The sequence below is a fragment of the Micromesistius poutassou genome, assembly GCF_964030765.1.
Source record: "Micromesistius poutassou genome assembly, chromosome: 11".
NCBI lineage: Eukaryota > Metazoa > Chordata > Actinopteri > Gadiformes > Gadidae > Micromesistius > Micromesistius poutassou.
The window spans coordinates 13,945,286-14,005,598 of record NC_140281.1 but is presented as its reverse complement, the minus strand read 5'-3'; the positions used below and the strand labels follow the sequence as shown (position 1 = coordinate 14,005,598).

The 60,313-nt window shown below is 43.9% G+C and overlaps 5 protein-coding genes across 6 annotated transcripts; 2 read left to right on the top strand and 3 right to left on the bottom strand.

The window, feature by feature from the left end:
- Positions 1 to 11,101: 11,101 nt before the first annotated feature.
- LOC311355427 (glucagon family neuropeptides-like) lies at positions 11,102 to 14,208 on the bottom strand (the record flags this gene model as incomplete). The annotated part of the gene is made up of 6 exons (XM_084475193.1): positions 11,102 to 11,164; positions 11,718 to 11,829; positions 12,379 to 12,516; positions 12,988 to 13,092; positions 13,527 to 13,655; positions 14,204 to 14,208. The coding sequence occupies 6 exons, from the start codon at positions 14,206 to 14,208 to the stop codon at positions 11,102 to 11,104; spliced, it is 552 nt and encodes a 183-aa protein (XP_084331319.1).
- Positions 14,209 to 18,383: 4,175 nt separating this feature from the next.
- LOC311355123 (tyrosine-protein kinase Yes-like) lies at positions 18,384 to 32,972 on the top strand. 2 transcript variants are annotated; one of them, XR_014637380.1, is made up of 13 exons: positions 18,384 to 18,662; positions 22,802 to 23,198; positions 23,828 to 23,927; positions 24,727 to 24,825; positions 25,107 to 25,210; positions 25,325 to 25,474; positions 25,747 to 25,902; positions 26,544 to 26,723; positions 28,343 to 28,419; positions 28,958 to 29,111; positions 30,327 to 30,458; positions 31,296 to 31,984; positions 32,141 to 32,972. XR_014637380.1 is itself a non-coding variant. In XM_084474853.1 (12 exons), the coding sequence occupies exons 2-12, from the start codon at positions 22,910 to 22,912 to the stop codon at positions 31,502 to 31,504; spliced, it is 1,650 nt and encodes a 549-aa protein (XP_084330979.1). In that variant the 5' UTR covers positions 18,384 to 18,662; positions 22,802 to 22,909; the 3' UTR covers positions 31,505 to 32,972. The 2 variants fall into 2 exon arrangements, 1 of the variants encoding a protein (XP_084330979.1); XM_084474853.1 differs by having other exon boundaries at positions 31,296 to 32,972.
- Positions 32,973 to 33,157: 185 nt separating this feature from the next.
- Positions 33,158 to 42,762, top strand: enosf1 (enolase superfamily member 1). Its single transcript, XM_084474952.1, has 15 exons — positions 33,158 to 33,259; positions 33,388 to 33,490; positions 33,669 to 33,784; positions 34,014 to 34,100; positions 34,220 to 34,246; positions 34,431 to 34,503; positions 34,697 to 34,735; positions 36,484 to 36,566; positions 37,411 to 37,533; positions 37,839 to 37,973; positions 38,144 to 38,185; positions 39,378 to 39,507; positions 40,015 to 40,114; positions 41,292 to 41,373; positions 42,522 to 42,762. The coding sequence occupies exons 1-15, from the start codon at positions 33,179 to 33,181 to the stop codon at positions 42,621 to 42,623; spliced, it is 1,323 nt and encodes a 440-aa protein (XP_084331078.1). The 5' UTR covers positions 33,158 to 33,178; the 3' UTR covers positions 42,624 to 42,762.
- A 13-nt stretch (positions 42,763 to 42,775) lies between these two features.
- Positions 42,776 to 48,181, bottom strand: LOC311355218 (thymidylate synthase-like). The gene is made up of 7 exons (XM_084474953.1): positions 47,774 to 48,181; positions 45,123 to 45,196; positions 44,853 to 45,027; positions 44,353 to 44,454; positions 43,806 to 43,981; positions 43,054 to 43,125; positions 42,776 to 42,967 (listed from the first exon to the last, which is right to left on the bottom strand). Exons 1-7 carry the CDS (start codon positions 47,988 to 47,990, stop codon positions 42,830 to 42,832), a joined length of 954 nt encoding a protein of 317 aa, XP_084331079.1. The 5' UTR covers positions 47,991 to 48,181; the 3' UTR covers positions 42,776 to 42,829.
- Positions 48,182 to 51,286: 3,105 nt separating this feature from the next.
- LOC311355150 (thymidylate synthase-like) lies at positions 51,287 to 55,269 on the bottom strand. Its single transcript, XM_084474876.1, is given in 8 exon segments — positions 51,287 to 51,443; positions 51,530 to 51,601; positions 52,298 to 52,420; positions 52,425 to 52,471; positions 52,774 to 52,854; positions 53,727 to 53,901; positions 54,004 to 54,077; positions 55,186 to 55,269. Coding segments are annotated over 8 exon segments (759 nt in total). The 5' UTR covers positions 55,235 to 55,269; the 3' UTR covers positions 51,287 to 51,305.
- Positions 55,270 to 60,313: the final 5,044 nt, after the last annotated feature.

Below are 60,313 nucleotides of genomic sequence, written 5' to 3'. Positions count from 1 at the left end.
TTAAATTCATTGCATAATATGATTTATAGTCTCTGTAATACAGGTTTGGTCCAGTCCGGTCTAGTTTAGTCTGGTTTCCCTGAGTGTGGGTGTTCTCATGTCTAATGATGTCGTGTCTGACACGTTGCTGTGGTATCAGAGCAGGACCCCCAGGAACAGCTGGGGGTCTAGGATCTCCTGGTGGTGAAATGTCGGCTCTAGCCCCCCACTGGGTGCTGTGGCCCAGGGACACCGCCAACGTAGAGGAACACTTTGTCATTCTTCTCAATATTATCAGTAGTGTGGTCCTCTTGTAATGAATGTCATTATTATAAGATGACCTATGATATATATAATGTTATTCTGTTGTTATTACATGTGTGCCCACTTGGCACCACCACTCCCAGGGAACTCTGAAGGAGGGATCCACTCCTTGGGATGTCTGTGGTTATTGGTCTTTTTAATGTCGTTATGGACTGGACAGTGAAGAGAAGGAAAGGGGGGGGGGGGGGGTCGAAAAAGTGAGCGGGAACGACCTGTAGCAGAGGAGTGCATGTGGGACTCAAACCTGTGGTCCCCACAATGCAAATCACTCCATGGTTGGAACACCGGTTGAGCCATCGAGAGTTTTCTCTTCTAAGGGATAACAGGTCTGGGTTCAGGGGTCTGTTTGGTGGCGGGCCAGAGTAGGACCTAGACCCTAGCCCTGATAGTTGAACTCCAGAGAGATTTATAAATGTTCTTTTGCTTGTCATTTTGCCGCTGTAATCCCTGAAAGTGTCATCCTGTCCTACTGTGACACCTGGATGAACATATGCTTGTGGCATGTCCCTGCTCATAATGATAGGCATCTCAATTCACTGTAAGGTTCTGATTAAAGCTTATTCTAAAAGACACAACAGTAATAGAATGTCCCAAGGTTGCAACCATGGCAACACAATGCAGAAAATGTTTCAAAAACAAGAGCAGTACAGAAGCTACAAAGACATCCTTTTATCTGTGTGGGAAATAGCAGGCAGTGAAAGTCACATGACCTGGCACCAGTTTGAACCAATCAGAAACAGTGATTTGAGCCAATCAGAAGTGGTGATTACAGTAACCGGGTACTCTCCCTGCTGTTTGAATTTAGCGGTAAGCCACTTTTTAAGTTCCATTCTAGATTTTTTGAACATAAAAACGTTTTTTATCTCACACAAGCTCAGTCAGTTTAGATAATATGTACATTATTTATCCCAGATGGGAAATGTAGTTGTCACAGCAACTACAAAGTAATATCAAACAAATTAATAAAGAGATTCAAACATTTTCACACAAATCTGCCATTTTTTTAATTAAATATTAAAAAGAATGTATGTCAATATCAAATATCAGTAGAACTAATTAAATATGAATGTAAACACCATTGCTCAATGTAACATATCCTTATATAGATAAGATATTGATAAGGAAGAGCAAGAAAATAGGTTTGAGGTCGCGTAGAGACAGTATTATTCATGAGTTGAGAAAGGTCACCAGCCTAGTCTCTCTCCCAGGAACCCGCAGTAATGAAGACCAGCTCCTGGTTGTAGGAGAGACCTGTCACTGCCAGACACAGCAATTATGGCCTGCCGTGGCCCAGGAGAATTAGGGCCCTGGAGAGGGAGGCTTCTCCAGGGGCCAAGGGCCCACGTCATCAGCGCCTGAATTATTTCCGATCCATTTTACTGTTGTTATTGTTATGGTCAACGTTCCTCGGTAAATCGTTGGCTCCTCTTTTGTTCTGCTAAAACCTCATGTCAATTCACGGGAGTCATTAATAACTTTTGAGCTTTTAACAACAATGAAAGTATAAGAATCACTCTTATCTTTGTGTAATGAAGTGTGTAAAATGTGTATGTACCAAACCAAACAAACACCCCTAAATTTATATATTTAGGGGTGTTTGTGAACACCACAAACACCCCTAAATTTATATATTTAGGGGTGTTTGTGTGTTTGTTTGGTTTGGTACATACACATTTTACACAGTTTTACACACTTCATTACACAAAGATAAGAGGGCATTTAGCAGACGCTTTTATCCAAAGCGACTTACAATAAGTATATTTGTCATAAGAAGTGAAACAATATATCGCTGTCGGTACAGTAAAGATGTTCATAGAACCAAGTGCAAGTACTAACAACTTATATGTTGGCTAGGTAATCTCATCATGAATTGAATGTAAACGCAGTACTTAAGTAGTAGGGTGTCTGGTCAGGAATTAAACAAAGGTCAAATTAAAAGCAAAAAGTGCCAAGCTATCCTCGCTAAGTCTCTAGAGCATGGGACGTGTGTTCATTGGCTGCCATTTCGCTGGCATTTCCTCTTTGTGTTTTAGCTGAACTCTGCCACAAGGTTGTAGATTTTAGGTGATCGTCTACTTCTCTCCTCCCTGCCATCATACATCGATCATGGATCGATTGAGCTGGTATGCAGACGGCTGGCTCCGGGGCTAGCCTGTGTGAGCTGAATAGCTAAACATGGCTGAGCTCATGGAGTCGATAGCCTAACTGAGTATGGATTATGTTTAACGCGTAGCCTCAGATACGTGTAAACGAGTAGCATGGGTGCAGTTGAACTAGCTTTGCATGTGGCTAGACAGTGGTAGCATTGAGCCAGCCTGAGCCTGCTCTCTCTCCTTCTCTCGCTTTCATTCCCTCCCCATATTTCCCTCTCTCTACTCTATCTCGCTCTCTTCCTTTCTCTCCCTTCCTGTCTCTCACTCTCCCTCTCTTTCTCTCCCCCTCTCATTCTCGCTTGTAATAAACACACCAGAGAATGCTATTGATGTCCATACCATCTTCATTTTAATTCCGCTGCTCCTTTCTGTCTGGTATATTATGGGATGTCTTTTGATATTCACGTCCATGGCCTGTCAATAATACCTGAGACACCTGCCCAGAAGTGTAAGCCTCCAATTACCTTCTGTGTATGTGTGTGTATGTGTGTGTGTGTGTGTGTGTGTGTGTGTGTGTGTGTGTGTGTGTGTGTGTGTGTATGTACATGTGTGTGCACATGTGCTTGTGTTCATCCCTATCAACCTGACTGTGTCAGTGTTCCTTGGGAGGCTTCAGACCAGAGCTCAGAGTAAACATCACAACGTCTAGGGCTGGGAGGAAACAGCTCAGGCCAAAAGACGCCAGCCGTCACCCACCAATGGATGGATCGCACTTTCATTGTTGAAGGCAGGCTTTTATTGTTGAAGACACGCTTTAATGGTTGAAGATATGCTTTTATTGTTGAAAACGAGTGAGAAATACACGGGGAATGTATTGAAAGTGTTAGAGTTTCACACAGGGCTTGTTCTCAGTGACTCCTTCATCCTGTGATAGTGTCCAGTAAATTGAAACCATCGGTCACTGGTAATGGATGCGGGTAGCAAGTTAGCAGATAGCCGATAAGCTAGTGTTTCATGATTAGCCTGACCTTAGCATCCGAATAGCAAGGCCCGGTTAGCGTGTGAATAACCGTTGCCCGGGGTGACATCATCCATTAATCCTCTGAGATCAAGAAACGTCCGGTGATGGCGGCGATCGATTCCCTCACGGACGTAATTGAACGTGACTATTATTGAATACTTAACGCTCGTCTTCATTAAGGACCGTGTGTTAAAGATGGACGCCCACAGCTCTGATGTCATCACTAAAATCTCTGTCACTGTCTTGTGACACTAAGTCATTAGCACTAAATCTTAGCACAATAAATCATGAGCACGATGTCTTAGGACACTAAGTTAAAGGCACTATATCTTAAGGCACTAAGGCATTATTTCATTTTCATTTAACCTATTTATACTCGAAAGATCAATTGAGGGGTGACCCTCGTTTGCAATGATGTCGAGTCAGCAAAAACAACAATATATACACAATATACAATGCAAATCATCAAATATACAACAACTGATAAAGACAAAAAGAAAATTTAAACATGTGTTTAAACATTTACACAGAGATGTGGAATGGCTGGAATTAAAATAAAATAAAATATAGCTTAATTAAAACAGTTGCAGGTAGAGTTTGGCAGATTTATGATAATATGTCTAAATTGGTTAAAGGATATTAAGGTATTACTTTAAATTTGTTGCTGTAAGTTGTTCCAGGAGTCAGGGGCACTGAAGCTAAAAGCTGTCTTTCCAAGCTCAGACCTGACATGAGGAACATGAAGCATAAGCATGTCAGTGGAGCGTGTTTGAAAAAGCCCATCTGAAATTTGCAGCATTTCAGACAAATAATGGGGAAGTTTCCCAGACAGGGCTTTATAAATAAAAATGTGCCAATGTGTGTCACACAATGGTGTGTGCCATAGGCATCTCCTGTGATGAACCTCAGAGCAGAGTGAAAAACCGAGTCCAGGAGTTTAAGACATGAATGTGATGCATGCCAGTAAACCACATCACCGTAATTAAGGACAGACATGAAAACTGCCTCAATAATCCTTTTCCTACAAAATAAAGGGAAGGTGGTTTTGTTCCTATAAAAATAGCCAATTAAAAAATAGCCAGATTTTTTATGTGAAAATTAAAAGTGAGTTTATCATCTATCCAGATGCCGAGATATTTATATTCTGTGACTCTTTCAATTAAAAATCCATTCTTTGTAGAAATAGTGAAATCATTAAAATTTGTAGTTCTTGCTCTGGAGAAGCACATATATTTTGTTTTGTCTGTATTAAGAACAAGCCTGAGGTCCACTAGTCCACTAGTTCTGAATAGATTGTTGCAGCGAATCCGAAATGCGTCAGCGTACAGATGGGTGTGACAGTTTTGTAGCGATGAAACAATGTTATTGATATAAATTGTGAATAGAACTGGACCCAAGATTGAAGAAGCCCTGTGGGACACTATTCGTAACTGTTAAAAACTCAGATTGGTAGCTTCCCAGTTTAACTGATTGCTGTCTATCAGACAGATAATCGCCAAACCACCTACATGCAGAATGATCAAAACGTGTCAACCGTGTCAAAGGCCTTTGAAAGATCAATAAAAAATGCTGCACAGTGGGTTTTTTTTGTCTAATGCTGTAACAATGTTGTTTACAACCAGAGTGACAGCAGAGACAGTACTGTGGCCTGCCCTAAAACCAGATTGGAAAGGGCTCAAAACGGAAGCACTGGAGAGGAAAGGTTTTAATCAGTTATTACTGATTATTAAGGGATTCTAGGATTTTTGCCAGGCATGATATGTGCAGAGAGCTTGATTGAAAACAGGTCCAAATTGTCCTCTCCCGTGTACTTCTTGGGGTTGATGGCGAGGAGCGCATCTTCAACAACACTCGTCGGAATGATCAAGGGTGAATAGAGGAGTTTGAGAGATAGGCGGTATGTAATTACTGGTTGTAGAAGGCGTACATCCTCCATTCTAGTGGTGGATTTCATGATTCGTTTGAAAGAATCAGTTCGCATCGGTCAGTTCGCCAAGAAGAGTCGTTCATTCGTTCGTTCGCATTTCCGGTAGTGGTGAATCATGATTCTCAGTCACTGAGTCGGTCAGACTCGGCTCCTCCCTCGTTCTCGTTCAAACGAATCGCGAATGCACGTTCGCGAATGCCGAGTCGGTCAGACTCGGCTCCTCCCTCATTCTCATTCAAACGAATCGCGAATGCACGTTCTCAGCCAAGTCGGTCAGACTCAGCTCCTCCCTCGTTCTCATTCTCAAACGAATCACATCGTGCAATGGTGCAAACGGTCATCAATCAATAGTCACAGTCAGTGAACGAACGGTGACTCGCAAGTCAGCGACTAGTGGGTGGAGCTTGGAGTCGAGTCTCGGAGAACGAACGAGACGAACGACGACGAATGAGAGCGGCGAATCAGTTCGGTTCGTTCGTTTTAAAGAGTCGTTCGTTCAAACTGGTTCGTTCGCGAACGAGCCACCACTACTTCATTCTGATAGAGTTGTCCAGCAGCTACAAAATGTGTATTAAAAGCTACACCAATCTCTTTCTGATCATTTAGAATGTGATCATTTATTTTTATCTAAATGGGAACTGTGCTAGAATTGTTTTTATTATAGTTCACAGCCTTCCAAAATAGTGCAGGGTTTGAATAGGAGTTGGAAATTAAATCAAGGTAATACTCAGATTTAGCTTTAGCTTACTCAGATTTAGCTTTCCTAACCAAGGTAATGCACCTATTTCTGAGTTATCTAAAAACAGTCCAATTTGAATTTTCTCCAGAGCGTCTAGTTAAAGACCAGGCTTTATTTCTCTCAGAAAATAAGTCGGACAGTTCATTCGTAAACCAGGGGTTTGATCTATTTTTCACCCTGTGTTTTTTAAGGGGTGCATGCTTGTTGATGATTGAGGTAAAAGTATTGATGAAATATTCTAAGGCTACTTCGACATTTGAAATTTCAGTTGTGCGATGAATGTCACTATGACAGAGATCATTTAAAAAGGCTTGCTGATTAAAATCTTTAAAATTACACTTAATAATGATTTTAGGTTGAGATCTTTTTAAATTTTGCTGTTTTTTTGTAGATTGGGCCTTGTGGGCTTGGTTATTAATTGTGTAAGATTTAGGTTGCTACAGCTTTCTTTGAAAGATTCAGAGGCACCAGAAAACCAATGAATGTTGAAATCACCCAACACAATTACCTCTCTATTTACATAAGAAGAGAGCATATGTGCTAGATCAATTAAGGAGCTAGTTATAGCCGAAGGGTTAGGGTAATTGATATACACCAATTACAACAATACAATCATTAGACGACAGAGACAATTTAAATTCTAGGGCAATGAGTTCAAAGCAGTTTGGAACAGAGACAGCATGTAATAAAGTTACAGAATAACAGGATTTTGCATTGACAGCCACTCCCCCGCCCCTTGTGTTTCTGTCTATTCTGAATAAATTATAATCATTTATTGCCACAATAGATTCATCTATACTCTTCCTTAACCAGGATTCAGTCAGAGCCAAAATATATGGGTCTGCCTGAGACACTAAAATCTTTACATGTTCTAATTGATCATGGTGTAGTAAACTCCTAATATATAAATGTGGAAAACCCATTCTGGATTTTAGAATGTGTGGTGAATTTAGTTTAGATATGCCTATGTCAAGGTTCACAACAGCAGGGTGGGGGTTTGCATCTATCAAGACAAGATTATTAAAATGATTATTTCTGAAATTATTTGAATTTTGACAGAACTTTCGATTGGAAGGCTGACAGACAGGGATTGGAGCATGTAATGAATAATTTTTTAAGTCCAGCCCAGGAGGGGGCATAAATTGAATGGGGAGACAATGAGGCTGAATTTATGGAGTATTCAGCAGGACCTGATGGTAGGTGTTTGTACTAGAGGATTTTGGTGTGGGGTCATGCTGAGGTAGGCATCAGTCCAGATTAAAAGCGATGTGATGAATTAAGTTTTGGCTGAGTTGTCTTACTTCTTTAATGTTGGGAAGGAGACCATCGGGTGTGAAGAGCTCACTTCTGGTCCAGAAAGAGTCAAAATTACTGACGAAACCCAGTGCTGTGTAAGTGCAGAAGGATTTAAGCCACTGATGAAGACTCAAAAGACGGCTAAAGCGCTCGGGTCTTTTTGACATTGTGGGAATGGGTCCAGATAAAATACAAGTTTTCCCCAAGCTCTGCATTGTGATTGCAAGGCACCCTAATTGATTGTGTAGTTTGGTAGATGTTTTGTCCATGACATTGTTGGTTCCTACGTGAACGATGACAGTATGGGCCGAAGGATGGAGGTCAATGAGAGCAGGGGAGAGTTCAATGATGCCAGATACTTTTCCACCAGAAAGACAGTAGGTGAATGCACCTGGCAGTTGCACAAATCTAATGATGGAGTCGCCTATAATGAGGATATCTGGTTGATCGTTCACACAGCTCCCCTTATACAGTGCCAGCTTGGATGAGAGGGGCGGGGCATAGGTGTTTGGGTGAGTTTCACCTGTACAGCTGGGAGTGACATCATTGCCAGCCACAGCGGTGTCGGAAGTAGGCGGAGTGACAGAGGGCTGTCTAACATGGCGATTTCAATAGAGTACTATAGTCACTGCAATGTGTGGGCTGTTCCTTTTAATGACTCTAGGAGTGTCCTTCCATCTGTGTTTTCATAGACCCTGTTTGAGCACAGATGCAAATAATCCCTCACAATCACAAGTCTTGCTTCCAACTTATAGAACGATAGTCCATATTCTACAGATACCAGATATTTCCAGATACCAGATACCGACCTAATAATTCACATGGTATTTGACCAATAGCAGGCAGCAGCATTTTAGAGGACTTGTGGGAAAAGTATCACTATTTTGACCAGGCACCCTGCACAGACTGTGGCGATATCAGCCAAATGCGGCACTTCGGTCACAAAACACTCCAATTTGTGTGTGCCAATACCACCGCTTTCGATTACATTTTCAGTACATGAGCGTCTGAGTACTTCAATCCACCCCCTCACCACCCCCACACACCAGTAGTATGACAGCCATACGATTATAAAAGAAGCGTGATATGAAAGCAACGAAGCACTTTGTTCTACCATCGGGACCGTCTGTCATGGCTGCCGGCCCATAAAGCGACGCAGCGACATGTCCGACGGAGGAGGAACTCTTCCTCCCGCTCCCTCTGAGACTGCGTCACCTGATGCAGCTCATGTTCTGCTGAATCCTCAGAAGAACTGAGAGCACGTCGCGTCACTAAACCTGTCCTCCTCCTCCTCCTCCTCTGATACGGACAAGAAATAAGATTGATCCGACACTAATACTGATACTGATATGAGGACGGGTAATGATGATTGATTAGATATTGATCAGATATTCATAACAGTTATGATGCTATTGATTAGGTATTGGTTTGATATTGATCAGATTGGGATCTTATATTGATACAGGGCATGGTGATTTTGATTAGGCATTGGTCTGATACAGGTTATGATTATATTGATTAGTTACTTATCTAATATTGCTTAGATAGTGATCGTATGTACATAAAAGTTACGATGATATTGATAATTTATTGGTCGAATATTGATTAAATATTGATCTGATATAGAACATTTATCATTTGGTCGAGACAGATGCGTGGGCATTTCAGATAGATGTTTATATATATATGAATCTATGTGAAACGTCTATGCATCCATCACAACCAGGGTGTGGATTACCCCCTTGTTCCCGGGGGGGGAATGTAAGGCTATATAGGCAGACAATGCATGAATTGACTGGGCCCTCCCAGACTGTGATTTCGAGTGGAACTAGTAGTGCCCTGGCCAGAACTAAGGGAGCCGGGCACTACCGAGCCCTATGGTTATTTGCACCCTGATCACAACGCCACTCTCTCTGTATGGGGGCGAGAACATTTATGGACGAGAAATCATACATTATTCATAAGTCCATATGGATATGGTAATTTGATTGCTACTTGCATTGATAACTCTTGGTAGTGCTATGATTGGTTGGGATTGGTCAATCCAAAATGGGTTGGTTGGGTGCATTATAATCATATTATTAGCTTCATAAGATATGACTGCTTATTCTGATGAAGGAATGCATCAAATTGTAGTTCAAAAATGTTCTTACGAAAACAATGAATTATGAATATAACAGCTTAAAGATTAGACAGAAATGTTTATTCAGCAAAAATGTTTTCATACAAATCTTACAACACTTTTTTTTGAAGCTCATAGGATCACCGTTCAGTCCTCTTCACGATACAATTCCTCTACATAGTCAATATACATAAATATACACATATATTTAGATGGAAAGGATTTGAGGAGTATCTCCACAACTTGTAAGGCTATTGGCGCTTTTTAAAAACGATCCTCATCGGGGGGGGGATGCAAGAGGAGTTGGCGGCGATCAGCCTCCTCTTTCACAACAACATAAAACTGAACACACCTCTGAAACTGAATAAAACGGCCACCTGGAACCATAGCTTGATGGAGCTGAGCGCCTCATCAGAAGCCCGGGTCGTACCACGAAAGCAAAATGGCAAGGGGGAGGGGGCGGGCAGGGTCGGGCGGAATGCAGCATCGCAGGGCTACTGAATAGCCACGTCTGATTGGTGGGCCATTGGAGTGGGAGCAAGGCACCTGAGCAAGGGGAGGGGGGGGGCAGCCTTCAGAATCACAGAGCCTATGGGGAGGGGGGATTAAAGAGAGATTGATTTCACATGTGGAGGTTTACACAGGCACATAGGAGGAGAGAAAGGCAGCCTAACGCCGACCACTAAGGATAAGAGATGATGCTGAGAGCAAGCTCTAAGAAGAATAGCGCTTGGAGAGAGCTAGCCCTGACAGCTAGGCGCAGTTCTCAGGGCTACAATATCGCTTTAGTGCTAAGAGCTAGATCTCAGAGGATGCTCTTCAAGGGTTCAGGCTGTGGACTTGGGAGAGAGAAGGTTGAATCAACAACATTGTTCTCTCCTCTGTTTCTAAAGTACTACATATTATCTTGATAATTCTTTAGCATGTTGCTGTTCTGTGGCTCCTGTAATACAAGCCCCACGTTTTCTGACAGTTTAGGTCTCCAGTCCTCACACTTCCCCACACTTCTCACCATTTCAAAGTAAGAGTTTACTTTGTCACGGATCCCTTATTCACAACGCCTAATTCCATTCGACTGTACTTCTCTCTTACAGAAAATAAATGATCTCTGGTCATTGCATTTGTGCCTTGATGTAAATAAAGGTAATACAATTAAAGATGGCACATATTGGAAAGGTAGGGCAAAAGAAAATGCCTCAACAAATGGATAGTCAAAATACATTCAACAGCCTTAATAATATGAATAATGATGTGCAAAATCATGATCATGAACAATCATAATACATATAATGTCCACAAACAGTCAAACAGAGAAGGCAGAAGACATGTGTATGCGGTTAACAAGCAGAAAATATGTAGCTACACACACATTCACTGACATGTGCATGGAACAGTGGTCATGTGATCTATCGTTGACCGCAGGTCACATGACGGGAAGCACGTCAGAATGAGATAAAGAGGACTCAACACCAACGAGTTGTTTCGGTCTTCCTATGTGGTGTAAAGACCAGATGTAGAGGCCGGAAGGACAGCAGTGTAACAAGTATCATTGGTCTTAAATGTAACTCTTCCTCTGCGTCTGATTGGGCCAATAGTAATGTCAGTGATACTTGTTACACGCCAGGTGGCACACCAGAAGCATACCTGACAAGATGTTCAAATGCTTCTCAAACACAGAAATCACTTAGGACACAGGAAGCTGGAAAAAGGCGGATATCACGTTTTCAAACACCAAAGAAGAAGCGGAAGTAGGAAGTAGAATGTAGGAGGAGAAAAAACCTCAGAAGTACTCTGGTCCTCGGGGCGGGGAACTGAATTTTGATTTGTTTCCTTGCACTCTGTACGTGTTACAGAGTGCAATAACTAAATACTTTATTACTAAATAATAATCAATAATTTATAATTAATAAACACTGATATATCTTATATATATCCTTCCAGCTCTTTACTATGTGAATGCACTGCGTAATAATGCAGGGGCCCTTGAGCAATATCATTATATTAATAATAATAACAACAACCACTATATTATTGGTATTATTATTATTATTATTATTATTATGTCAATAAGGAGTGGCGCGGGACAGGAGCACAGGTGAGGTGTCAGAAGGTCAGAGTGTTTAGCAGCAGGACACAGGGTCAGAGGTTATGGGATCAGAGGTTACAAGGGAGGAGAGAAGAGAGGAAAGGAGACTTTCCTCAGGGCCGGAACTCACCGAGAACTCGCCAGAGATCTGTCTGAGCCAGCCTTCCAAAAACAGCCGGACCTCCGGCAGGGCGGCCAAGTCTATTTCATGTAGGATTTGGTCAAAATCTATGTCTTCAAGGCTGTCATGAAGGAAAACAACTATAGAGTCTTAATTTCACCGTCCAAAAAGCAACATTCAATGCATTGTCTTTTATACTATTTATTTTCCTTACATTCATATTCATCCACTAAATGTATTCAAAGACAACGGCAGCTTCAATGAACACACCTTATCCTCAACAAATGACTCTTCAAATAAAGAACAAATGCGTGGGCTACATAAATATATATATATATATATATATATATATATATATATATATATATATATATAGTCTAAACTGAGACATAAATATAGATCATCTAAACAAAAGGTTAATAAAGTAGATATGTGCGTTATCAAGTGCTGAGTTAAAAAATAAAAACAATATATTATCAAAATATTAATTTAATGGCTTACGTCATACATAAATACATATCCAAAATAAACATAAATGCAATCCACTGATTGTTGTTTCTTTTACTGGATAAGTGAATTCTTCGGGGCTGTACACGCTCATCCTAACGCTCTGTTTTGAGGAAGCTATAAATACGCCAGGCGTCCCTTGCTCCGGTGTCTCTGTCTGTACCTTTTCCCCAGAACGGCGGCCAGGTACTTCTTCACCGCCTTCTGCTTGCGGTAGCGGCTGTAACTGTCCGTGAAGACGCCGTCCGAGTGCCGCTTCGACAGAAGCTCCTCATCGCTCTCGTCCATTGAGTTTCCCCCGCTGGATGAGAGACGGCAAGGTTAAATTCGCGCCTCGGCGAAACGCCACCTGGCGCGCTGCGCTTTGAGCGCATTGGTTGGAAACAGTGGCGCCCAAAGCACACATCTATGCGCTCAGCGTTTGCCTTTACTGGTAGACCCACATGGCCCCCGCAGCAGTGTGTAAGTCTTGATTTAAAACCATTTCAGTGAATTTTGTAGAAGAGAGAAGGGGCCTTTAATTAGGTTAATTTAATTAATCCCTGTGGGACTAGGGGCTGTGCCAATAAATTATTCAAATGGTACTAAAATAGCCCTGGTTTATGGGGTTTATTTAGGCCCAAAAAGATAAAAATATTTTCAAGAAATAAAAATAGTCAAATCTGATTCACTGATAGAGGACAGTAGACATAGGGATCGGATCATTCAAATGGATCAAAAATGGACAAAACGCACAGAGTCTGAACAGAGACAGATACAGAGATACACTTACCCTACACGTTTCGCCATGAGCGCGTGGAGGTATTTCCGTGCGGACTGCTGACCCAACGCTTTCCGGTACGCCTTATTGAACATGCCGTCCGCGTGCCGCTGAGTTCTGGGTGACAAAACGCCCACAGAGCCGCCGTCACGTGACGCCGTCCGGTCCGGCCACCTTAACCTGGCCGCGCGAGCCGCAGACCACGCATCCGTACCCACACGCGCCAGTCCACCAAACCCCGTACGTGTTACAACTTATATTAGCCCATCATAACTGATTATGTACTTATATAGGTTCTAGAAATGTGATTATTGTGTGATTACTACGCACCGCCGGTGCGTAATATGTGATTATATATATATATATATTTATATTATATATTTATATATATATATATATATATATATATATATATATATATATATATATATATATATATAATAACGGTTTATAACAACTTTTCTATTGTGAAACATGGAAGCACACAGAGGAACATGAATGCAACTCGACGTACAGAGCTGTTTAAGGTGTATAAGGTGTGCGTTGGTCACCTCTCCTCCTCGGGGTAATATAAGGAGTAGACGTCCTCTGGTGGCGCTCTTCGTAACGTCAGTTGATTCCCGCCAAACGGCAGACGCAGCAGCGAGTCCCCGTTCTCGTCGAAGACGTCGTCGTCCAGTCTGAGAAAGAGATTTGAACGTTGTTTAAACGTGATCACTGTGTGTTCGTTGCTTTTATTCTTTGCTCAGTGTTGCTTTTATAGCCACACTAGGCCGTTTTTTTTTCATTATTCTATCGTTTTTGAACAAAGGTAATCGATTGAAAAGTGGAATAAATAGGCCTAACTAAAGACTAGACATACATGTAAATACATACAATGAACGGTTTAGTACATGAGGTCATCCCATGAGGTAAAAAAAATAAAACATGAACGCAGTGTGCGTTTTGTTTAAGTATTCAAAGATTTCCTAATTAGAATTCCGATATATGCCGCCCATATTTCATATTTCCATTTATTTTCCACGCATAGGCCTACATTTCAAACGTGTGATAAGTGACAACGTTATATTATTCACACACTCACAATGAAACACACACACACACACACACACACACACACACACACACACACACACACACACACACACACACACACACACACACACACACACACACACACAAACAAACACTCTGTGGGGAATCACTGTGCCCCAGGTGGGCCCCTCACGTCATCATTTATAATGAAAATAGTTTTTTCCCGCATTTAGAACCAAGAATCAGAACCAAGATCACCCTGTAGAATATTATACATGTCTTCGTGTTGTTATTTGAATGCAATGCAAACGAATACACTAAATGTATTTTGTCACATCGCGTCATATCATCAAAGTACATTCAAAGGTGGAGATCGGGGTGGAGTACGTGAGCTTTAAAAGGTGGAGAGGGGGGTTCAAAGGGAAGAGCTAGAGCTACACACCTGTCGTCGGGATGGAGGAGTCCCGCGGGAGAACATCCCGCCCTGTAGTGCGTAACGAGCCCGTAGAGAAATAAAGCCGCGAGCGCTTTCCTCAACATCGTCCCGCTGAAAGTAAAATGAAAAACGATCTGCTATTATCTCACCTCTTAATTATATGAAGTGGATCAAATATACCTAACGCAATTTACAACAAACGTCTAGTTTTTGTGCAACACCTTTACGCTGCGTAAAAACTCCAAACTGATCGAGCGGCGCGATTTCTTACCTGTGAAAGGAGCGAGAACCAGGAATCATGCGATCAGCTGAAGAGAACTCCACTCTGTCAACCTTCCTCCCTTCCTTCCTCCCTTCTCTCTCTCTCTATTTGTCTCTCTCTCTCTATCTCTCTATCTCGGGATAGTTCCTCAGTGGAGAGTGTTCCTTCCCTGTGCGTCCTCGGGTCCTCCGTGCCTGTGGTTTCGCCGGTTCCCGGACTGGCTAGAGAACGAACTCTACTTCTACAAGACGTGTGCGGGGCGGAGAAGGAGGACTGCGTGTTCCTTCGGTTCCCGTGTCTCTCAGTTTTTAATTCATAGCTCTAAAGGCGTCCCCCTTTTCACGCGGCTCTCTGGGGCCGCTGTCTACGTCATCCCCCCCCCCCCCCACACACACACACACACAAGTAGGCTACCTTCCTCTCTGCAACTAATAAAGCAACTCAAGCCATAAAGGAGGATTGCATCGGTTTCTACCGGAGCATTATATTAAAGTGACTAATTGTCAACAGACAGAGGTCACTCGATGGTTCGTCCGATAGGTGCCACATACACGCAGGCACTCACACACACCAGCACACTTACACACACACTTACACACACGCACAAACTTAAGCACACACGCGCACGCACGCGCGCGCGCGCGCACACACACACACACACACACACACACACACACACACACACACACACACACACACACACACACACACAGAAGAGTTGACAGATAGCTGGTGAGAAGATCAACCAACATTATAGGGGACATTTACAAGAAAAAAACAGTTATTATATGACTAATTTGATGAATGTAATACATTCCTCTCCACGATGACGAGTAGGCCTACTTGTCAACGGATGAATAAATAATAACTTTCAGTTTCATTAATTGTTTGATCGGTTGATTGGTTGACGGGTCAGTGGCGAAGACCGCCTTGCAAGGGTGGAACCCAGTGGTGGAAAGTGAGTATAAGTTCAAGTACTGTACTTAAGTACAAATCCGAGGTACTCGTATAGTTTTTATATTTTCGGCTACCCTATTACTTATACTCAACTACATCTCAGAGGCAAATATTGTACTTCTTTTTTCACTAAATTGATCTGACAGCTTTAGTTATTAGTTGCTTTGCAGATTAAATCAACAGGACTAAATATAATCAATGTATTAATTATATTACTATATCAACAAGACTTTATTGGTCCGTAGGAATACATTTACAAGCTACCCAGCAGTTTGTAAATAGATATACATAAATAAAATTAACTCCACCTTTACCAGCTGCAAAATTCAAGACATGAACACATTAATGCATCATGAATATAATCCGATAATATGAAAATATATTATCCTGAAATGGGCCATTCTGCATTATTGGTACGTGACGTCATTTAAGTACATTTTGATGCTATTACTTTTGTACTTTTACTTTAGTAACATGTTCAATGCAGGACTTTAACAACAGCGAGTATATTTCCACAGTTAACCAGCACTGCTCTCGCTGACACACACAAGCACACACACACACACACACACACACACACACACACACACACACACACACACACACACACACACACACACACACACACACACACACACACACACACACACACACACTCTCACTGCCAATACATATGCACAAGTGCACACTGTTGTACATAGTCCATTATTTGATTTTCTATTTGTATTTTTTGTATTTTCTTATTGTATTTTGCACTACTGTTATCTGTTATTTGCTTTTCACTTTGCTGTTGTAACCCTGCAAATTCCCCCATTGTGGGACATATAAAGGATCATCTTATCTTATCTTATCTTAAGTATTACTACTCTCACTAAAAGTTCTGAGTAGTTATTCAACCAGTGGTGAACCCTGAGGAGTGTCCTCCCCTGCCCCTGCTGACGTTAGCTGACGGTTATCCTGGCACACGCACATAGGTCTACTTCACATTTACTTCACTTTTATTCGGAGAAAACCGCAAACTGTCCCATTATATAAAGAATCCTGGGCGGACACCTCCCCCATGTGGCTGTGAGGCATACCTGCGTACTGACTGTTTTTGCTGTTATTGGGCACACTGTTACTTTAAGCATCTACAATTAGGCCCCCTATTCAGTAATTTAGCAGTCTTTTTTATGCAAAGCTACTTAAGGTGTAAGTTCATAATAATAATAATAATAATAATAATAATAATAATAATGTCATTGATATAGGCTTACTAATCAAGAATACAATCAAGAAAATAAACAAACTACACATTATTGAAAATTCTTATCATCACTCTCTAAAAATGTATTCAAACAGAAGTTGCTTGGTTATGATTGTTTTTATGGAGGTAACCGGAAGACAGATTTCTAATTTTAATTATTAATAACTAACCTTAATAATTGACTTGATTCCTCCTATCCCGGTACTAATATGTTTGAACAACCTGTTTGTTGGATGTGTGTAAAGTGAAATCGCTACTAAACTCATAAACGACTCAAGCAGTGAATCCACTATATTCTCTATGAGCCAGACACTGGTCATCATGTCATAAAGTGAACTAGGATTTAAGATTTAATTAAAGTAAAACAAACTTTATCCAAACAACAGGAATAGACATGACTCAGTCAAATTAAATCATATTTAGCTTTCATTATGTTTACGGTGATCAAGTTTATGACTAGTCACTGTAGCAAGTAGCAAACAGTGTGTGTGTGTGTGTGTGTGTGTGTGTGTGTGTGTGTGTGTGTGTGTGTGTGTGTGTGTGTGTGTGTGTGTGTGTGTGTGTTTATGTGTGGGCTTGCTCGTCTGGGTGTGCGTAGGGGTTTGTGCTTTCAGAATAGGCTACATGTACGTGTGAGGTGGCCTGTAGTCCTACATATCTTACTTAATCATCTTAATCATGTCTTACAATACAATGCCAACCTTTTGTTGTGTTTTCAAATGTGGAATGTTGATGTCAAATATATCATATATATGGATATACAGTATATATATATATATATATATATATATATATGGAACAAGCGCTTGCCAAAATGTAGTTCTTATCCTCTGTCAAGCTGTTTGGTTTTGTTTGTCTTTATACATCAATTCTTCTCCAACCTACAATTTTGATTATCTATCGCTTTGCTTGTTCTCACTTGTAGGTATATTTAGAAGGGATGGGCCTATTGTCTAGCATTAGAGGCCTTAGTCATTTGAAGGAATCTATAGAAGGGATGGGCCTATTTCCTTAGAGGCCTTGTCATTACCCAATTCAGGCTACAACTGCTTACGCCTTGTGACTAAATAAATAAATAAATTAATGAATAAATACACAAACTCTTATACACTGATGGCGACCACTAGATGGCGATATAGAACACATCTTTATTTTATTTATTTTTTTCCCATTTATTTTCCCACAAGTCAATCTGTGTACTCAAGGAACGCTTTGCAGAACTATGATTAGACATATCGTATTATACTATAATTTCGGATTCCCATAGTGGCTTTCCTTGCGGTATAATGTAATTCTCATCATCATTCTGCTCCCTCCCACCACAGCTGTGTCGGAATGGTTCCAGCTGTGCAGATCCCAGGCGCAGCGGCCGCCATGTTGGATCGTGGAGGTTGATGTAAGTTTAGTACTAGGAAGTCTCATCGTCTGCAAGAAAGAATTGGACTCACACCCGGAATCTTTTGGTCCGGATTGCTCCTATTTACCATGCTATAACCCCCGATGGTCGCCCCAGGGGAGTGGAGCGATGGACGCATGCGTTATAGCCCCGTAATACTCCCGGTAATATTTAATGTCCACGCTTTGTTTTAACTTTATTTTCTGACACCGAATCCTCAAAATCTGGAGGTGGTGGTCTGGGTGGATGGAGAGGTGGTGGTGATGAGGAGGAGGGAGACTTCGTTCGGTCTGGAATAACTCGTTCAGGAAAATACGCAGATTTATGTGAACCGAGAACGAGGGTATAATCAAAGGTAAGAAGATTGTGTTACATTTGATTAATGATTTGTGATGAATATCTGCTGGACGGTCACACGGACGCGCATCAGCTTGCATCTTTGACCTCGTATGACTGCTTCCGTCGACCAAACCCCCCGAGTCAGATGGAGACGTGTGATATCAGGGATCCCTGCATGACTGTGTCACGGTGCTTCCCACGACCTGTAACGTTACATCCAACGTGTCGGGAAAAGGCTGTAAACGATGCGGTTATGGGTTTCCATAAGGCAGCGTTGTGTCCTGATTCATCACCATGGGAGAGGAACATCTGTAGTGCAGCAGCCTACAGTCATCTGTAGAGCAGCAGCCTACACAGTCATCTGTAGAGCAGCAGCCTACCTAGTCATCTGTAGAGCAGCAGCCTACCTAGTCATCTGTAGAGCAGCAGCCTACATTAATCTGTAGGGCAGCAGTCTTCATAGTCATCTGTAGGGCAGCAGTCTTCATAGTCATCTGTAGGGCAGCAGTCTTCATAGTCATCTGTAGAGCAGCAGTCTTCATAGTCATCTGTAGAGCAGCAGCCTACATAGACATCTGTAGAGCAGCAGCCTACATAGACATATGTAAAGCAGGAGTCTACATAGTCATCTGGATATTTACCAGTAGACTAGTATTCATTTTTTACTTTCTCTTTGTGTGTTATCTGTGTGTGTTAACTAGCATTTTATGTTAAGGTTGTTCCTTCATTTTAGTAGGATCAGAACTAGACTGAGAACTGCATTTTGGGTGTATTCTTTGTTTGCTGCCAAGTGATATCTCCAGCCAACTGTATTCTCAGACCAGATGAACCTGATCACCAACTTTGCATGACACACTTTGATCGTGACAACAGCTGTCTGGTGTCCAAGACCGTTTCTCCGCCGCCATCATGGGGTTATTATTAACACTATCTAGAGCAGCGGAAGAGGGATTGTTTCATTAAACACATGTTCTACCAAGACGAGGCTCCTCATGAGGCTGTAAGAGGAACCAGACCGTCGTTACGGAGACTATTAACTCACTCATTCAGACCTCAAAGCCACAGGCCATCCTAGAGGCTTGGTGGGACGTTTACGAGATGAAGAGCTGCTATTCCTGAGTCACTGGCATCAGATTTTAAAGAACTGTTTTAAAGCCAGCCAGCAGCAGTGTGGAACATAGTCTGTGTGAAACTGTGTTTCACTAGGCCTCGCAATTTAATTGAAGATACCATAAGATGCACTTTACGAATCCCCGACGGGACGTTTGGGCGTAACTAGTAGGCTTCCAGAGTGCTGAGTCAACTGCGTGCCCTTCAGTTACCTCTGTTGATCTGCTGTCAAGAAGGGAATTGTCAACACCACATCCTACCAAATAAATCACAATCGCTTAGAAATAACATGGCATACCGTCGTAACAATATTAACATAATCACATCACAATAACGTGGAAGTAATATTACATACAATCTTAACAATAACACATTAACGCTAATAACATCATATCTTAACGGTAACAGATATAACATGGCGTAGAATCCTAACCATAACAAAATAATAACATTCTAATAGCATCACAATAACATGGAGATAAAAGCAGGAAATCCTAACATTAACACAATAATAGCATGAAATAACAACAATACACTAGAAATAACATGGCATAAAATCCTAGCATTAACTTGATAATAACAATCTTTTATTAACATAACAATGAGATAATAATTGTCATACAATGTACATACAACATATTTTCCTTCTTTCTTATGCTCTTTCACTCTCTCTGTGTCTCTTCCTCTTTAAATGTTGGTAGAGTAGCTTAGTAGTGGCTGGTGAGTGTTGCTGGTTATAAGTGTGCTAGCGTGTTGTTAGCATGTTGATGGCGAGTTGTAGGTCATTCTTGTGCCCTGGAGGCAGCGGGCTTCAGAAAGTAGCACACGCCGCTATAATTAGCATCATAGCAGAAACACTACAGATATCCTTGTGTGTGTGTGTGTGTGTGTGTGTGTGTGTGTGTGTGTGTGTGTGTGTGTGTGTGTGTGTGTGTGTGTGTGTGTGTGTGTGTGTGTGTGTGTGTGTGTGTGTGTGTGTGTGTGTGTGTGTGTGTGTGTGTGTGTGTACACATAATTTATGTATCATTTTGTGTTGAACTGCGTGGATACTCCCTGGATGACTGGTATCATTGAGGTCTAGTAGTGTTGAGGTCAAAGGTCAATTTATTCATAGTGGAGTGCAGATCGGCTGTTTGGTATGAAAACCTAAGATATTGTCTTTGGAATATATCAGAACAAAAGGATAGATTCCCCCTGGATGGAATGACAGTATAATATAAAAAAGTAAAAACGACTACTCGAAGCCTCGAGAAAAAGTACTCCAGTCTTTTCCAGACTTGGATACAACACTGCTGAACTGAAGTCTGCTGCTTGCTATGACCTCATCGTCTTCTCCTCTTAAAGGGGAGGGCTGCCTGGGGATCTTAAAGGAGGTTTTGATGCCAATTTTCTGCCTGGCAGAGCACTCCGTGCTTGGGTTAACGTCTGTGATTGAATTTATAGGTTAGCAAGGAGCATGACAGAGAACCTGCACTTAGGTGCATTGATAGCTTTAAGTATTAGCTGAGAGATGGTTTAAGGTATTTGCTGAGGGATGGTTAAGTTGATGTATTAGGTCAGAGATGGTAACATTTAGGTATTGCGTTAAAGATCATTAGGTTTAGGGATTAGCTGAGGGATGGTTAAGTTGATATATTAGGTGATGGTAACTTTTAGGTTTTAGTTTACTTTAGTACTATGTTTATGTTATCTTAACATAAACATAGTTTATGTCATCAACATAAACATATCTTAACCATGCTGTAGGATTAGGTTTAAGTTAAGTTTCAGATCAAAAACGCAGTACGTACACACACACGCACACACACATGCACACGCACACACCGCCACCTCCCTCTCCATTGAAACAGGTAATAAAATCTCTTCCTAACTTTTGCACTTCAAAGCTGTGGTTCTAAGATAAGTTCCATTATGAGATCACCACATCCTGTTCCCTGCGGCCAATCAGGGCCCAGGAACCAACAGGCTGCTGGCGGACATGTTTGCCCCACTGCCTCACCCCATCCCTGGTGGACGGACACTACTGTACTATTTAGTCAAGCGGACGCTTCTGTCCTAACTTGGAATTAGATACATGTCATTGAGTACCAGGTAGGGGTTAGACAGCTAGCAGGTAGGGGTTAGACGATAGAGAGACAGGTCATTAAGGAGCAGGTAGGGGTTAGACAGTAGAGAGACCCGTCATTAAGGAGCAGGGAGGGGTCTCGGTGTAGTATGTGTATGCTTTGTATCTGTTGATTGTGTCTGTGTACATGTGCTTGAAGTGTTTGTGTTGTGTCTGAGTGCATGTTATCTATGGGCATAGTGTGTATGAACATGGTCTGTAAGTACGTGTACGTGTGTAGTCGCTGGAGAGGCGGTTAGGACCGCAGAAGCGGTCAGCTTGACTGTATCTCTAGCTGGATGTGAAGTGAATGCTGGACCTCTGCAGCCATGCAGGGTCCAGGGCTTAGTCCCCATGGCCCAGATCCACAATGATGATAATCTGTGTCACACCGCCACACACTGAGCACCAGGACAATATTGGGTTAAGGAACACACAAACGCACACACGCACGCACACACGCACGCCAGTCCAAGTCCATGAAGACCATATGTATGATCCCTGATAATCCCTGCTTGTGTGCGCAGTGCAATGTCTCTGGTTATTAACAATATCCACGTGTGCCAGTACATATTGATGATGGTTACCTCCTGATATTGTTAACGTTCTATCGGTGTATGTTAGAGATAGTCGATGGCTACATGTTAACTGCTACATATTAACGCATAAATACATATAAAAAATGACGATGGCTGTATAAAAAAGTATTGTTTAAGTATTAAGAATATACACATATTATAGTATACATATTTGTGATGTTTAATGTTTTAATCTGTAATATTATCAATATATCGATGACCACATATTATGGAAAACGACGTATTACATATTAACGAAAACGATGTGTCCTTTATGTATTAGTGTCTAGGTATTAGTGTTTTTTTAATCTTTTACGTATTCATGTTTTTCTACGTATTACCTACGTTTGTCGTCCATGCTAGTTCTCTTGCAGGACCAAGTGCTGATCCAGACCAGGACTAGACTAGACCAGACCGTCCAGACCAGGACAAGACCAGGACCAGGACCAGGACCAGACCAAGACCAGGACCATGGGCTGTGTGGAGAGCAAGGCGGACAAGGAGGCGAAAGCCAAGTGTCGCCCGGAGACCTCCCCCCAGGCGCCAGACCCTGCCTCCGCCGCCTCCCCTCACATGACCGGCCCGTACGGACCGGACCCCACCCAGAACCCCCCCGCCCAGCCCTCCACCTCTGGCGCGGCCGCCGGAGCTTTCAACCACGCCATGACGCCGTTCGGCGGCGCCTCCGTCATGACCCCGTTTGGGGGAGCGTCCGCCTTCTCCACCTCCATACCCAGCTCCTTCTCCGGAACCATCTCCGGTATGCATCTCCCGCTCTGCGTCCAATCAGCTCCGCTCGCCGTCCTCAGCTTTCAGATATACTCATCCATCACTTAGAACAAAACATGGCAGGGGAGTTTCATGCGGGGTCCTCCTAGCTAGTTTGCAGGTAGTAGGGTGGTTATCACCTGAAGCCGCTGCTTATCGCCCTGAGAGCGGAGATCAGGGCGGGTTTAGGTGGGATTAGGGCTGTAATCCCAACTCCCCTGGGATTAAAGCTCCCGGCAGGGAGGCGCAGGGCGAGTGTTTCTGTGGTGGATAACAGGCTAACAGCTGACCCCATTAACCCCTTCAGGTGTGGATCCGGTGTCACATCCAGAGTCCATGGAAGGGATTCTTGATACAAACTGGCACGGCCCTCTATAAATATATCCCTATATCTAGTGGTGTAAGTAGTAGGGGATCTGATTGTCTAGTGAGCTTCTTCAGGGTCGCTACTGTAACACTGTGGAGAGGGGCGGGCGCAATTTTGAATGTACCCTCTTCTCTTCCTGTCATAGTTGGGTTGACAGGAACCTGGGTGTGTGTGTGTGCGTCATCAGTATAATTGTCAGTGTGTGTGTGGTGGTTGTGAAACAGATTGACACCAGTGTGTGTCGGTGTGTGTAGGGGGCGTGACGTTCTTCGTGGCGCTGTACGACTATGAGGCGCGGACGTCGGACGACCTCTCGTTCAAAAAAGGAGACCGCTTCCAGATCATCAACAACACGTACGTCGCTCTATTGACATTAGTGATCTCTCTCTCTCTCTCTCTCTCTCTCTCTCTCTCTCTCTCTCTCTCTCTCTCTCTCTCTCTCTCTCTCTCTCTCTCTCTCTCTCTCTCTCTCTCTCTCTCTCTCTCTCTCTCTCTCCTTTACTATTATACCATAATACTCCCCCTCACAACCATACTTCCTGTCACATGCTCAGCCCTGGAGTTATCCTTAAGCCCCCTTTTATAAGGAGTTGATCCAAAATGGAGGATATGTTCCAGATCTTTAATGTCACATGGGGGGCGGGGGGGGGGGGGGCAGTCAGGAACTGTACCAGAGGATTTAGAGATAAATGATTTGAGGATAAATCTCTCCTCTGGGCCAGATCCAGAGGTCAATAAATTCCAGAGTAGTATCTAGATTTATACTATATATTACTATTGTATAATATCATATGGTATACTGCATCTGTTATAAAATACTATTGTACAATATTATGCTCATACCAAATGTCTTTGTTCTCTTCATCTCTCCTCCTCTTATCCTTCCTCTCTTCCCTAATCTCCTGCCTTACTCACCCTGTCTAATCCCCCCTCCCCCCCTCTCTCTTGTCCTCCTCTCCCTCCTCCTCCTCCTCTCTCCACCCCTTCTCACAACCCATCTCCCTTCACCCCCCCCAACCCCTCCTGCTTCTCCTCCACCTCCTCCTCCTCCCCCTCCTCTCTCCACCCCTTTCTCACACCCCATCTCCCTCCACCCCCCCCCAACCCCTCCTGCTCCTCCATCACCTCCTCCTCCTTCTCCTCCTCCTCCCAGTGAGGGAGACTGGTGGGAGGCGCACTCCATCAGTAGTGGTCAGAAGGGCTACATCCCCAGTAACTACGTAGCCCCCGCTGACTCCATCCAGGCCGAGGAGTAAGAGAGACACACACACACACACACACACACACACACACACACACACACACACACACACACACACACACACACACACACACACACACTTATTTAATATAACATAATTCTCAGATTAGTTAAATTGATGCTACAGTACCTTTGTGTCTTGTGAAGGTGGTATTACAGTACCTTCCTGTCTTGTTAAGGTGGTATTACAGTACTTATATGTCATGTTACGGTTGTATATAGTACCTTATATCTTGTTACTGTGACATTACAGTACTTAATGTCTTGTTAAGGTGGTATTTTGGTAAGATGGGCCGTAAAGACGCAGAGCGGCTGATTCTGAACCCGGGGAACCATAGAGGAACGTTCCTGGTCCGAGAGAGCGAGACCACCAAAGGTAAGGCACAGCTGGGGCTGTATGGTGTGTGGACTGTGTGTTGTATGTTAGTATGTTGATTTGTGTGTTACGGATGTTGATATATCATAATGTTTATTTGGAACCTTCTGCCAGGTGCGTACTCGCTGTCGATCCGGGACTGGGACGAGGTCAAAGGTGACAGCGTGAAACACTACAAGGTCCGCAAACTGGACAGTGGAGGATACTACATCACCACCAGAGCCCAGTTCCACACGCTGCAGAAACTAGTCAAACACTACACAGGTACACACTCTCCCTCTCTCTCACGCTCTGCTCTATGTATCTGTGCAGCTCTCTTTCTTTCTTTCTTTCTTATTGGCTCTGTCTGTGTCTCTGTGTGTGTGTGTCTCAATTTAGTTCCAAATAGCTTCATTCATTTATCATTATTCATAGATAATATACAATTTTTACATTGTCAGCTCAATCAAAACAAAATAAGAAATAATAGTTGTAAATCTAAAATAAAAATAATAATATTGTTTTCTATGCCTGTTGTGTTTGTGTGTCCGGTGCAGAGCATGCAGACGGGCTGTGCCACCGTCTGACGGCGGTGTGTCCCACGGTGAAGCCCCAGACCCAGGGTCTGGCGCGGGACGCCTGGGAGATCCCCCGGGACTCGCTCCGCCTGGAGCTCCGGCTGGGACAGGGCTGCTTCGGAGACGTCTGGATGGGTAGGAGACGACACCTGGAGGGGCGCTAGTTCTCTAGGGAGAGAGAGAGCGGGAGCGGGAGAGGGGGGGGAGGGAGGGAGGGAGAGGGAGAGAGATTAAGGGAGGGATGGAGGGAGGAAGACAGGTTGAAGGATGAAAGCAACAATACGCACACACTTGTGTCACCGTGGTGTTCACCATGAAAAGGGAGAAGATGAAATCATGACATCTCAGCAGAAACCTTCAAACACCGTGCACTCTCTTGGCGTGCGCTGGGTTCAGGCTATTCTGGTACATTTCCTGTCAGCACTTCCTGTGGGAGATGTGTATATCCCGACCGGAAGAAGCATCTTCTCCCAGGGCGATGTTTGGAACAGATTTTTTGTGTTTTGATCTAAGATGCATCGTCGGATAAGATAAGATGTACTTTGTTAAGGCCTTCCGGGAATTCAGGAGCGGAACAGGAATTTCATTTTTGCGGAACACCATTAATTGTATGACCTATAAATATACTACAAAAGTATATTTATATATATATATTATTACTATCTCTTTCTAGATAGAGAGAGAGTGAGAATTACTCTGATGATGATAGTAACATGGTTGTTATCTAAACTGACTCTCTCCCTCTCACTACCTCCCTCCCTCCCCCCACCACACAGGGACGTGGAACGGGACCACCAAGGTGGCCATCAAGACGCTGAAGCCCGGGACCATGTCCCCGGAAGCCTTCCTCCAGGAGGCCCAGATCATGAAGAAGCTCCGGCACGACAAGCTGGTGCCGCTGTTCGCCGTGGTCTCAGAGGAGCCCATCTACATCGTCACAGAGTACATGGCCAAAGGTCAGACGGCTTTTACTTCAATATCGTCTTTAGAATAAAGAGCAAATAATAAGATGATAAGGGATTAATTTACATTTAGATTTGGGGCATTTAGCAGACGCTTTTATCCAAAGCGACTTACAATAAGTACATTTGTCAGAAGAAAGAGAAATAACAATATATCGCTGTCGGTACAGTAAGGATGTTAGTGGCAAGCACAGTTAACGTATTCCCTGTATATAACTTAGCTTTTTTTTATAGATTCAGCTTGTTTTTTTTGCCGGGCAATTAAATAGTTGATCATGCTTGAATAGAAAATACCAATACAAAACATACCGATAGTCTGTTACTATAAACATAATTCTCATAGTGAACATTAGACTAGTAGAGCTGGCTCATAGTGAACATGAGACTAGTAGAGCTGGCTCATAGTGAACATGAGACAATGGTAGAGCTGGCTCATAGTAATTAATATTAATAATTGATTGAATTTATATAGCGCTTTTCTAGACACTCAAAGACGCTTTACAGTGAAGGGGGGACCTCACTAACCACCACCAATGTGTAGCACCCACTTGGGTGATGCACGGCAGCCAATCGGCGCCAGAACGCTCACCACACACCAGCTTGAGGTGGAGAGTGAGGGAATTAATGAATCAGCCAATTATACAGGGGGATGATAAGGGGGCCAGATTGAATGAGCCTGCTTGGGCAGTTTCAGCCAGGACACCGGGGGATCCCCTACTCTTTGCGATAAGTGCCCTGGGATCTTTTATGACCTCAGTGAGTCAGGACCTCGGTTTTACGTCTCCTCCGAAGGACGGCACCTTCCACAGCACAGTGTCCCCGTCACTGCACGGGGGCATCGGGATTGATGTTTTGGCCAGAGGGAAAGAGTGCCACCTACTGGCCACCACCCGACACCACTTCCAGCAGCAACTCAGTTTTCCAAGTTGGTCTCCCATCCCAGTATGAACCAAGCCCACACCTGCTTAGCTTCAGAGATTCAGCTAAGGCAGGGTCTCCATTGGTCTGGCTGCTGGCCAGTAGTGAACATGAGACTAGTAGAGCTGGCTCATAGTGAACATGAGACAGGAGTAGAGCTGGCTCATAGTGAACATGAGATGAGTAGAGCTGGCTTAAAGTAAACATGAGACATGTTGAAGCAGCTTTCTGCTCCCTACTGATATCCCCTTATATCGTCATGTGATACATTTAATAAGCCACCTGCCGCTCCATCGTATCACCTGACCAGGTGTCTCCCCCCTGCCCCGGTGATAATTACAGTGAATTAGATTGGCCGGCAGTCAGTGTTCATCATCACCCACTGTGAATGAGCTAGGCTGCGTGTGGTCTGAGGGTGTGACAGGTGATCCTCAGTTGGGGTTTAATATATGAACGCTGTCCCCGCAAGCCCCTTGTGGTTTATGAGGCCTTAGGCAGAGAAGTTTAATTAAAAGCCACAGCAGCTGTGTGTGTGTGTGTGTGTGTGTGTGTGTGTGTGTGTGTGTGTGTGTGTGTGTGTGTGTGTGTGTGTGTGTGTGTGTGTGTGTGTGTGTGTGTGTGTGTGTGTGTGTGTGTGTGTGTGTGTGTGTACTGCTAACGTGCTGCTAACACTTCTGTCTGCTGTGTGCTCTCAGGGAGTTTGCTTGACTTCCTCAAGGAGGGCGACGGTAAATTCCTGAAGCTGCCCATGCTGGTGGACATGGCCGCTCAGGTGAGTTCACTTAAAGCTAAGTCATGATGTGGTTTAGTTACGACATAATCATGATGTAGTTTAGTGATCATGTAGTTCAGGCATAATGTTGCTTTGTCATGTTTTTAAGTCATGATGTCGTTGTTATGCTCTTATCACATTATCTCATCATGCTCTTATCATGATTTTTTGTCATTATGTAGTTTAGTCATGATGTTGTTTAGTCATGCTGTAGTTTAGTCTTGATGTAGTTTAGCCATTTAGTCATGATGTCGTTTAGTCATAATCTAGTCATGATGTAGTTTAGTCATGATGTCGTTTAGTCATAATCTAGTCATGATGTAGTTTAGTCATGATGTCGTTTAGTCATAATCTAGTCATGATGTAGTTTAGTCATGATGTCGTTTAGTCATAATCTAGTCATGATGTAGTTTAGTCATGATGTCGTTTAGTCATGATGTAGTTTAGTCATGATGTCATTTAGTCATAATCTAGTCATGATATCTAGTCAGATACAAATGTCTCCCTCTCATCTCCTCCCTCCCCTGTGGTGCTCCAGATCGCTGATGGGATGGCCTTCATCGAGAGGATGAACTACATCCACCGGGACCTGCGTGCCGCCAACATTCTGGTCGGGGACAATCTGGTGTGCAAGATCGCTGACTTTGGTCTGGCGCGGCTCATCGAGGACAACGAGTACACCGCCAGGCAAGGTAAATCAAACCAGAGCACCCCATCTGCATGTACAATCTGCAATAATACTAATTCAACTGTATAGGGTTGTATTAAACAGTATATGTCCATTTTTAATACCTTTTCATATCTTAAATTGACCTTTGATACTTGTGTATAGAATGATATATATATATATATATATATATATATATATTAGGGCTGTCAAAATTAATGTGTTAACGCGAGATGATTAAATTCTGGGCGTTAATGCATTCCCGCCCTGTTTTACCCACAATTCAACCCCCGGCGCATTCATTCCTCATTGCGTAAACAGCATGGCTGACGCCTCGTTCACACTACCTCCGTCAGTCGACGGATGGGCGAGGGCATGTCTGACGTATGGGGGAGTAGTCTTTGTGGACGCAGCCTGCCGCCAATCAAATCGCTGTACACGTACAGGGGCAACACTCTTGTTATAAAGCCGGCTTTTTCCTGCGTCTTCCTGCTTGATTTTGCTAAATGGATCCCGTAGTCGCAAGGACAGTGTTGCCCCTGTACGTGTACCACAGCAATCGCCCAATTCTTAAATCCATTCTTAAATCCTCCGCTGCCGGCCGGCTTTTTGACATTTCCACGGCGGGTTGTATCACAAAGACCATTTCATTGGACAGAGTCCAAGTAGCGGCACGCTAGTGTATTTGCTTAACCGCGATCTGATTGGCTGACGGACAGATTTTTGGATTTGTCATAAATAAAAAACAAATGTAATATCCGCTTCTTGTCATTTATCTTTCTATTCTGAGAACAGTACACAGAAAATGTGAATTTTTCAGTCATATTTAGGATTGTGATTAATCTAAATTAATTCAAGAAACCTTGTGATTAATTAGATTAAATTTTTTAATTGTTTAACAGCCCTAATATATATACACAGGATTGTTCTATATGGTACATCCGAAGCATTTTCTATCACTTTGTCACCTTTTTTTATGGAGAGAGGTTGAGGAAGAGAGAATGGCCTCCAGTAGAGGTCTAATGGTCTTTCTTCACTCTGCAACATCCTGGGATATAAGATACTTGGGAAAGGAGATTGTCAGTTAATTGATCTAATTAACATTGATTTAAGTCCAACATTAAATCGATTGTTGCCTCATCGCTTCTCTATTTCCTTGGCTTCTCTCCTCCTATCCTCTCATCCTCCTCCTGCCTGTCACTTCATCTCTCCTCCTCCTCCTCCCATCCTTGCTCCCCAGGAGCTAAGTTTCCCATTAAGTGGACGGCTCCAGAAGCAGCTCTCTATGGCCGCTTCACCATCAAGTCTGATGTCTGGTCTTTCGCCATCCTGCTCACGGAGCTGGTCACTAAAGGAAGAGTTCCCTACCCAGGTAACTCACTGGTGTTTACACTACTTTTATTCATGAACAAGCTCACTACTGTTATTACTAGTGTTTGCACTATTACTTGACATTTAGAAACTGACTGTCCACTCAGAGATCAGGATGGTCTCACGAGCCTAGCTAGCAACCGCTAGAGGTGCAAGTCCTACACATTGTCAGTTTTATGTGTATCCACATGTACTATCATGTATTCACATGTCTTATTGTGTTGTGTATCAGGAATGGTGAACAACAAGGTTCACCATGTCACATATATATTACTCTGTATTAACGTGAATTCCTTTATAATAGCATGTCGTATCCTTGTTTAACTAACATTTACTATTGTGTTATTAACATGTATTACTATATAACAAAATGTATTGTGTTATTAACATGTATGACTGTATAACAACATGCATTATTGTGGTATTAACATACCCTGGAAATCCAGTTCTCGCGGGAGCACAATTTGAATTTGCTCAGCAAGTCACTCTGGGAACGAGCAATATACTCACTCACCGATTCCCCTGGATCTGAACATTAACCAATCACAGCGGTGTATCTGCTATAGGCGGGCCAAAAGCGTTGCTGTTTTACCGACCTGATACGGCAAGAGTCTTATCTATTGGTTAGCTCCGCTGGTCTGGATACATCACCCCTTGTATTCTTCTGATTTAATCGTAGTGTTATCCAAATGCGTGCAGTGATTGGGCCATTTTCTAGTATTGACATGTATTACGGTTGAATAACATGTATTATTGTGTTAACATGTTTTACTGTATAACAACATGTATACTTGTGTTATTAACATGTATGACTGCTTAATAACATGACGTGTTGTAGGGATGGTGAACCGCGAGGTGCTGGAGCAGGTGGAGCGGGGCTACCGCATGCCCTGCCCGCAGGGCTGCCCCGAGTCCCTCCACGACATGATGCAGCTCTGCTGGAAGAAGGAGCCAGACGAGAGGCCCACCTTCGAGTACATCCAGTCCTTCCTGGAGGACTACTTTACCGCCACGGAGCCGCAGTACCAGCCCGGTGACAACCTGTAGTATCCCTCCACCTGGGGACAACATATAGTGCTTTTTTCCCTCCCGCCTGATGACAACCTTTAGTCTCATGGTATCCCTTCACCCACCCTCAGCACCAATTGCAGTCCTGTAGCCCTCCGCCTGATTTCAACACGTTGTCCCATATCCCCTGGCCCCAGCCCCATAACCACCAATGGCCCCGTATCCCTCCGCCACCCAGAACAGGGGTGGCAAGTTAAATTCAAGGGGAGGGGCTACTGATCACTGTGGCAACCACTACAAGTTGATCCACATACAGATCCACATACATTTTTTCATTGAAGGTTTGTTTGTTTGTTTGTTTAAGGTTTCAAATTCTCATCTAGAATGGTTTTGCACGTTATTTTGTACTGCAGATCCTTTTATTTGGCTGTGTGGTGTAGAGGTCACAGGTCAGATTCTCCCACCAGAATACTGTGGAAATGGACACGTTGTGGAAGAAAGTGCTGATGGATTTCATTTGTAAGTAAAGGGTGGTGTTATACCCCCTCTTTAATATATATATATATATATATATATATAAATACTATCTCTTATATATCTTGGGATAAAATGTAAAAAAAATACATTGTTATAAGGTCTGTATCTTTTTTCTACAACTTGCGGACAAATGCCCAGTCCACCGCAGAGGACAGCGGTTCTCCTCTAGTGCTGCGACGCGGTCATCATCATTCACAAACAGGAACAAACTCAGTCCCTGTTTCAGATCCATTTCCGGAAACAAAACAATTGGATCATGACATATGATATAAGTATTTTGTCTGATTTCCAGGTACATTTCTTCATTTGCATTGTTCTAGGACCTTTGTGACGGGACATGAGAGAACAGCAGTAAGTGTGTGTGTTTGGGTTCACCTTACTGCTTATGTTACTGCTTATATGGGGTCTTTTCTCTGAACTAACCTACATAGAAAACACACAAGTTACAAAGTTTTTTCCACATGCCTACAATACCCCTGGACATACAAGTGACACTAGTGTGTGTGTGTGTGTGTGTGTGTGTGTGTGTGTGTGTGTGTGTGTGTGTGTGTGTGTGTGTGTGTGTGTGTGTGTGTGTGTGTGTGTGTGTGTGTGTGTGTGTGTGTGTGTGTGTGTGTGTGTGTGTGTGTGTGTGTGTACGGGCGCACTGTCCAAATTAAAATAAAATGAATATTCATGATGTGCGGACCGCCATCACCAAGAGAGCCATTATCCGACGGACCTGAATCACCTGCTGTAGGGAAGTGACTTTCTAGGAAATAAGCCCGGAGGCAAAATAACCTTTTCTTGTTGAGAAGGTTAAAAACAAAATGGTTTTTGTATGAAGCCAGGTAAAACCATTCACGCCTCAAAGACTTTCCTCAACAGGCCTATAATAAACCGACAAGCTTTTAAAGAAGGGCTTTTTACATATTGATACGTCTGCATTTTATAATAAGTAATTAAACAACGGTTGGTAGCAAATGTTGGGGCGGGAAAAAGCTCAATATTCAACTGAAATATTTGTACAATAAAAATAAATTGACTATAGAAAGTGATTTGGAGTTTGTCTTTGTCAAATGCTGCACATCTGAAAATAGGAGCGCGTTCTTTTTAATCAACGCTGACCAGCCAACCAATCACAGCTGTCGGGAGGTGGGTCCATGGTTGGTTGGGTTCCGGATATTTACGGAAAACATGCCGCAGAAAATAGTGAAACTCACAGTAAAGGACGTGAGGTTCCCCACGTCTTTGGAGCAACATGGATCCGATGCGATGGTAACTTATTACGACAGAACAATGCCGACACGGACACTTGCGGATGAACTGGACCCCAAAAGACGCGCTGACATAAGTTAATCAATAATCGATCACTTGACTTGTCCATAACTTTTTTTATTTTGTAGCATACAGATCCGGACTACTCCGTTGCGTACGTAGTTATCGCGACTGACAGTGGGATGAAAGGATATGGATTGACGTTTACTGTTGGAAGAGGAACTGAAGTCGGTGAGTTGAGTATTGGTTATTGAGCTCCCCCTGCGCGTGCACGAACTGCGCAGTTCTTCATTGCGATAAAGCGTGCGTGGTTGAAGTCATAGAACTGAAACAACGTGCCCATTTGAGTGTGTTTTTTCATAGTTAATAGTGTAAATAATTCATATTTATAAATATATTTTTTCATCAGTTGTCTGTGCCGTGAAGGCCCTCTCTGGTTTAGTTCTTGGGAAGACCTTGGAGGAAATAGTTGGCGACTTCCGTGGATTCTACCGTCTGCTCACCAGCGACGGACAAATGAGATGGGTACACACACACACACACACACACACACACACACACACACACACACACACACACACACACACACACACACACAGAGGTGACCCCAGTGACTCCATAAATCTGAGTTTAACAGCAACAGAAGTATGATAATGACAAAGATACAACAAACCCACATGTTGGACACGTTGGATAAAAGTGTCTGCTAAATTGCCAATTAATAGTAAGCTGAAACGTTATTTATCTGAACCAGATCGGCCCGGAGAAGGGTGTGATCCAGCTGGCCACTGCGGCCGTGCTGAACGCCGTCTGGGACCTCTGGGCCCGAGCGGAGAGCAAGGTAGGGTCATCAGAACCACTATGTTGTCCTGAGCAAAACCTCCTTTATATGCTGCTATGGGTGGGAGCGGGGAGACAGAACGCCACGACTAACCGTCCTTCATTATGTTGTATCCCCAGCCGCTGTGGAAGCTGCTCGTCGACATGGTCAGTAAACCTGCTCCTGTTCTGCTGTGTGAACTCACCTGGAGTGAAACCGTATTGACTGCTGTGTGTGTGAACACATCTGGAGTTAAACCGTTTTGGATGCTGTTCATGATCTGGAGTGTAACCGTATTGGAAGCTGTGTGTAAAGCCATTCTTAGTGAGGGTGTGGGATCCTGTGTGTTAGAGCCCAGAGCAGGTGGTGTCCTGCATCGACTTCAGATACATCACGGACGCTCTCACTGAGCAGGAGGCTCTGGGTGAGGCATGATACACTTTATTACATAACAGCTTACATCAGCTTACACAACAGTTTATTAAACGGGACTGAAATAAAGAAGCCCATTCAACTAATTATGATGTTTGATTTCTAAATCATCAGTCTTCTTTGTTGGTTTGTCTCTCTCACTCACTCTGACTTTCACTCGCACTCTGACTCACTCTCTCACTCAGACCTCCTCAGGAAAGCCCAGACAGGGAAGGCAGAGCGAGGTAAGCCCAGTAGGGAAAACATAAGTTTCAGTAATGACTACTGTGTCAGGGGCCCTCTTGAGGAGCCCTTACAGGGGGGTGAATGCTCCATTTTAAGACTGCACAGCAGTGGATGCATGTTTATTTTTAACACTGGACAGCAGAGGTTCGGCTCCTGACCGCGGTTTTAGATCTTAGATCTAAAACCCGACCAACATCTTTTAACTCGACCAACATCTGTCCATCATAATGTCCCAGTGAATGCATGCATATCTTACCATGCAAGCCCTGTCTACTCAGGGCTATGAAGCATCAGGCAGTCTTGTAGCATGAACAAGGTGCCCCCCCCCCCACCTTTCGTCCTCCCTCTCTCTCACTTGCACATGGACACTCAGGTGGGCACGTGAAGCCTGTATGGACAGTGAACGCTCTGTCCAATCAGTGATCGGCAGAGCAGCATCCCTTGATGTTGTTATCCTGGCGTTGTTATTTCGCCGTGGGGCTTGATGGGTGTAAATTAATGTTATAATTGTAGGCTATGTTGTCTAATAATGCTCTTGTGATTGCAAAGCTGTATTCCTCCCGTACCATGAGATGGCTCAGAATTAGGAATGTTTATTACCAGTCATAGGAACACGGCAAACTCAGCATCCTGATTTAGTTTTCAGCAGACTGCCTATCCATTCCACCCTAGATCAATTTTTACAGTTGGTTTATATATACAGAACCTTAAAGATGAAGTGAACTGAAATTTTAAGTTTAGTTGATATAACAGATGTATTGTCTGCCTTCTCATTGGTACAATGACTAAAATGGCTGAACTTCAAATTCAAATTCATCATCTGTATTTCTTTCTCTCTTCCCCCTGCCTTGCCAACAAAATGATTCGTGATTTACTAGTGTTTAAACCAAGGCATGTAAAGTAAGCCTATAACAGATTGTCGCAGCATGTTGACTTTAGGCTACGATTGCCAGAGATGTGTTGAAATGAACACGTCAATGAGTAAAGTAATGAGTAGATGACGTCTGACATATTGTACCAATTACATTTTATTTAGCAGCTATAAATCCAAAGCATAGGCCTACTCAAATCCTTGGTATTCGGCTGAGGGGAAAAGATCCCTAATATAGGCGACAGCACAGGATTGGATCGGAATTCTGTTCCTCTTTCCCAAATGCCCTCTCGCCCAAAGTGTGAACTGCCGGTATGCAGTCAACCTAAACAGTCTGAGAAAAGCATAAATATATAAACCAAGTCGCCCAGTCGCCAGTGTTACATATCCGCTATTTATGGGGCGCTCCAGCGTCTCAGCTCGGACGTCCCTTAAGCCCAGTTCAGACCAAAGATTCGCGACGCAACTCCTCGCGAGGAGATGGGCTGAGACGTTCTAAAAACGGGGCAGTTCACACTGTTGCACCGGGCGGCGACGGTGGGTGGTTTATAGCAACTGTGAACGCTCTGGCACAGCTGAGAGCCGCATCAGCATCACTTCCATCCTGCTAAAAAGTAATCTAACTTAGGTTTGCGATTAGTTTTATTTTTATTTTGGTTGAGAGTGGGCTAGAGTTGCAGTGTTTCGCCATTCTATACTACTTCTGCATTGTAGTAATTCGCTGGAGACCTTTTAAACCTAAAACTAAGGTTCTCTATCATCATTAAATATCCATAGCTTACAATTACAAATAAGCTATTTCTCATGATCCCAGAGGCTTATCAAGTGGTTGGGACCCCCTACTTTAGAGGTTGATGGTTCTATTCCTGGTTCCAGAGCAGCAGATGCTCAAGGAGGGCTACCCCGCCTACACAACCTCCTGCGCCTGGCTGGGATATTCCGACCAGCAGCTCACACAGGTTTCTACACCCCACATACCTCCAAGGCTGTGGTCCTATACCTACACCACTAAGTTAGGCTTTAGATGCTTTTGTGAATATGTATGTATGGTAGGGATGTAACGATACACAAAAGTCGCGATTCGGTACGTACCTTGGTTTTTAAGTCATGGTTCGGTATGTTTTTCGGTACAGCAGTTTTTATTATTTTATTTTTATTAAACAAATTGATTTTGATTTGATTCTTTAAATTGTATCAAACAAATGCCTTACACAAATGAAAAGACCTCAAATACAATTGAGGATAAAAACACAATAAAGTCCAGGACTTATTTCCATTGTCGTCCTCAACACAAAACATCAGGACAAGACGAGACACTCACAGTGTGTGATAATCAATAAAAACATAAAAAAAATATATATTTATTAATTTTTTCTGTACGTACTGAAATGAAACGTACATTGAACCGTTAGACCCGTACTGAAAAATGTTGGTACGAATACATGTATCGTTACACCTCTAATGTATGGTTTTTGAGGACATCCCCAATAACCTATTTATGATTCAGTGGACGTTTTTCATTTCATCAGACTACTAGATATATACATTTGTTCAGCAAAGATGTCCTCAGTAGGAGCCAACCCCTAATTCTGGCTGTTGTTTTAATGCCTTGCTCTACCAGTTGATATTGGCATGGAATCTAACCTGGTTGTTTTAATGCATTGCTCTACAGAGATGGATGCTTAAACTTTTCCCTCCAGGACAAATAAAACCTTAGACTTCCCCTCACCAGTGGGATTGTGGGTAATACACATGATGATTGTGATTATACAATGTCTGGCTCTTCTGTGTGTGCATGTGAAGCTCTGCACGGACGCCTTGGCCAGTGGGTGGAGCCGATTCAAGGTGAAGGTGGGGGCGGATCTAGAGGATGACGAGAGACGGTGCCGCCTGATTCGCCAGATGATCGGACCAGACAAGATTTTGGTGAGATTCATAAGATTTGAATGTATTATATTGTGTAATTTTGTAAAAAAATCAATCTCTGTATCTAGAACGATATAGTATTATATATTCATAAGAGTATTATATAGTATTATTATATGTTCATAAGGGTATACATTGTAAAATATTATAATAAGCTTAATGTTTAGCCTTTTTATTCTAATTCTAATTCTTCATTGCAACATTACATAGGATTATTTATAAGTGTATCATGTGCTCCATAATATGTCACATGATGTATATAATGTGGTATGCTAGCGGTTGACTGTAGGGCCGCTCTGTGTCAGATGATCGATGCTAACCAGCGCTGGGATGTGGGGGAGGCGATCAGCTGGGTGACCAGCCTGGCGCCGTTCAGACCGCTGTGGATCGAGGAGCCAACCTCCCCGGACGATATCCTTGGACACGCCACCATCTCTAAGGTCAGGTGTGTGTGTGTGTGTGTGTGTGTGTGTGTGTGTGTGTGTGTGTGTGTGTGTGTGTGTGTGTGTGTGTGTGTGTGTGTGTGTGTGTGTGTGTGTGTGTGTGTGTGTGTGTGTGTGTGTGTGTGTGTGTGTGTGATTTCTCTCTTGTGATAATAAATGTGTTTCAGGCACTGGCTCCTCTGGGTATCGGTGTCGCTTCAGGAGAACAGGTGAGGTTAGGCAATCATCATCCCAATGTTAACCAATAGAAAACCATTGTCATGTCAACCTTTAGAAAACAATTGCCAGCAATGTGACCAATAGAAAACTTAGTGACATGCTGTTAACCAATGGAAAGCCTAGTGACATGGGCAGCCTAGTGACATGGGCTGTGTCCCAATTCAGGGGTTGCATCCTTCGACGGACGCATTTGAAGACCGCATACGTCACAGTGGCGCGTCAAGTGCTGTCCCATTTCGAAGGGTCCTTCGAATGCGGCCGAGATATGCAGCCTTCGTTTCCCGGATTTGAAGGACGCATCGGATGCATCCTTCACGACCCAACATATCCCAACATTCATTGCACGTTGGATATTTTTTCAGAAATGGCACGGAGAGAGCGGAAGCAGCAGCTGCAGCGAATACATATTTAATGACAAAACTATGTAAAAACATTTTTTTAATATAAAAGTAAGTTTGGGACCATTTTAAATATGTAACTTTATTGTTAAAGTTCAATGACATTAACGCTAGACGTATAACGTTAACCTAATTAACGTTAAGCCAACGTCCTCTCTTCCTCTTCACTTGGTGGTGAATCTTCTCCCACTCCTCCAATAAAAGATAAAACATAACCAATACAATTATGATTTCTGGCTCCATATTTCTCCCCCGCTGTCCGGTTTGAACCGCAGCTGTCAGGGTTGCTAGAAGACAGGAGCGGCGCGTGGTCACGCAAGGTAAAGGACGTTAACGGCTGGTTACGCAATCCGGAAATGCTCCGTAGGCTAGACCGTCCCATTCCACAACACTCGTTCGGCCTTCGATGCAGCCTTCGCGGTCTACGAAGGCTGCATCCTTCGAAGGACGCATCCTTCGAAGGACGCAGCCCCTGAATTGGGACACAGCCATGCTCTTAACTAATAGAAAGGCTAGTGACATACTGTTAACCATTAGAAAGCCTAGTGACATGTTGTTAACCAATGGAAAGCCTCGTGCCATGCTGTTAACCAATAGAAAGCCTAGTGACATGCTGTTAACCATCACATAGCTTAGTGACATGCTGTTAACCAATAGAAACCCTAGTGACATGCTGTTAACCAATAGAAACCCTAGTGACATGCTGTTAACCATTAGGAAGCCTACTGACATGCTGTTAACCAATAGAAACCCTAGTGACATGCTGTTAACCCCTCCCTGCCAGTGCCACAACAGGGTGATGTTCAAGCAGTTCCTGCAGGCGTCCGCTCTGCAGTTCGTCCAGATTGACAGCTGCAGGCTGGGCAGTGTCAACGAGAACCTGGCTGTCCTACTCATGGCTCACAAGTTCCAGGGTAACAGCTTAACTTCACCCTAGCCCTTATTCTAACCCTCTAAGCCTGGCGCTTCCCACCCTAACCCTCCAAGTAAAACCCAAGATCCAAAACTCTAACTAGCCATACAACTAGCTCAGACTATATAACTAGCTATACACCTAGCTCCAACCCTCTAACTAGCTATACACCTAGCCTCCACCTCTGAGACCACCCAACCTACCCATGCCAACAAATGTATGCACTCATGGTATTGTCAGACTATAAGTTTTTTAACTATGTTATGAAGTTTTTTTTTCCAAAAGCCATTACCACCCTGAACTCATACATGCACTGACCTCATGCGCTTTACCCTCTGCCCTTTTTTTTCTGCACTATTTATTACTTTTTGTACGTTATTAGATTTGTATTTTCATATTCTACATGTGTATGCACTGGGAAGGAGATGCTTTCAACCTCATTGTACTATGTATAGTGACAATAAAAGGCATTCATTCATTCAACTCTCCTCCTCCTACTCCTAATCAGTGCCGGTGTGTCCTCATGCCGGGGGGGTGGGTCTCTGTGAGCTGGTTCAACACCTCATCCTGTTTGATTACATTTCCGTCTCAGCAGACCTCAACAACAGGTATTCGAAACCCCAACCCAGCAATCAGCCTGTAGCAGCATATAGCCCCAACACTGCACCTACAGCATATACCCCCAACACTGCACCTACAGCATATACCCCCAACACTGCACCTACAGCATGTAGCCCCAACACTGCACCTACAGCATATAGCCCCAACACTGCACCTACAGCATGTAGCCCCAACACTGCACCTACAGCATGTAGCCCCAACACTCAACCTACAGCATATAGCCCCAACACTGCACCTACAGCATGTAGCCCCAACACTGCACCTACAGCATGTAGCCCCAACACTGCACCTACAGCATGTAGCCCCAACACTGCACCTACAGCATGTAGCCCCAACACTGCACCTACAGCATGTAGCCCCAACACTGCACCTACAGCATGTAGCCCCAACACTGCACCTACAGCATGTAGCCCCAACACTGCACCTACAGCATGTAGCCCCAACACTCAACCTACAGCCCCAACACTCAACCTACAGCCTATACCTCCAACACTCAACCTACAGCCTATACCTCCAACACTCAACCTACAGCCTATACCTCCAACACTCCACCTGTAACTCCAACACTCAACCTGTAGCATATAGCCCCAACACTCAGCCTGTAGCACTATAACAAAGGTATATATAAATAAGGTCTAACACTAAACCCTCCTTTACGTTTTTCAGCAATTAAAAAGTGCTACGTTCACACACTGAGGATTAAACCTGGAGACCACCCTGGTCACATTACCTCACATTCTGCTTTGCTACACAGATCAGTCTAGAGTCTCTTATAGACCTATGGCGGCCCACATCGATCTCCTGAAATTGTCAATGCAATCGGGGCCAATCAGGGACTGTGTCATAGTTTATGTCAAATACAGGCTACTGCTGGCATAACAGTAATGTGCCTCCCAAGTCAAGTGTTCCTGCCTACTGAAATTGATGTGGGAAGTCCAGACTGATCCATGTGTAGTGAAACAGAATGTTGGGTCACGTGATCAGGATGGTCTCCAGGCTACCTGGGATTGACAGGGAGTACACTCTCAGCTCCTGCAGCTTCAACCTTTTAGCTCCTACACACAACCCTTACCCTTCCACTGCCAAACAGCAGGTTTGGCAGGTTCAGGTTCACACACTCACGATTGGATGTCCTCACATCTTGTGTGTGTTTGAATGTTTCAGGATGTGTGAATACGTAGACCACCTTCATGAGCATTTCACCAGCCCGGTGGTCATCCGCAACGCTCACTACCTTCCCCCCAAGGTAACTCACCCCTCCTCACACACCCACCTTACCTTTTTGGCCTAGCCTCCACACGATAAGTCCCATTTTCGGTCACTGGAAACACCTTCCAAGGTTGAGATTTGTCCAAACTCTGTTTTGTTTAATAGTGTGAACGGCTGAACAGATGTTTTTTGGAAATATGACCTTGATTTGCACCTTAGTCTACCCGCCTCTGTCTTTTATTAACAATAATGTAATGAAATATTGGGCAGTTCATCCCCAACTGTTTGTGCTTAAAGCTTTGTAAACAAGCCAAAGGAAGACTTGGGAATCGTAACTATTGTATGATTGGTCGTTCCTGCTTGTTGTGGAAATATTAATAACTATAATACACAATTATAAACCTTACATTAACCTTGTTTATATAATTAGTCAATCTAAAAGGAACCGTTTACATTCTCCTTGGACCTTAAGATACCACCCTTCCTCTCTCTAACTGAGAAAGGTTAAGGTAGTTCAGATTTGTCTCTCACTGAATGTATCCTTGGTAACTTTGCTGCCTGTACTTTCCCATGATCATGCTCTAATATTAAATCAAATATTTTGCTGGCTGACGTGTCCTAACAAGAAGTTTATCTTCATCACTACTTATGGTATAAAGTCGATAGAAGTCTGCGTAGCTAGGTCAAATACCAGCTTACGCAAACTAGTGGTATGCAACAATGATTAGTAAAGAAACCTTTAGCAAACACAACTTAGTAACCTTCGCTTAACCAACATTATGACTAGACTTTAGGATGTTAGCCTGGCGAGAGCCAGCACTCATACAGAAATGATCATTGCCTTGTAGAGGTCTGGGGTTTGTCCTCACTGGTTACTCTGGCTGTCCAGCAGAGACAGACCAATCAGAGGCTGCCGTTGTTCTAGGAGGCGGGTTTGAGTTGATGGTGCATGGGACGACAGGCAAGGTGCTCTTCCACCTCTGCTCAATTCGATTTTGAGCCTTACATTTCAACCACATGCAGATACAATTCATATAATTAAATATTATAAAAATGAAAACCGATTTTGATTTCTATAGCGTTTTTTTTTTTTGTAATTCTGATTGTATATTGAGTGTCCCCGGTAGCTTGCTTTGGATATAGTGTAAACGCCATGACAACACTCTGTCCCGTTCTCATGGACAGGACCCGGGGTACTCATGTGAGATGCTGGAGTCTTCTGTGGAGATACATAATTTCCCTGGCGGAGAGGTCTGGGCCAACCTCTTAGCCAAGGCTCCAGAGTAACCATGGGAAAACCTCTGGACACCGACCTTAGTGACCCGGGTCAAATGTGACTAACGAGTAGGGCTACGAATTGATTATACAATGTACTAACTGTGAAAATCCCTTCTCACAAGGAATGAAACTAAATGCAACAAACTGTATTAACAAAGTAAGAAGTTGATAATAAAGTGCTTTAATTTACAAAAAAACTCATCTGATATAAAATGTCAAAGGGCCATCTGCATCTTGATGGCGGGATGCGGATGGTAGTCACACATCTTAAAGTCTTCGGCTCTGAAGTCGTCGATTGACTCCACCTTCCGGAGGATCTCCAGCTTGGGGAACGGTCGGACCTCCCTCTGGAGCTGGGGAACAGGTCTCAGGTTAGACACAAGGCCCTGGACACGGAGGAGTCCTACACCTAGGTTTTGCATTCTGAACGTCAGCCCACCTGTTCTTTGAGTGGTTCGATGTGGTTGAGGTAGATGTGGGCGTCGCCCAGTGTGTGGATGAAATCTCCGGGCTGCAGGACAACAGGAACAGAAGGTGGTGAGATACAGCTTCCCATAATGCACAGTAATCTATTTTAGTCATTTGGCAGACCCTTTCATGCAAAGTGAGTGTATTCAGATGCATGTCATTAAGGAGCTGTCAGGGGTAAGGTAGAACAGTGGATTCTTGGAGTCGGAGACCCTGACCACTAGACTATCCTGTCAGAACACAGCCTCAGATGAGTGAATTCATAATTTCATTTTGCCCCACATCTTGTATCTGCCACTATTTTCTTTTTCACATTCTGTGTCTCTGTATTTGTTGCAATGTGCCTGTGTTCAGTGAACCCCTCCTGGGGATGTGTTCAAAGGCTGGAAGATTGGAGAAGCCAGGGTTTAAACTGAAAAGGAATGGCCAAGACCCCCGTTTTATGACCCCTTGAGGATCAGTCGATAGATTACCATCTGGTTAACCAATGCTTTAGTTCTATTGGGGGACAGAGCGGCTCTCAGAATCCTGACTGTAAACGGTATATAACTCCTCGCTCCTAGCCAATTGTAGGTTTTATTTTTAGTTGTATGTTACTGTACCGTTATTGCCCAAATATATGACCATATTTGTTATAAGTTTGGATGACTATTCTACCCAGTTTGGTCAGATTATGATTCACTTGGTCCGGAATTCCCACCACAGCCGCCGCCCCCTCCTCACCTTGAGGCCGGTGACGTGGGCGATCATGTAGGTCAGGAGGGCGTAGCTGGCGATGTTGAAGGGCACGCCGAGGCCCATGTCCCCGGAGCGCTGATACAGCTGGCAGGACAGCTCGCCGTCATTCACGTAGAACTGGCACAGGGCGTGGCACGGGGGCAGGGCCATGTTGTGCAAGTCTGAAGGAACACAGCAGGCGGCGTCAGACAGGAGGACATCACTACTACAACATAGTCAGACTCTCCACTTACTTCTTATTTAAATGTACAAATTTTCACTCTTCTGGAAGCCTGGAATTGGCCATCAGCTATTGATACTTGGGTGGGTGATGATGTCATATTAAAGTGACCTAATGTGTGTGGTGATGACATTTTGTAACGGCAATAGTGTGTGTGAGGTGTGATATATTACAGTGACAGTGTGCGAGTTGTGATGACTTATTACAGCTGCCATGTGCGAGTGGTGTTGATGACCTCATATCACAGCGACCATGTGCCAGTGATGGTGATGACATCATCGTACAGCGTCCGTGAATGTTGGACCTCATTACCTCTGGGGTTCCAGGCGCACATGATGATGCGGCGGTCCTCCGGGTTGGTTCTTATGGTGTCCACGACCTTCTGCAGCTGGTCCACGCCCTGACCCGAGTAGTCTGCACACACAACCACACAGCTATCAATGACATGTCACAGCACCCTCATATAGATCTCACTGATCGTAGTTATTAAGGAGCAGGTAGGGGATAGACAGTACAGAGACAGGTCATTAAGGAGCAGGTAGGGATTAGAGGGTCATCTTGCTCAGGGATGTCTACAGGTCGACTAGACATTGGAGATTGAACCCAGAACCTTTCAGCTGGGAGTCTTAACACCCTCACCTTGTGGATCACATTGCTGATGTGATTTAGAGATATACAATGTCTAAATACTCAAACAAAAGTGCATTTACACAAGAGAAGAGGAAATCTGCATTAAGGTATAGCTAGTGGTTAATACCTGAGTGCATGTCTGTATTCAGACGTGTACGAGGAGCGATAGCTAGTGGTAATACCTGCGTGCATGTCTGTGTATTCTGCACCAGAATGCCTCCACTGGAAGCCATACACAGGGCCCAGGTCCCCCTCCTCCCGCTCCTTGAAGCCATTTTTATCCAGGAATTCCCGGGAACCGTTGGCGTCCCAGATCTTCACCCCCTTCCCAGACAGCTCCTTGGAATTCGTGGAACCCTGGACCACCGCAACAAAACGGAACAGTTACAACCACGCCGCTCGTGGTTGGACAGAAAACACCCAAGGTAAATAACGGAGGTATTCTTTCTCACCTTGATAAACCATAACAGTTCTTCAAGGATTCCCTTCCAAAACACCCTCTTGGTAGTCAGGAGGGGGAACTGGTCTGAACATAAAGAAACGGGTAGACATGTCAAAGAGGGTCAGGATGTTAAACAGTAACTGTAACCAGGGTGCGATTTGTTGGGGGGGATGGGAGGGATCATCTCCCTGTTTTTTTTTTTTACATCCCCCCCCTCTGGTTTTATGACAAATCGCACCCTGACTGTTAAGTAATGTTACTTGTTATTCATTCAGGGTTCATTCAGTCTAAAATAGCAGGCGTAATTGAGTCCATGTTTATCTCGTATCTTTATCATACCGTGGTGCATTTAGATCGAGATTTGTACCAGGATCAGTCCATCAATAGCACTACTTTTTAACTAACGACATCACCTAGCATCTACAATTAGTAATGTTAGTACGTTCACACCAAAAGCTGAAAGATGCAAAATCGCCGAATAGCTCAAAACGCAACGCAGTCAAAAATATTTACAGCTCAAATCGCTCATTCGAACCTTCGGTCTTGTTTTTCCATTTAAAGGAGCTGAGGCAAGTGCCGCTGCCAAGCCACAAAAACTAGATAGTCACAAGCTTGGTCAATAGAAAAAGAATAATAAGCTTAAATACATGAAACACTGATTAACTAATTAATGGAGCGATTGCTTATATGCTAGACTATAGCCTATTTGATTGCGCGCGCGCTCGCTCATAGATCTCCGAAAACATGACCGCAACACAGAGAAAAACGCCAGTCAAATTAGCATAAACATATTTGTTTGAGGAGTGAATTTGCTCCAAAATCGATTTGTTTGCTGACAGCCTGCGGTGGAATTGTGGACAGGGGGCATCAAAATTGGCCCGTGTAATAAGCAACGCCTTCAAGGTGGGAACGGTCATGCAGTTCCTCTCGTCAGTCCAAGTATTGTTCATTATGGAAAATATCCGCTCAACGAGAGCATTTGTGCCAGGCAGACAGTGACACACTAACCTGACTCTCGCCAGATGAATTTCGTTCCGCCTGGCTCCACTCATCCATCTGGGATCGCTCCCGTTGGGAGGTATTTGGGGACTACCAGAAAATGGTAGAGCCAATCAGGACCGCCGGGCGCGATTTTTATAGATGTGACGTAGCGGAGAAGCGACTGTTTTGAGCCAGACGGCTCGCATCGAGGAAGCAAGCGTCACGGGTTGGTTTCGATGTGAGTGGTTGAAGTAGCACGTCAATAAAGATGACGGACAAGGTTTGTCCAATCATATGCAAGGATTTTTTGTAAGGCCCAGCCTTCTAAAGCACCTCTTCAATGGAGCGATCCCAGATGGATGAGTGGAGCTAGGCGGAACGAAATTCATCTGGCGAGAGGCAGGTTAGTGACACATGGCAAACTGACAAATTAGACATTTTTGTAGGAAATCTCCCTGCTTCTGAAACGCGAACATCTTTTTTTCGTAGGATGGTAGGGGCACGTACCGCCTTTTTCGCCTCTGATTGGTTAGAAGGGCTCTAGACCTCTGAAGAATAAGTCCCGCCTCCGAGGCTCCCGTTTCCCTCGGCCAAATGTCGATGGGAAATAACATGGGGTTTATGAATGATCGTCCATAACAAACTCTGTAGGTGGCGAATAAGTAAAAGCTGCGTCGCGTTTTCAACTACAACCTTTTTCCATCTGGTTTCCACTTGAGTTTTGGATTGTCGGGCCATTAAAGTAGTAAACGAGTATTAATGCTAACCGGGAGCTAGTTACAATCTGCGCTGACTTTATACGCCATCCTTGTTAGGGAGGAGGGAGTGCTCGCCACCAGTCACAACCTACCATGATGGTTATGTCACACGTGATTTCAGTGGTGTATAAAACTTATTCACTGGCGAGGTTCAGCCTCTTTTCTCCACGACTTGACTTTTTGGTTTGACCGTGATACGAGTTTGTTGGCGGTTATTGAGATTTTGATCGATTTGATCGATTTCACACATGAACGAGCAGCGTTGGCGCCACCTCCATAGGCGGGCTCTGGTGCCACTGTCGGTGAAGACAAACTATGAAACATTGCCGTTGCTATGCAACCTTGACTGGGAGAGTCGTGACGTATTAAGTCTGCGCAGACCCGCGTTAGCTTACAATCCAAAACCCAAGTGGAAACCAGATGGAAAAAGGTTGTAGTTGAAAACGTGACGCAGCTTTTACTTCTTCGCTACCTACAGAGTTTGTTATGGACGATCATTCAAAACCCCCATGTTATTTCCTAGACATTTGGCCGAGGGAAACGGAAGCCTCGGAGGCGGCACTTATTATTCAGAGGTCTATGGCGCAGGGTAGGCTGTCGGCTAGCGCTGCGCGGGCATTTAGAAATTTCTCATTCATAGCTCATTGACTACTATTGCTAGCTCATTCATAGAGTTGAGCTGTTTTCAACTCTCATTTACAGCTTTACAGCTATCGCTCCTATCGCTTTATAGCTTTTGGTGTGAATGCCCAGTAAGGCTTTGTTTTTCCTTGAAGACCACATGGAAGTCATATCCCCCCACTCGTGTTATTCTTGTCCGCTCCAGTATCTCCCCTGCTATGTTAGCCTGGATCATCCGCTGTCATAATGGAGAAACTAATTAAATCTTTCAGAGAATGATGTGTGTGAACACAATACTCACCTCGTAGACTGTATCTGGCCTGGGAGCCGAACACAGACAACACTCCTGTGTCCGTCCGGTCCCCCTTGCGGTTCCCGTGCTTCATGATGTATCTTACTTGGTTCAGATAAACCCGTTCATCACTGAAGGAACCCTCCTGGTAGTCCGCCGCATTGCTGTCCTGCTTCTCCCGGATTTCCATGTCTTTCTGTTTATTTTCAGTGTTTAGTTGAGGCATTGAGAAACCTAAGAAGTGCTTATACTTAGGTGCTCGGCTTGTAGCTTATGATTTTCGCGCGTGTAACTTCAAACTTGCGTATATATAGGGCCGCCCTCGCGGAAATGTGATTGGTGTCCTCCGACCAGAGCGCGAAAATCAAATTCGCGCGCGGGATGGTTTGTTTTGTTGACTGTTTTCTGTTCAGCTCATGAGAGGGGTCTGTGGGGTATTCCAAGAACAGAGGTTTAACAAACACAGAGTTAACGCTGAACTCTAGGTTGATTGACCCTGTGCCGACTAACCCAGAGCTGTCGGTTCCACCGCACCGGTTATGAATTAGTTCAATCAACACGGGAATCCTTATCAAAATGACGAAACGGGCCGCATATTTTATCGATCTCGAGCAGAAATTCAAAGTGGACATGATATTGCTATTCAAGGTACTAATTATATAATTTTTCCTCCCTCAGCAACTAAAGAATAAAATGATGGAAGAAAACAGTGTTTGGTGTGTTGTTTTTTAAATTGAAATGATTTCTGCAAATGTGGTCTCGCATCCTTTATCCAGCCCTTACAACCATTTGCGGAATGTGTTCCTCCTTGAGGAACGGGTCAAAGAGGGGAGGCATCTCTTTGCGCAGAGTGGATATATTGTGGAGGACGGCGCAACAATCACATCGCATGCCCGTTCCGGACAAATTCTTAGTCCACGTAGGTATTGGAATTTGGACTTCAATATCCCGAATGTATTTTCAATCTTAACGCGGGTTCTGCTGTGTGCCAGGTTAAATGTTGTCTGTGGTCCAGGAGCGGGATTAGGATACTACGGGTTGATGAGCGTTGGGAGGCATGGATACCCTCGTCGCAAACTAGTGGTACAACAGTAGAGGTCTCGGGGGTTTGTCCTCGCTGGTTGCTCTGACTGTGTCCAGCAGAGACAGACCAATCAGAGGCTGTCGTTGTTCTAGGAGGCGTGTTTGAGTTGATGATGCAAGAAACGACAGGCACGGTGCCGTTTCGCCTCTGCTCAATTACATTTTGAGCCTTACATTTCAACAACATACAGATACAATTCATATCTAATTAAATATTATAAAAATGAAAACAGATTTTGATTCCTATAGCAGTTTTTTCTTTGTAATGCTGTATATTTGAGTGTCCCCGGTATCAAAGTAAGTAGGTTGCTTTGGATATAGTGTAAACGTCATGACTACAATCTGATGAACGTTCTGTCCCGTTCTCATGGACAGGACCTGGAGTAGCCTACTCGTGTGAGATGCTGGAGTCTTCTGTGGAGACACATAATTTCCCTGGCGGAGAGGTCTGGGCCAACCTCTTAGCCAAGGCTCCAGAGTAACCATGGGAACACCTGGACACCCACCTAAAGGCCCATTCACACCCTACGGTAAATACGGATACGGACGCTTTCGTCCCGGAGGTCGTTTCGTCCGTCAGTGGGTCCGTCGCCTCTGAGCTTACGAGTCCGGAGTGCTCCGGACGAACCGGAGCAATACAACCGGAGATCGAGGCGGCAGTAGAGGCAGAAGTCCAACCAACCAGTTCGCAAAAATAGAGAGAGAGAATAGTAGGCCTATAATATCTGATGTATATATATTTTATTTTTAACGTTTTATACTTATATTATACTGATCTTATTGTTTTATTGTTCACCTGCTTTGGCAATGCAAATGTATATTTTTCATGCCAATAAAACTTTTTTGAAATCTAATTTTGAGCAGAGAATCTGCAGGTTGGTGAGGGGTACCACATGCCACCGCCGCGTACACTTTGTGCCGGATGACACAGAGCAAAATCATCTCCTCTACAGATACCATGTTTGCGATTGTCGATGCCGGTCATTTTATACACCACAGTCACTGCCCTCTAGAGGTTGTTTTGCGTAACATCCATAACAACGCTGAAACCGGACGGAGGTATGAAGGGTAGTCCCGGAGACAACGTTTAGTACGGACGGACGAATTTCGTCCGGATCCGGAGGCTCATTTATGCTCAACGTTAAATACGCATACGGATACGGACGGAGCCTTTCGTCCGTACTCTGCGTTCATTTCGTCCGTTTTTCGACCGTTTCCACAAAGCTTACGGATACGCACCAAACGGAGCAGTACCACCGGAAGCCGTGGGGGCGCTGTTGCCGTCACTACCCGATACGGAGCCTAGAGCCAGTGTGAGACAGAAGAAGAATTCTCCGTCCTCCAGCCGCGATGAATTTAACGGCCTTACCGACCACCGCCTCTTACAACGAGCCCGTTTTCTTCTTTTATTTATTATGTACATAATCAAGACCTCCTCCATAGTCGCCATGTTTGTTGTTTTCTTTTTACAGTCTATGGTTTGTTGTCATAAACTTTTGACTCTGCGCTGCCCCCTAGTGGATGTATTGGTTAACATCTATGCCAACGTAAAGGACGCATGGAAGTATGTGAGCAGTGACGGTAACAACGTTAGAAACGGACGCGTACAATTACGTCCGTACGTCGAGCATAAATGAGCTAAGGCTCATTTATGCTCGACGTACGGACGTAATTGTTAACCAATACATCCACTAGGGGGCAGCGCAGAGTCAAAGGTTTATGACAACAAACCATAGACTGTAAAAAGAAAACAACAAACATGGCGATATGGAGGAGGTCTTGATTATGTACATAATAAATAAAAGAAGAAAACGGGCTCGTTGTAAGAGGCGGTGGTCGGTAAGGCCGTTAAATTCATCGCGGCTGGAGGACGGAGAATTTTTCTCTCTCGTCCGTCCGATGCGATCTATGGACACAGAGCGCCACTTCCAGTATTTTCGGATGTCGGCTGGGGCGTTCGATGACTTGCTGCGCCGGGTGGCCCCTCACATCCAGCACAAACCATCACACAGCGCGCCTGTGAGTGTGGCGGAGAGGCTTGCTGTCACCCTGCGCTACCTTGCCACAGGAAGGTTCTTCTTCTTCTGTCTCACACTGGCTCTAGGCTACGCATCGGGTAGTGACGGCAACAGCGCCCCCACGGCTTCCGGTGGTACTGCTCCGTTTGGTGCGTATCCGTAAGCTTTGTGGAAACGGTCGAAAAACGGACGAAATGAACGCAGAGTACGGACGAAAGGCTCCGTCCGTATCCGTATGCGTATTTAACGTTGAGCATAAATGAGCCTTTAAGTGGGACAAATGTGACTAACGAGTAGGGCTACGAATTGATTATACAATGTACTAACTGAAAATCCCTTCTCACAAGGAATGAAACTAAATGCAACAAACTCTGTTAACAAAGTAAGAAGTTGATAATAAAGTGCTTTAATTTACAAAAAAACTAATCTGGTATAAAATGTCAAAGGGCCATCTGCATCTTGATGGCGGGATGCGGATGGTAGTCACACATCTTAAAGTCTTCGGCTCTGAAGTCATCGTTCGACTCCACCTTCCGGAGGATCTCCAGCTTGGGGAACGGTCGGACCTCCCTCTGGAGCTGGGGAACAGGTCTCAGGTTAGCCACAAGGCCCTGGACACGGAGGAGTCCTACACCTAGGTTTTTCATTCTGAACGTCAGCCCACCTGTTCTTTGAGTGGTTCGCTGTGGCTGAGGTGGATGTGGGCGACGCCCAGTGTGTGGATGAAATCTCCGGGCTGCAGGACAATAGGAACAGGAGGTGGTGAGATACAGCTTCCCATAACAAGACTATACTATCAGAACACACCCTCAGATGAGTGAATACATTTTATTTTCCCCCACCTCTTGTATCTGCCACTATTCTTTTTCACATGTGTGTCTCTGTATTTGTTGGAATGTGTCTGTGTTCAGGGATGTGTTCAAAGGCTGTTTTCCTGACCCCCCCTCGGGGAAGATTGGAGAAGCCAGGGTTTCAATTGATAAGGCACGGCCACAACCCCCGTTTTATGACCCCTTGAGGAGGATCAATCGATAGATAGATTACCATCTGGTTAACAAAGGCTTTAGTATTATTGGGGGACAGAGCGGTTCTCAGAATCCTGACAAACTTAAAACTTCTCGTTTTAGCCAATGCTTCGGACTTCGGCTGATCTCCCATGATGCGGAGGTTGATTTCCCATGCAGGGGACTTCTCCTTGCGGAGCTCTTGGAGAGACGCAGGGGGTAACTCCCATCTAAGGCCTTGGATAATTGTTTGTTTGTTTTATGGATTATTGTATTGTATGTTATGTTTTATTGTATGTTACTGTACCGTTATTGCCCAAATATATGACCATATTTGTTATAAGTTTGGATGACTATTCTACCCAGTTTGGTCAGATTATGATTCACTTGGTCCGGAATTCCCACCACAGCCGCCGCCCCCTCCTCACCTTGAGGCCGGTGACGTGGGCGATCATGTAGGTCAGGAGGGCGTAGCTGGCGATGTTGAAGGGCACGCCGAGGCCCATGTCCCCGGAGCGCTGATACAGCTGGCAGGACAGCTCGCCGTCACTCGTAGAACTGGCACAGGGCGTGGCACGGGGGCAGGGCCATGTTGTGCAAGTCTGAAGGAACACAGCAGGCGGCGTCAGACAGGAGGACACCACTACTACAACATAGTCAGACTCTCCACTTACTTCTTATTTAAATGTACAAATTTTCACTCTTCTGGAAGCCTGGAATTGAAGCATTTCCTGGCCATCAGCTATTGATAGTTGGGTGGGTGATGACGTCATATTAAAGTGACCTAATGTGTGTGGTGATGACAATTTGCGAGTGGTGTTGATGACCTCATATCACAGCGATCATGTGCCAGTGATTGTGATGACATCATCGTACAGCGACTGTGAATGTTGGACCTCATTACCTCTGGGGTTCCAGGCGCACATGTTGGTTCTTATGGTGTCCACGACCTTCTGCAGCTGGTCCATGCCCTGACCCGAGTAGTCTGCACACACAACCACACAGCTATCAATGACATGTCATAGCACCCTCATATAGATCTCACTGATCGTCGTCATTAAGGAGCAGGTAGGGCAGCGTTCCCCAATTAGTTTTGCCAGAGGGCCAAATTTGGTCAAGCATGCCACGCCAAGGGCCGAGATATCGTTTAATTTTTTTAATTCGCCATTTTTATGTGCACATTTTGCTTTAATTATCATTACTGTAATTATTAGTAGTTGAAAATACCCTGTGTTAGGAGTCACACAATAATGCATACCATTAATTTATTAAAATGCCGCTGGAACATCAGCAAACAAAAAGTCCAGCAAACAAACACGCACACAGTGCAGCTTTTTTTTTTTAAACTTTTTAAATATGTGTAGCAAATAACATCAGTCTGTAAACACCGAAAAAAAATATTTTAATTTTTTTTAATTTTTTTAATTTTTTTTTATTATTAGTATTTTTTTTACATGTGAATGCCACTGGGTCAGCACGGGCCGGACATTTGGCTCCTGCGGGCCTGATCTGGCCCGCGGGCCGCTAATTGAGGTTCACTGAGGTAGGGGATAGACAGTACAGAGACAGGACAGTAAGGAGCAGGTAGGGGTTAGAGGGTCATCTTGCTCAGGGATGTCTACAGGTCGACTAGACATTGGAGATTGAACCCAGAACCTTTCAGCTGGGAGTCTAATACCCTCACCTTGTGGATCACATTCCTGATGTGATTTAGATATATACAATGTCTAAATATTCAAACAAAAGTCCATTTACACAAGAGAAGAGGAAATCTGCATTAAGGTATAGCTAGTGGTTAATACCCGAGTGCATGTCTGTATTCAGACGTGTACGAGGAGCTATAGCTAGTGGTAATACCTGCGTGCATGTCTGTGTATTCTGCACCAGAATGCCTCCACTGGAAGCCATACACAGGGCCCAGGTCCCCCTCCTCCCGCTCCTTGAAGCCGTTTTTATCCAGGAATTCCCGGGAACCGTTGGCATCCCAGATCTTCACCCCCTTCCCAGACAGCTCCTTGGAATTCGTGGAACCCTGGACCACCGCAACAAAACGGAACAGTTACAACCACGCAGCTCGTGGTTGGACAGAAAACACCCAAGGTAAATAACGGACCTCGGACGTATTCTTTCTCACCTTGATAAACCATAACAGTTCTTCAAGGATTCCCTTCCAAAACACCCTCTTGGTAGTCAGGAGGGGGAACTGGTCTGAACATAAAGAAACGGGTAGATTCATGTCACAAAGAGGGTCAGGATGTTAAACAGTAACTAACCAGGGTGTGATTTGTTGGGGGGGATGGGAGGGATCATCTCCCCCTCTTTCTTTTTTTTGGAAAGTGTAATGTTTCATGTCTTTTTAGTTTGCATCGAAGATGAATGTTCAACTGTTCGAAATGTAGGCTTACAGGGCCTACCATTAAGTAAAAAATTAGGCCTCTTGATAGCCTATTTGTTCACGATAAAAAAAAACATCCCCCCTCTAGTTTTATGACAAATCGCACCCTGACTGTTACGTAATGTTACTTGTTATTCATTCAGAGTCTAAAATAGCAGGCGTTTAACCTATAGAGGGTAATTTAGTCCATGTTTATCTCGTATCTTTATCATACCGTGGTGCATTTAGATCGAGATTTGTACCAGGATCAGTCCATCAATAGCACTACTTTTTAACTAACGACATCACTTAGCATCTACAATTAGTAATGTTAGTACGTTCACACCAAAAGCTGAAAGATGCAAAATCGCCGAATAGCTCAAAACGCAACGCTGTCAAAAATATTTACAGCTCAAATCGATCATTCGAACCTTCGGTCTTGTTTTTCCATTTAAAGGAGCCGCGTAAGCAGGTGCGCTTTGTTGGGGGGGATGGTGGGAGGGATCACCCCCCGCTCTGGTTTTTTAAATGTTAAATGTTTCATGTCTTTTTAGTTTGCATCAAAGATTAATGTTCAACTGTTCGAAATGTATTCTTATTAAATCTTATTATCTTATTCTTATTTAATTACCATTAAATTTAAAAATAATTAGGCCTATTTTTTCATGATAAAAAAAACAACATTTAGATCGAGATTTGGACCAGGATAAGTCCATCAATAGCACTACTTTTTAACTAACAACATCACTTTAGCATCTACAATTAGTAGTATGTTAGGCTTTGTTTTTCCTTGAAGAGCACATGGAAGTCATTTCCCCCCACCCGTGTTATTCTTGTGCGCTCCACTGTCTCCCCTGCTATGTTAGCCTGGATCATCCGCTGTCATAATGGAGAAACTAATTTAATCTTTCAGAGAATGATGTGTGTGAACACAATACTCACCTCGTAGACTGTATCTGGCCTTGCTGTCCTGCTTCTTCTGTACTTCCATGTCTTATTCTGTCTTCTGTTTATTTTCTGTACGTGCTCAACCTACGTACTCAGGGCCTTTCTGTTTCGTTTTCTGTTTCGTTTCTATGATAACTGCGCAACAGGTAATTAAAACGTGTTAATTCGCTTGTCCACCACTAGGTGACAAATACTGCCATTGACAATAAAGCCCAACACACGTCGCCGGCGCAGCGCAGCGCGGCGCCAAAAAGAACGCTCCCATTATTTCCGACGTACTAGTCCACACCGGTGGCGCCTTGACGCGCACAAGCGCGCGTCGGCGTCCCGCCCCGCTAAACTTCAAGCCCAAGACACATTGCTCCCAAACAGAGGATCATGGGCATCAGGGCCATATATGTAGTCATAAAACAACTGGTATAACTTAATGGTAGCCTATACCGACTATGTTTGTTGATCTGCTGCTTTCAAAACATAACCACAACGGTGCTGCAACGCGACGCTTCCTATTGGTGCTAAACAAGCAGTGGAGATGGCCAGCACCATTGGTGTTACCCCAACAAAGAAGAGGATTACCGTGAAGCAGCAACATAGAGGCAATGTACCTGCAGACCCTATTGCTGACCATTTTAGGCTGAATTTGTTCCTCCCATTCATTGATCATGTCACTATAGAACTGAAAACCAGGTTTGCTGAATCTAGTGAACCAGTACCCTAGCTGGGTCTACCACAGCTGACGGAGGAAAGAGAGAAGCTTCTTCTTTGGTGGTACAGAGAGGACCTGCCTCAACCTGGGGCTGCAGAGCAGGAGATGCATGGAAGCATCTTTTCACTCATTACCCTGGGCACCCCCCAGGTACAGCAAAGGAAACATTGCAGGAGATGGATATGCAATTGTATCCTTATATTAAAGATAGATAGATAGATCCCCAAGGGAAATTCAAGGTCACAGTAGCTTTAAAGACATCACACATAGCATACACATACAGCATAAACAGGATTATAAAAAAAATAGAAAAATAGATCTACATGAATACTATGGACAATAAGAGATACTGAATAAACTAAATAAAATAAAAAGTCCACATTTAAGGGCTGTATAGGCTTGCAGTGACAAGACAGGGATTGACCATTTGATACAGTAATACAGCCCTTGTATGGTAAGGTGCTCGATGATAGTGTGTGTCATGATGGTAGTGGAAATAGGAACGGCAGTGCAAGGATTAAATGCGTCCTTTGCATTTACCTCACATTGCCAGTGACAACATGCTTGTGTGAGAGGTCTTTTTCGGCTCTACGCCGCCTCAAAACCTGGTTACGATCCAGCATGGGGGATGAGAGGCTTTCTGGCCTTGCTCTAATGAGTGTGGATAGAAAAATTCCCCTGGATCCCATGAGAGTCCTCCAGAGATGGGATGCATCTGGCCACAGAAGAATTGTCACTTGTTTTGATAAGAGGTAAGACTTTTTGTAAGCTATGGTATTACTGTACTTATTGTTACCTATATATATATATCAATAAATAAATAAATAAATAAATAAATAAATATATATATATATATGGAACTCCGTAAACTGAATGGGCGTCAAAGTTGGGACAACAGTTGGGAACCAATCAGATCACTTAAGCCACCCGTTTTATAAATATATATATATAATGATTACAGAATCACACTCATACAAAGACACACACTTAACAGTTTTGCCTAAAAGGGGGGTCTGCCGAATGTTGACCGGTATTTGAAATATCCTGGCTACGGCCCGGCATGCTTATACTTCGGTGCTCGGTTTGTAGCTTATGACTTTGTCGCTCGTGTAACTTCAAACACTTCAACCAGCCATTTAACTTGCATATATTTGTAGGGCCGCCCTCGCTGAAATGTGATTGGCCACCTCTGGTGTCCAAGGGTCCGTGTACGAAGTATAATTCATTTACAGTTGTTCACGTTGTATAATGAAACAGGCCAGTTTAGGGGGTATTGCCTAATTTCATTGTCCGAGACGTGCAATGCAATTCAGCGTGCCAAAGCGTCAGCTTGTTCCATTATCCAAGTTGTACAATATTTGAACAAGGAAGTCGAGAGCCGGAAACAGAGACAGCTCGCCTTCAAAGTAAAGCTCGCCTTAGAAGTAAAAGTCGTGCGTTTTGAAGCGTGAATTTAATTTAAGGAGAGCTAAATGAAATAAATAAATAAATAGCCTAAATATAGAGTTGTTCAAAAGTTTCAACCATGCAACCAACTATATCATTCATTTGTTCACTTAATTTGTTATTATCGTTGTGCAACCAGGACTCTCGTATCGCAAGTTGTTTAATGAGAACACAATTCGGTGTTTAGCTAGGCTAGTTGCACACGTCTTTTTTTATGTAGACTAGCCTAGTCAAGGCCTGCGGTTCGATGAATACTTTTCTATTAGATGTAGGTACCCAATGTGTTCGCGTTATCCATGCAACATGGCCTTTTCATGCATTTTAATTGCCCATAGATAGGCTACACCAGCGGTCCTCCGCGGGACATTCAGATGTTAGCAGATCTTAGCTAGATTCCTGACCGGGCCTATGGCCGGCGGCGGAACCCCGACCCCGGAGCCCTCCGGCGGCGGAGCTAAGATCTGAATATTAGCCCCAGCTTGATGATTCGGATCTTAGATTATGGTAGGTGAAAAGTTTGGACCCCTGGGCTACACTATCCATTGGAAATTGACACAGTTTCTCGTCGGTGAGTTCGCTTTAGCACTACAGGTGTAGCAGCCGATTGTCAAACAGATAAAAGTATCAAATCAAACTTCAAATTATACTAATCAAAGGGCCACTGTTGCACCATGGGTTGTGGTGTACGCGGATGGGAAAAACATAATGTCCAAACAGATGTCCAGTTTCAACAAAAAGCGTGGTTTATTTAACCAAACAGCGAGCAAACAAAGAACAAAGAAAATTCCTGTGCCTCTCCCGCTCCGGTAAAAAACCATTTGCCCACCCAGGTGCATGCTGGTCCCTTACCGACAGCCTACCTATATAACTTCAGGTGCCCCCCTACCGTGCCCAAATGAAACAAAACACAAATAATAAACAAGAAACACCTAAAGTAAACAAATAATAAACTAGAATACTAATAGAAATCTAATCATAATGAAATCAAGCAAATTGACTGAGAATAACCAAAAACGAAATACTCACTAAACAAAATAATAAACTAAACAGCACTAAGTACTACAACTAAATAAATAGCTCCAACACTCCGGCCCCTAATTGTGCACTAAATCACAATTACTTTAATTTATCAAAGGAGCTATTCCCTCCACCCAATCTATGACTAGACAGTTCATGCATTAGCTTCAGTTCACTTTCTTCTTTATGATGTACCTGAAACAACAAAAGAGAGAGAGAGAGAAAAAGAGGGAGGGAGAGAGAGAGAAAGTCCATGGTGTCACATTCCTGCTTCCAACAGCAGGCAGAGCTTCGTCACAGGCCTCTCCAGAATGCTGGTCCTGGTCCGAAGGCGCACAGAGCGTACCAGGCCCTTTGCATCTGCTCTCACATCCAAGATTCTCCCCATCAGCCAAGATCCTCTTGGGGCTGCAGCGTCTGCAATGAGGACGATGTCTCCAGGAACGAGATTTCTCCTTGGTCTTGTCCATTTCTGTCTCTCTTGCATCATTGGTAAGTATTCAGCAATCCATCTCTTCCAAAACAGTTCTGCCATGTATTGTATTTGCTTCCACCTTTTCCTGATGTACAAATCATTGCGATCAAACAGTCCTGGTGGCATGATTGGCTTGCCCTTTAACATCAGAATGTGGTTAGGTGTGAGTGCCTCCAGGTCGTCCGGGTCATCAGAGACTTTAGTGATGGGTCTGTCATTCAATATGGCCTCAGCCTCACAAAAAACAGTTTGGAGCCCTTCATCATCGAGAATTTGCTGTTTGAGAACTGAAGTCAGAACACTTTTCACAGAGCGAATCAGGCGCTCCCAAACACCACCATGATGGGAAGCTGCTGGTGTGTTAAAGCTCCATTTTATGCCATCCTGGACCAACGCTCTCTGAATTTTGCCATGATTTAAACCAGCCAGACTTTCCTTCAGCTCCCGGTTAGCTCCAACAAAGTTTGTGCCGTTATCAGACCTGATGGTGGAGATTGGGCCTCGTCTACAGATGAACCTCCGGACAGCATTTATACAGGAATCTGTATCCAACATATGTGCCACCTCCAAATGCACAGCACGGCTAGTCAGACAGGTGAAAAGCACTCCATACCTTTTAAGAAGACTTCTGCCTCTTTTAACCTCAATGGGCCCGAAATAGTCAACTCCAACATCTGTGAAAGGGGCTCTATCAGGCACCACTCTTTCCTCAGGCAAGTCCGCCATCTTCTGTTCAATGAGTTTCCCTCTGTTGCGTCTGCAAACAACACAGTCAGATATAACTTTCCTTGCAGCAGAGTTTGCATTGATGATCCAGTACCTCTGCCGCAGCCTGGACAGCATGTGATTTCTTCCTACATGTCCCAGTTGATGATGAATATGACGCAGAATCAGTACGGATACATGCAAATCTTTGGACAAAATGACTGGATGTTTGGACTCTGTTGGTAATGCTGATTTATCCAGCCGACCACCTACTCTGAGGATTCCATTATCCATCACCGGATCCAGTCTGTACAGAGGACTCCCTTTTGCAACATTTTTACAACCATTCTTCAATGAGGAAATTTCAGCTTTAAATTTGTGTTCTTGTACATACTGAATGACTGACTGTTCTGCCTTTTCCAGATCTTCAGGAGTCAAGATTTGTCCTTTGAGTGTGGCTTTAAAGCTCTGAATTTTCCTTTTCACTTCCTGCTCTTTTGGCTCCAGCTTGTCCTGGCTGAGATATTTAGAGGCACACAGCTCCTTTCTCTTCTGTCCCAATAACACAAGAGTTCTCTTGACCTTCAGCAACCAGGCAACAGACCTTTTTAGTCTCGTCCAGGATGAAAAGTAACAGAGCAGGCGATCTGTGGCACTTTTAGAATCCACAACAACAGAATTTACAGTCAACTCCCTTTTGACCTCTGGGTCATCTGCAGGAATAACATGAAGATCAGCATCCAATTTAGGCCAAACCTCCTTTGGCTCACAGA

What these genes read in the sequence shown, in the direction of transcription:
- LOC311355123 (XM_084474853.1), top strand. Translation starts at nt 22,910, where the DNA reads ATGGGCTGTGTGGAGAGCAAGGCGGACAAGGAGGCGAAAGCCAAGTGT. An exon ending in AGAGAGCGAGACCACCAAAG is followed by an intron (nt 25,211 to 25,324) that starts GTAAGGCACAGC and finishes ACCTTCTGCCAG; the next exon opens with GTGCGTACTCGCTGTCGATC. An exon ending in ACTAGTCAAACACTACACAG is followed by an intron (nt 25,475 to 25,746) that starts GTACACACTCTC and finishes TGTCCGGTGCAG; the next exon opens with AGCATGCAGACGGGCTGTGC.
- enosf1 (XM_084474952.1), top strand. Translation starts at nt 33,179, where the DNA reads ATGCCGCAGAAAATAGTGAAACTCACAGTAAAGGACGTGAGGTTCCCC. An exon ending in GACACGCCACCATCTCTAAG is followed by an intron (nt 37,974 to 38,143) that starts GTCAGGTGTGTG and finishes AATGTGTTTCAG; the next exon opens with GCACTGGCTCCTCTGGGTAT. An exon ending in GTGTCGCTTCAGGAGAACAG is followed by an intron (nt 38,186 to 39,377) that starts GTGAGGTTAGGC and finishes CCTCCCTGCCAG; the next exon opens with TGCCACAACAGGGTGATGTT.
- LOC311355218 (XM_084474953.1), bottom strand. Translation starts at nt 47,990, where the DNA reads ATGCCTCAACTAAACACTGAAAATAAACAGAAAGACATGGAAATCCGG. An exon ending in AACTGTTATGGTTTATCAAG is followed by an intron (nt 45,028 to 45,122) that starts GTGAGAAAGAAT and finishes GCGGTGGTCCAG; the next exon opens with GGTTCCACGAATTCCAAGGA. An exon ending in TCGAACCACTCAAAGAACAG is followed by an intron (nt 42,968 to 43,053) that starts GTGGGCTGACGT and finishes CCTGTTCCCCAG; the next exon opens with CTCCAGAGGGAGGTCCGACC.